Source organism: Arachis hypogaea, chromosome 3 (genome assembly GCF_003086295.3).
Source record: "Arachis hypogaea cultivar Tifrunner chromosome 3, arahy.Tifrunner.gnm2.J5K5, whole genome shotgun sequence".
Lineage (NCBI taxonomy): Eukaryota > Viridiplantae > Streptophyta > Magnoliopsida > Fabales > Fabaceae > Arachis > Arachis hypogaea.
The window spans coordinates 142,944,540-143,005,487 of record NC_092038.1 but is presented as its reverse complement, the minus strand read 5'-3'; the positions used below and the strand labels follow the sequence as shown (position 1 = coordinate 143,005,487).

The 60,948-nt window shown below is 33.1% G+C and overlaps 3 protein-coding genes across 4 annotated transcripts; 2 read left to right on the top strand and 1 right to left on the bottom strand.

Moving 5' to 3' along the window:
* Positions 1-1,508: 1,508 nt before the first annotated feature.
* Positions 1,509-18,153, top strand: LOC112734912 (uncharacterized). Of its 2 annotated transcripts, none has more exons than XR_003168464.3 (37): positions 1,509-1,865; positions 2,009-2,070; positions 2,158-2,482; positions 2,653-2,803; positions 2,980-3,224; positions 3,440-3,631; positions 4,380-4,423; positions 4,497-4,614; positions 4,992-5,075; positions 5,261-5,356; positions 5,473-5,574; positions 5,766-5,834; positions 6,433-6,528; positions 6,967-7,074; positions 8,875-8,988; positions 9,145-9,231; positions 10,087-10,215; positions 10,398-10,596; positions 10,758-10,901; positions 11,947-11,990; positions 12,194-12,277; positions 12,364-12,432; positions 12,524-12,600; positions 12,782-12,851; positions 13,336-13,485; positions 13,841-13,906; positions 13,997-14,173; positions 14,982-15,046; positions 15,145-15,210; positions 15,797-15,890; positions 16,085-16,121; positions 16,224-16,281; positions 16,466-16,576; positions 16,857-16,924; positions 17,285-17,351; positions 17,450-17,518; positions 17,728-18,153. XR_003168464.3 is itself a non-coding variant. In XM_025784435.3 (37 exons), exons 1-37 carry the CDS (start codon positions 1,818-1,820, stop codon positions 17,806-17,808), a joined length of 3,834 nt encoding a protein of 1,277 aa, XP_025640220.1. In that variant the 5' UTR covers positions 1,509-1,817; the 3' UTR covers positions 17,809-18,153. The 2 variants fall into 2 exon arrangements, 1 of the variants encoding a protein (XP_025640220.1); XM_025784435.3 differs by having other exon boundaries at positions 14,029-14,173.
* A 1,572-nt stretch (positions 18,154-19,725) lies between these two features.
* LOC112734910 (protein NLP2) lies at positions 19,726-23,381 on the bottom strand. The gene is made up of 5 exons (XM_025784433.3): positions 23,242-23,381; positions 22,426-23,155; positions 22,005-22,067; positions 20,922-21,915; positions 19,726-20,841 (listed from the first exon to the last, which is right to left on the bottom strand). The coding sequence occupies exons 2-5, from the start codon at positions 23,137-23,139 to the stop codon at positions 20,015-20,017; spliced, it is 2,598 nt and encodes an 865-aa protein (XP_025640218.1). The 5' UTR covers positions 23,140-23,155; positions 23,242-23,381; the 3' UTR covers positions 19,726-20,014.
* Positions 23,382-28,071: 4,690 nt separating this feature from the next.
* On the top strand, positions 28,072-30,490 carry LOC140183672 (protein MAIN-LIKE 1-like). The gene is made up of 4 exons (XM_072232142.1): positions 28,072-28,918; positions 29,007-29,094; positions 29,187-29,946; positions 30,036-30,490. Exons 1-4 carry the CDS (start codon positions 28,197-28,199, stop codon positions 30,488-30,490), a joined length of 2,025 nt encoding a protein of 674 aa, XP_072088243.1. The 5' UTR covers positions 28,072-28,196.
* Positions 30,491-60,948: the final 30,458 nt, after the last annotated feature.

Genomic DNA, 60,948 nt, shown 5'->3' with positions numbered 1-60,948 from the left:
GACACAAAACATAATTATTCATGTATTTTATTATTTATTTATAATGGTGTATATTTCGTTACTATCACATAAATACGAATATGGAATAGTTTTGGACAGTAAAACATTTATTATTTTTTGAGTTTTCATATACTTTTATCAACTACTCTCTATTTATCACAAATTCTATCAAAATAAATAAAATTTAATTCTAAAAATTATTATCTACGTGACTATCTTTTATAAATAAACACGTTAAAATAATTAACAATATATATAAACATTTTTAGTTAATAAATTAATAAAAAAACATCATATATCCCTCATTTACTGTGCTAACAAACTAAATTATATATTTTTTTAAGAATTAACTAGTCTAGGATTTGTTTGTACGCTATTTTAAAAAAAAAAACTTTTTTAAATGATATTTTTTAAAAGATTTTACATTTATAAAAGTGATTTTATATTTTGATATCTCATGTAAACAGATATTTTTATTATTTTTTTTGAAAGAAAGAGCTCAACACTCGAAGTGGAGCATACAAATATTGAAATAAAAATAATAGAATCACCAACTCCTATGTCATCTCCGGCATAGCTATCAACAACATGAGCTAGTTACCACACCATTCCTTAGCACAAAGTAATGATTGAGTCGCACAGTCTACAACGCCTACTGTCTTGTTCCGGAAGATTACATCGTTCCTCCGTAGCCAAACATTCCATATAACTGAGAAGAACCCACCTAAACAGTACTTACGTACCTCCTTTCTCATAGGCATGGATCTCCAACTCTCAAAGTGATCTTTCAAGGTACCCGGAGCTGTCCACACCTGAACAAATTCCGTGATGCCAAGAGAACTCACAAGCAACCAACAGGTGATAAACACTTTCAACTGCTTTTTTACACAGCACACACATATTATCATTTGGTTCCAGAATTCCCAACCTACTGAGCCGGTCCCTTGTGTTGACCCGACCGATCAGAGCAAACCAAGTGAACAACTCGATTCGCGGCGGCACTAAGCCTCTCCAAATTCTTTTTTGTGAATCTGTAACTCATAATCTCCTCGTCCAGAGTTGCTTCCTGCAAAACCTGCATAAATGAGTTAGTATTATAAACACATTTCTTTTCAAATTTTCACACCACTCTATCTTGCACTTCTGCTATCAGTCTAACAGATTGAAAGGCCTGAAGCAACTGATCCAAGATTTCTGTTTCCCATTGGCGGAGCTCCCGTTTCCACTGAAAATGCCAAACCCACTCTAACCCATCCCAAAATCCACTCTAACAGATATTTTTATTTATCAATTATGTTTGGATAAAATAAAATAAAAATACTTTTTTATTAATTTATTATGTAAAAAATATTTTTTTTTAAAAATCTTTAAAAAAATATAAATAATAACTTGTCAAAATAAATATTTTTTTATTTTTTTAATATTTTTATTTTTACTATTTAAAATTTATCAAATACACTAAAAAAATATTTTTTTTTAATCGATCTAATGCCCCCACAAACGAACACAAATCTTCTTAATACTAATTATCGTTTATCGTATAAAAGATCAAATGAGATTTACAATTTGATGCATTTGAAAAATGAGAAAGTGTCCGACGTGAGAATGGTATCGAAGAACTCGTTGGTTTGATGTTTGGTATGTGAAGGACGAAACGAAAGGAGGTTGCGTTTGAGTTGAGCTTGTTTGACCAAAACAGCAATAGCAATGGCAAGAGCAAGGACATAAATCAAAACAAAAGCAACATAAAACTACTCAAAAACTGCGATTCCTAGTTGCAAATTTCAATAAGCAGCATCCAGCACAAAGAGAAGAGGATGGGTATCGACAATATCATCACCGCCTCTTTTGCTTCTGTGTTCCAGGTCAGAGTGAATTCGATCTCCTCGAATTGCTAATTAATTCAAGTTGGCTCTTCCTCCATTTCTGAACACTGAACAACAATCTCATCTGAACTAACTAACTAACTACCAATTAGCTGACTAACATGCGATGCGATGTGATGCAGATAATTTTACTCTCTTCCTCTTTGCTTCTTACCGTAGCCCTACAGTCTACTTATGGTTATGGGTAATCCTACTACCTTTCTTCCCTTTGCTCTCAGATCACTAATTAGTTACTTGATTCTGAGAATTAAATTGTGCTCCTTGTGTTTAGGGCTATGCACTCTGAGGAATACTGCGCAATGTATGATATATGCGGTGAAAGTAGCGATGGCAAAGTTCTGAATTGCCCCTATGGTTCCCCTTCTGTAAAACCTGATGATCTGCTGTCTGCCAAAATTCAAAGCTTGTGTCCCACCATCACCGGAAATGTTTGCTGTACGGAGCAACAGTTTGACACACTAAGAGTTCAGGTTCAACAGGCTGTACCAATTCTAGTGGGCTGTCCAGCGTGCTTGAGGAACTTCCTTAATCTTTTCTGTGAACTTTCGTGCTCCCCTAATCAGAGTCTATTCATCAACGTCACTTCTATTTCTGAGGTCTGCAATTGGCTTTGGTCAACTTGTTTTCAAATTTTTGTTTGGATGAGCTTGTTTAAAAAATAAAATAAAATAAAATAAAAATGAAAAAAAATTTAATATGTATCTGTCTGTAATATATAATGATATGATATGATATGATGTTGATCATTATTGTATGTTCTTTTTAGGTTAATGGTAATAAGACTGTGGATGGCATTGATTTTTATGTAACTGAAACATTTGGAGAAGGTCTATATGATTCATGTAAGGATGTAAAGTTTGGAACAATGAATACAAGGGCCATAGATTTTGTTGGGGCAGGAGCTAACAGCTATAAAGGTAATGAGCACTTACCGTGCAGGATTACCCCCTTTGGCAATTATTTATGCACATTTTCTTGCATATTTTGTGTTTTTTATGTTTATATTTCATTTTTCCTTTATCTGCTCGGATTTGTACATGCTACTCATGTGGTGATCTTTTTTTTCCTTTTTGTTTCCATTTTTTTTACCCAGAGTGGTTTGCATTTCTTGGAGCAAAAGTGCCTCCTGGTTTTCCTGGTTCACCTTATTCTATAAATTTTAAGATAACCATTCCTGACTCATCCCCTATGGAACTTATGAATGCATCTGTCTATTCATGTAATGACACCTCACTCGGCTGCTCTTGTGGTGATTGTCCTTCGTCTCCTGTTTGCTCTCATCCAGAACCTTCTCCTCCCAGAAAGGATCCCTGCTCAATTAGAATTGGGTCTCTGAAGGTTGACCAATAGAAATTGATTCTTTTTGTATGCTAAAAATTTTTATTCTCCATCTGACTAGAATGGCTAGATAAATTTAATGCTGTGTTCTTTCTTTGTTAGTATTAAAAGTAAAAGTTTCGTGATTAGTAGAATATTTAGTGGCCTACTGAAATCTCTGTTAATTGCTTTCTATCTCATATTATCTAACTGGATTTGTTTGATGATACCTGCAGGTCAGATGTGTGGAATTGTCAATGGCTGTCTTGTATGTTGTATTAATTTTCATGTTCTTTGGATGGGTATTGCTGCAAAGGAGAAGAGAAAGGAGGAGACTTGGATATGATGCGGAACCTTTGTTGAATGATATGAGCGACGAAGGAAGTACCTTAATTAGCAACCAAAAGGAAGGAACACATCCTGAAGAGGTATATTCTATTTATTTTGTAAAAATTGTCTGGCAACTTATGCATCTTTGGGATTCAGAAAGAAGAATCCAATATGCTTGTTTCTTTGGGTGGAAAAATTATCTCCTAGCAACTTACCTCAAAAGCAAGGGCATGCCACAAGTCCTAAGATGGGCTCAAAGTGATCCTTTCAGACTCCATTCAATTGGTGGATTGCTGGTTGTGTGAATCAAACCCAAACTGTTTTAGTGAAATGATTTTGAATATTGATCATTTCCTGCTAAAACATCACCTATTGGCAGAATCCAATAAGGCGTAACTTTTTATTGTTGGTGCCATAATTTTTTTTATCAAGGATGTTTTTCTTGTCTTATCCATATTTTTAGCTGCAACTTCAAAATTATTTGGCATTTTCCTTTTGCTTTAAATAGTGCCAAAATGCCATTTCTTTTCCAGCCATTATGCATCTTTTATATTGGGGTTTTTCCACAAGTAATAATGATACTATGGTTGTTGGATGTGAATTATGACTTGAGAGGGGCGGTTTTCATTAACCTAATAATCTAATAGTCAACACCTTTGAGTAAGTCATGAATTTAAGGCTGTTTTCCTTCACACGTGCATTATGGGTCATATCTTTAATTTCCAGTAAACTATCATCTCTTCTTTGTTTGACAATTTTGTTTGCTCCTGTTGAGGAGGACAGAGAACCTTTTATCCTTCCTTCTTGTATTATTCTTCTCTCCAGCTTATTGATGTTCTTTTATAGGTGCAATTTTCTTTTGTTCAAGGATGCTTATCCAGGTTTTACAGGTTTGTAGCTGTGTTCTTGCTAGGTTTTACGGTTACTTAGTCCATTCATTAATAATTTTGTTGTTGCATTCAGGACTTATGGAAGATGGATCGCCAGAAGGCCTACAATTGTGCTTTGTTCGTCAGTAGCAATGGTTCTTTTGCTTTGTTTGGGGCTGCTCCGTTTTGAGGTGGAGACCCGGCCTGAGAAGGTATCATCTTTAGCCTGCCCTCTAACTTCTCTAAAATATGCATTTTGGATGTGCTTATGGAATATTTACAGGTTGAAAGTGAATTTGGTCCGAATAGCTTCCGTCATTTTGGGTTATGGTCCTTATAATACATTTCATTCGGGGTTTTAGTTCTCTCATAAATTGAGTGGGCTTAGCTCAACTACAAAAGCTGACTCACATGGGAAGGGATGCCCAAGTGTTTATAAAGACTAACCCTCCTTGTTTTTTGCATTGTTGAAGGACCTTGTGTAACCAGAGTTGAAATAGTCTTGTAACCCTCGTTATTTTTATATTTTTGTTATCTCCGATTTTTAATTTTGTCCTCTTTAAACTTGCTGGTCTTCTTTGTATTGCAGTTATGGGTAGGTCCTGGGAGTAAGGCAGCCGAAGAGAAAGAATTCTTTGATAGCCACCTTGCCCCATTCTACAGAATTGAACAGGTTTCAGCAAAGCTATTTTTATTTTTTTGGCTTTTCTTTTAGTCCTTTGTTTTTCTACGCATGTAATCTTGTTACGGAATCGAATCCTTCTTGTTTGATGGCTTTGCTGTTTTTCCTTCTCGGTTCCATGCTATAATTATATCTGGAATGAATCTCATTTACACTATTTTTTGCATATGTTTCAGCTCATAATAGCGACAATCCCTGAATCTGAGCATGAGAAGCCCCCGAGTATCATCACAGAGGATAATATTGAATTGCTTTTTGAAATACAGCAAAAGGTACTCTGAGTTCTTCTTTCTGTGCTTTCCACTTGTTACAGTTTAATTAAGTTGTCATTTATTTAGTGGGACCTTCCTTATTACCAAATGTTTTTTCTGTTTCACTGTTTTAACAGGTAGATGGGATTCGTGCAAATTATTCTACTTCATTGGTAACCCTAAGTGACATATGCTTGAAGCCTTTAGGCGAGGACTGTGCCACTCAAAGTATTTTGCAGGTCCAAACCCACCTTTCAAAAGATCAATGAATTACATTCTGGTTTACATTTGTAATTACATGTATTCTATTTTTGTGTCAACCAACTGATTTTTCTTATTCACTTCCATTTTAACTTACTACTCTTTTGGGCGTAAATCAGATTCCTTCGTTTGATATATGTTTTTTATCTTCTAATTTTTGTTCCAACAGTATTTTCAAATGGATCCTGACAATTATGACAACTATGGAGGTGTTGAACATGCTGAGTATTGTTTTCAGGTGAACAAATTCTTATTTACTCCATGAAGGAAATCTTTTTCCTCCTCCGCACTATTCATCTACCTTTTATTCTCATCTCTCTTCTTTTCTCTCTCTCTTACGTTATCAAATTTAATGGATAAGATCACTCCATGTAGTAAGAATTTCTTACTCCATGTAATATAGAAGAATGTCTCCTTCACTAATATAATTAGGGATTATCATACGTTAGTTAGTTCAGATACGGGTTTAATTTAAAGCTGTTTCCTTTATTTAACTGACAAAAGTAATGAACAAAAACATTAAACATCAAATGTGTTGGATACCCTAAATTTGAAGAATATACTAAATATGAGCTAAATACAATTTTATATGCATGTATTGAAGCCCTGCTTTCCAAGCATTTTATTTATTTATTTATTATTTAAAGATGGTGCTTATGCGTATTATTTCCTCTATAAGCATGTGGTGCTTGTGCATGCGAAGTGCTCTTTAGCAATTAATTACTTCTTAACAGTTTACTGAGTTCATCTCATAGATGCTTTCTGGAAGATATCAGTTATTACTTTCAAGTATCTGTTATATGTTGACACTGTTTATTATGATCTATTATTTTCAGCATTACACATCTGCAGAAACATGCTTTAGTGCATTTAAGGCTCCCCTTGAGCCAACTACTGCCTTGGGAGGGTTTTTTGGAGACAATTATTCCGAGGTATGATTTTGGTTTTTGGTTTAGATACATGTTTATTTGATAGACCTGTGGTATTAAGATGTACATGAGGAAGGGTAAAAAGGAAGCCAGTGGATATGCCCAAGTGGCAATGGGTATAAGTAACGGCAGGTTAGGGATTATTCAAGATAATGATCTGTAGGATGACAGACTTGCCAACAGGCAGTGTAATTTGGTTACGGGGAGTGTTATCTGAGCTGTGATGAATGTAAAGAGAACTAAGCAATTACTAAGGAGCAGATTGCTGAAAGAGTCTGCACTGTTCCTATAGTTTTCTTGCTCTTTCTATTTTCCATTACTTTGAGTGTGAGTGAGGGAGGCCCTCTTTCATTATTTAAATGGAATTACTCTCGCATTCTATAATAAAATATTCAGTTCCTAACATTATGTAATATTGCTGTGCTGATTGCCCTATTATAGGCTTCTGCATTTATTATCACATACCCTGTCAATAATGCAATGACAAAAGTTGGAGATGAGAATGGGAAAGCGATCGCATGGGAAAAGGCTTTTATTGAACTGGCTAAGGTTTGACTTTTCAATATATTGATTATATTCATTCTTTGCTTATTAGTTGTTGTCTAGCTTACATGTACAGAATTGACGTCTTATTAGTTACTCTATATGTTCTTAAAGTCTCTATAAATTAGTATGTTCTCACTATCTTCTTAATTAATGGAAGAAAATAGTTTATAAACTTAGCTACCAATATCTCACCTATACTCTGTCATCGTTATCAAATAATGAGGAATATTATATGCACTATTTTTGTGTATACCTTCCATTTTTAATATTTAAAATGAGAGTTAAGAAGAGAGAGAATACAAAAAGTTTGTCTTCTAATATAAAAAAGGAAGGTCTACACTTGAGGTGTACCAAAAAATGGTACAAGCATCATTTTTCACTCTATATATATCAGAATTCTCCAGCAGGAGAAAACACAGTTTTAACTACAGAATTTCAAGGTTCTAACAGATGTGACACCCTCACATGGTGTTTTGTGCTTAGTCTATTTGTTGGTGTTCCTTTAGATAATATACAAATGAACTGGCATTCTTTGTTGCATATTTATCCTTACATGGACTTAGTTAATTTTCTATCTTCGTGAGGATGTATTATCATATTCTTTTCTTCTCTTCTAATATTTTTAATTTTCCCTATCAAAAGATTAATATAGGCAATGTGTAAAGCTTTGATCTTTCAGATACTTGATTATTTGTAGGTTTCAGTTATATATGTAAAAAAATCATGTGTGGAGTGTCATCTTTGATTATTTGTAGGTTTCAGTTATATATGTAAAAAAATCATGTGTGGAGTGCCATCTTTCTTTCTTTCTTTATTATTGTTGTTGTTGTTACTTTCTATTGTGCCACGTCAACTATTTTGAATAGGTGGCAATCACTAAAAAAACTCTCTTGCCATTGGACCATGTCACTCATTTTGAATAGGTGGCATTATAAATTTTATTTTTTTTTACAAAAAATATTCCATTAATCAACATCCTTAATTATTTGAATTTACTACGAATCATTAAGCATTTTAATTATAAAGTAATGGTTGAATGCAATTAATATCTATATAATAATAATAATAATAATAATAATAATAATAATAATAATAATAATTTTTGGTTATAAATATTCAAATTGCATATTGTCATGGTCTACTTATATATATAATTAACAACATTCTTATTACTATTACAATATTATTTCATCCATCTCATAATTTCTCACATGAATTGCCAACCTCCTCTTCAACCACTTTTAACTTCGGCACAAGATCAAAATTATAATATAGAGCATCATTCAACAAACAGGCAATTTGTATTTGCTTTAAAAGTTTGTTTAATGCTATATGTATAAGATAATCAAATACAATAATACTAAAAAAATAGCTAAACAAATTACATGAGTCATATGACGAACTTTGTTATTATGTGATTGTGCAAAAAAAAACGTATCTAAAAAATTATGAATAAAAAATTTATAATATTAGTTTTCGCGCGGTCTAAATCTAGTTACAAAAAATGGGAGTAGCATTATCATTTCCCGTATATATATATATATAAACTGTGTGTGTGTGATATAGCAGATTTGCTAGCTCAATGCTGTCATATTTTTTTGTTCATGATAAAGAAGAACATCACTAAGGCGGAGAAAAGAAAAATACAAGGGAAAAAAAGGATAAGCGATCCTCCTTACCAGAGCAAAAAAAAAAAAAAAAAGCAATGGAAAAAATTATCCATCAAGAATTGCATTTTAGTTATCCATATTGTTTTCTCATCCTTGCTCACATGATGTTTTGAACCAATTATATATTTGACAGGAGGAATTGTTGCCAATGGTGCAGTCTCGCAATCTTACTTTGTCATTTTCAACAGAAAGTTCAATAGAGGAAGAATTAAAGAGAGAAAGCACAGCAGATGTCATAACAATACTTGTAAGTAATTTTCATTTCCTTCAACTGAATGTGAAAAACTGATTTGTTTGTGGTATGCTTAAGCTCATGAATTAATCATTGTGGTTGTGGCTTAAATAATATAATGTGCTTCATTGGATTTTCATACACTAAACTTCGTCTCCATTTTCTTGTTAGGTGAGCTATATCGTAATGTTTGGTTATATATCAGTGACATTGGGAGACACTCCATCTCATCAATCTTCTTTCTACCTCTCATCCAAGGTATGATTTTAAATAATTTCCTTTTATGTTGGTTTCATTATCAAACGCATGCTTATAGGAGTGTTGTACTTTTGATGTGCGGTTAATTTTGGTTTTGATGTGAATACTCTTGAACTACTGCTAATAATAAGGGTTCTATGGTTGCTATTATTGAGTGCCACGTGTTATAAATCCATTTATGTGCTTTCTCCTCATAATATCTTATGCTTTTAAGTGAGTTGGTCTTTGACTGCATTAGAGCCAAGATGAAAACAGATAAAACAGGAGGTGAAAATAGAAAACAAAATTTTATTGATTTCACTTTTTCTCTTTTTTCTTCACAAAATCCTGAAAAAGAAAATACTGAAAATAAAAATAAAAACAGGAAATGAAAAACACAAACCAGACACACCCTTAAGTTTTGGACAAAATAACTCTTCAAAGAAATACATATACATCATAGTCCCCTAAAGATTTACTCTCTTATGACAAAATGCATCATTTTTTTAATAAGTGCCAAAATGGCTCGTGCATTTGATCCAATTTTTTGGTGGGAACATTAGGATAATTATTTAGAAGTGCATGCAAAAGCTTGGGGCAAAATTTGATCTTTATCTATTTTGTTTTTGTTTTATTTTTTGAATTTTTCGGCAATTTGCGTATGGAAAGGAAATGTCTAAAAAATAAATATCTCCCTTTTCAAAATATGCTTCCAAAATAAAAAAAAAAAATCATATAAACGAAGTTTTTTCAACTTTTTTGTGGTGTGGTTCATGACAGTGCTATAGTTGAAGTTTAAGTGCCATGTGTAAGTTCTTCAATTAATGCTGTATGATTATTTACCACTACTCATTCTTTAACTTTTATGTTATTCAGGTATTGCTTGGCCTTTCGGGGGTTTTGCTTGTTGTGCTTTCTGTCCTTGGATCCGTTGGATTTTTCAGTTTGATTGGAGTGAAATCTACATTAATCATCATGGAAGTCATACCTTTTCTTGTTTTAGCTGTAAGTCTTTCTGTTCTTATCATTCTCAATTATCTTTTATAAAATGTTATCAGAGGTACTATCTCTGTCTTATCTGAGCACGTTGCAATTGCATTGCCTAAAATTATTATAATTTCGAACTTTTTTGCTGTCCAATCTTTATCTTTCCCCATTTGTTTTTAATAGTTTCATTCTTTGACCAGGTTGGTGTAGATAACATGTGTATAATTGTAGATGCTGTCAAATGGCAACCCTCAGACTTACCTATAGAAGAACAAATAAGTAATGCAATGGGGGCAGTTGGACCATCGATAACATTGGCCAGCTTATCAGAGATTCTAGCATTTGCCGTAGGATCGTTCATTTCTATGCCAGCATGCCGTGTTTTCTCAATGATTGCAGGTTAAACAATCAGTGGGGGAAAAAGTTTTGTTTTTTTGTTTTTTTTTTTTTGAAGGGGGGGGGGGGGGGATTTGATGATGGAAAAATCCAACTCCTTTATAAGGTTACTTAACGATTTATTTTCCTTCATATTTCTTAACCCGTGTTTGTTTGTGTTATAGCTTTGGCGGTTCTACTGGATTTCCTTCTACAGATTACTGCTTTTGTAGCTTTGGTTACATTAGACTTTTTGAGAGCCAAGGATAGCAGGATTGATTGCTTCCCATGCATAAAGGTGAATTCATCCTCTGCGGAGGAGAGTGAAGGTACACGAGGAAACTGTTTCCTATACCTATGTTCATTTGCTTATGTTTTTGGTATATTTGGTTTTTCGACATGATATGGGAGTCTCTATGTCCCTGTTCTCTTATATTGAATTACAGTACAATTTACCTTGTCCAATCTTCAAGCTCTAGAGGCGTTTCAAGAAAGGTCCACTTTGAGGCATAAATCATACATGCACCTCTATCTAATAACTTAATCGTTAAACTTATCGGATATGTTGGTGTTAGATGTGATATCAGCGGCTTCCCATTTTTTTCCATCTAATCATTTGAACACAAGTTATGTAAGTGATTTTCTCGGTCCATTGTGGAGTTTCAAATGACTTTCAGGCAAGGAAGAATCAACCGTTGCAGTGATTGTTGATATTGTCAGACAGTTAGACACTATGATATTACAATAAATCTTATGTTGACTGCATAGAAAGTAGGGTAGTATAGATAATAGGATTCGTAGGAAAAGGTTAATCTCATTTATTGTAGTATTTTGCCATTAAGTATATATACTGCATAGATTAGATCTGTTAGTCTATAACGATTAACAACATATTCTATCGACATTACTCGGTTTATTATTCTCTTCGCTGTAATTCTGTATTTCCACGATGAATTCTAATAGATATTATGGGTGTTAGCTCACAAAGGAGAACTGGAAAGGGTAAAGGACATTATAGTGATATATGACATGTTGTTCTTCGATACAAAAATGTAAAATTATTGCTAATCCCTACATAATAATGTTAGACTTCTAATGGTAATTAAACAAGGAAAAAAGACAAAGAAATATTGAAAAATTAGAAAATATTCTTAAGAGATAATCTAAGGTACTATATTCAAAGATATGAGAATTTATAAATGAGATCTTTCATATACATTTAGTCATGGGGTTAGGCTCTGCTCAATAATGATTTATATCTCGTATTTTGCATTCAAGCATAATTGTGAAGTATTCTCAGGTTGATATTTAGCATTTCAAAATTCTCTCCTTGTGTATATTTTTGTTCTAACCATATAATAAATTGAAATGTAGGCATTAGGGAGGAAAGAGGTGGATTGCTTACACGATATATGAAGGTAGGGTGATATTTAATTCATGCATTAATTTTGTGTAAATAAGAAAAAATTATGGTATTTTGCTACCCACCTTTTATGAGTTCAATTCGGGTTGTATTCTTTTTCTAATTTTTGTCGACATGCAAAATTCTTCAAGTTAACAACATAGAGTTTGTTACTTTACTTTTCAAAATTAACTCTCCTGTATCATTGTGAAATTATAGGAGGTTCATGCACCATTTCTTGGACTATGGGGAGTTAAAATCTTGGTCATTGCTGTATTTATTGCGTTCACCTTAGCAAGCATTGTAAGTTGCATGGGAATGAACAAATGTTGACTTCCTTTTTCTATAGTGCGTTTTGGATACTGTAATTTTTTTTTTTTTTGGAATAGGCTCTATGCACAAGGATTGAACCTGGTCTTGAGCAACAGATTGCTCTTCCACGGGATTCCTACCTTCAGGTTTAAGTTTCTAATTCTTTTTTCGGATGTAATATTGAGTCCTTCAATTCCTAACCAGCATCTTACCTTCTTTATTTTGTTGTGTTTCTAGGGGTATTTCAGTAACATTTCCGAGTACCTCAGAGTTGGACCACCACTATATTTTGTTGTTAAGGATTATAACTACAGGTTGATTGATTTTATTATTCTAGTTGAACTTGTCTCTTCGATCGATAATGTCATTTATCTTTTCATGCACATACTTCAATGTTATGTCATTTAAGATTCCTTAGGATACAAATACAATAAAAAAGAAAGCTCAGATATTTTTGTTATTTCCTGAACTGTTTCCCCATTCTCCCTTCTGCAGTTTGGAATCAAAACATACAAATCAGCTATGCTCCATTAGCCAATGTGATTCAAATTCTCTGTTGAATGAGGTAACTCAATGGTCACTTCAATAAGTAATGATTTTATATCAATTGTTTCATTTGATTAATTTTCATGTTTCATGTGAAATTAATCAGATTTAACTGTTATGATTAAGTCTAGCTTGATAATAGCTAGTTAGCTACTCTGCTGTGTCTACAGTTTAGTTTCGATTTTTAGTGATATTGATACCTCCAGTATATCTAACTTGACTACAATCAATGTGATTTTTAATTCACCACACGTACCCATGATTTCCTTTACCGCCTATGGTAAGTAGTTTACATACTTAAGTTCAGTTCAATTAACTTGATTTTAATTTGGTGGATATTGCATTGTACAATTTATATAAATATAAATACTCATATCTTCCTGTTTGTGAAACTTAGAAGACATTATTGAATATTTCACTTTTATTTCTTCTTCCATATTGTTTTTTTAATCTTATTGGAGTAGATGAATGGATAATCCATGTCTTGCTTTATGACACTGCAGATATCTAGGGCATCATTGGTGCCAAAATCAAGCTACATTGCCAAACCAGCTGCCTCATGGCTTGATGATTTCCTTGTATGGATATCACCTGAAGCTTTTAGTTGTTGTCGAAAATTCGTAAATGGCTCTTATTGTCCACCTGATGATCAGGTATATGCTACTTTATATGCCCTTTGATAAAATCTTCTCTTCAGCTTGATGCATTTGTCTCCATAATTTAAACTTACATTCATCACATGGTATTTATGTGCCTTATGATTTCTTTTCCCTTTCCTGTTTAATTTCTCTGTCTACTGCAATTGATTGAATGATTACTCCAACGAGATATTTTTTCCTATACCGTCATGCATTACACTTTTAGACTGCTTATTACACCCTTTGCGTGCAACCCTTCTCCGGATCCTGCATTGAGCAGGATGCTACTGGGTGCCATCATGCATCTTTTTGGGTTACATTACCATCTTGTATCTTTAACTTACAATAGTAAATGTTTGTCTTTCTTCAGCCACCTTGCTGTTTCCCAGATGAAGGACCATGTGGGTTGGGTGGAGTGTGCAAAGACTGTACAACTGTAATATACTTATTACTTATAACTGTCTTGGTTATGATATGGGAGATCTGTCCAAAAGATTTTTTGACTGCTAATATAAATGTTGCTTAGGCAAAAGGACTCACAATTTGGTTGATTGCTAGTGTTTCCGCCACTCGGATTTGGTTAATGATCGTCCAACTACAGCACAGTTTAGAGAGAAGCTTCCCTGGTTTCTTGATGCACTGCCATCAGCTGATTGTGCAAAGGGTGGTCATGGTGCTTACACCAACAGCGTAGATCTGAATGGTAATGCAGATATTCACTACCTCTTGGTTAAAGGACGAAACTGATATTACATTCCTAACAAAATTCTCCGTTTAAGTTTTCACACACTCATATATATATATATATATATTCCAAATCTTTGAAAGCTGCTGATGGTATCTAATGGCCTCTTCATCATATCATTCTTCCTTTCTTTGTTCCTTTTTTATTAATCTTCATCTTTTCCTCCTATTTTCTCTTAGTGGCTGAGTCTCACCTGTGCCTTCTTCCATCTATCCTATCATTATGATGCTTCTTTCACCTTTATTGTTTGTCTGTTTGTTTCCACTGGCGGTTGACATGGTGAGATTATTAGATCTCCTCTTTGAGGCCATAAATGTTGCAGGCTGTCCAAATCTGTACTCTTTGGTCAAAAAGTCTTTACACAATTTTTTTTGGGCACCAAATTGTTCTTGCTACTCTATTTCCTGATTCTAAACAGACCTTTGTCCCAAACATTTTTACAATTTTGGTTCACTTCCATTTCCAGATTAGTCTTATAGGGCCACCATAAGCATTTCTGGACTAAGTTGTAAGCCTTTTCTTTTCAGGTAGAAATGGTGCCAGATAGGAAACTGTTATAAAGAAAATCAGGGTTTGAAACTGAATAGTTGTTCAATAAAAGGGATAACGGGATACATGTTTCCAAAAAAAAAAAAATTGTAGCAAGTTTATTCGAGCTGTGTTAGTTTTCTCCTTTTGAAAAATCTTGTTTATACTTTCCACATGTAAGTATAATTTTCAATCTCAAACTTAAATTATGATAAAATGGTTTTGCTTATGTTGTCAGGCTTCCAGAGTGGTGTCATCCAAGCTTCTGAGTTTCGTACGTATCACACACCTGTTAATAGACAAGTATGTGGCGTGATAAGTGATGATCTTATTTTCTGGGCTTCAGTGTGACTTCATTCATGGATTTCTCCGTTTGATTGATCTAACTGGACTTTTGTTAGGGTGACTATGTGAATGCGCTTCGAGCTGCAAGGGATTTTTGCTCAAGAATTTCTGCTTCTTTGAAGGTGTAGACTCAAATTCCATCTCGCAATTTTACCTGTGTTGACCCAACTTTTGGGATTCAAGAATTTTCCTGAATATAGTCCTCATACTTTGACTACTTGGAGATGGAATACTTTTCTTTTCCGGTCCATAAGCCATTATCTTTCCTTTATATTATAAACTGCATGTAGGTTGAATCAGTTCTTTGAACATTCACGTTATTTTTTTTTTCCTTTTGTTGAGACTCACTATAACAAGAAGGATCACAAAATTCTGTATTGCTTTACATAACCATGTCCTTTTTATTTGTGCGAGTGTTTGTTTTAGAAAAAAAAGGAAGGAGAGGGGGGGTGGGGGGGTGTTCACCAATATAATGTTTTTATTGTGTTGGCCTATTTTTACTTGATCTTTGAGTCCCAAGTTGTGTACCTCTCTCTTGATGCTGACAAAATTATATGTGGCATGATTATGGGTATACTTTCCGCTTTTCCCCCATTCTCATTAAGCACTCTTTTATGGGATGACATGTTGTCTGACTTTCTTAGTGTCTGACTTTGTTATTTATTTTGTAAATCTCAAACTCTTGCTGACCAACTTTCTTTAGTGCAGATGGATATATTTCCATACTCTGTGTTTTATATCTTCTTTGAACAATACCTAGACATATGGAAGATAGCGCTGATCAACCTTGCTGTAGCACTAGGTTCGTACGAAGTCTAATAACTTTTATATGCACAGGGTATGGCATAATCACATATGTCAACCTTATTTGGATTTTCCCCTTGCTCCTTTTTGGACTCCCAATTATTACTTCTTTGGGTGTCTAAATTTCTAATATCAGGTTGTCTTTTTTTAATCCAATTCTTTTGTAATTCAATAACGATGCTGGTTTAACAGGTGCTGTTTTTGTGGTTTGTCTGATCATTACATCCAGGTATAAATAAATTTAAAATTGACCCATCGTATAATTGATAAGTTGTATAATCCTTTTCAGTATTATATGTAATTTTTTCTTTTCTGTTGCATCCCAATGCAGCCTGTGGAGTTCAGCAATCATATTGCTTGTTCTGGTCATGATAGTCTTGGACATCATGGTATAATTTTTCTCTAATATTATGAATTTTGCTGCATCTTCATTTGTTTTTATCTCTCTTGTAAAACTCAATTGCACTTTGATTTTTATTTGCAACTAATATCTCTTGCAAAATCTGAACTTTTGTCTCTAATTTATCAACCCTTGCAAAAGCTAAACATTCTACCTTTTGCTGACATATGCAGGGTGTAATGGCAATTCTTGGTATTCAACTAAATGCGGTTTCTGTTGTTAACCTTGTTATGTCAATAGGGATTGCAGTTGAGTTCTGTGTGCATATAGCACATGCATTCATGGTCAGTCTAATCCTCTGTTGCCTTATGTATTGATGACTTTTCCTGTAGGGTATGACTACAGTATTTGTCAAGGTTGACATTACCTACTTGTTACGTATGCAAATGGTGTTATAGTGCTTAATTAGCAGTAAAACTCAACCTGCATTGTCATCATGGGAATTTTTATGCTTAGATGAATTATGGAAGACCTTTATGCAATCTAACTTCCTGCTCTTGGTGAATAACTGAATATGCAGTATTCAAATATGTTAATGATCTCACATCACTTCTGTTACCACAGGTAAGCACGGGGGATAGGAGCCAAAGAGCAAAGATAGCATTGTGTACCATGGGGGCCTCTGTTTTCAGGTTGACTATATGTATTGTTACGCATTAGACCCTGGTGACCTTTTTCCGCCTTTACACACAGACACACACACAGACACACACACTTATAATGTGAATCATGAAATATTATCAAGTCAGTAATGGGTGCCAAATTTGAAACAATTAGTCAGGAATATGTCACATTAATGTCCTTGTTTTCATTCATTAGATTTGTTCTTACAAAATGCAGTGAAACTTTGATGTCATTCTTGCTCTTCTTATCACAGAATTGATATTTGGGCACCATCTTTTGGCAGAAAATGGTTTTAATGGTGATTAAGCTGTCTGCACGATGAATTTGTTGACACTTGTCTTTATGTTCTATTTAAATTGGTTTTGCAGTGGAATAACACTCACTAAATTAGTTGGAGTTCTTGTCCTTTGCTTTGCAACGTCAGAAATATTTGTGGTATGTGATATCACCTGGTGACACTTGATTCTTTGCTCAAGGAATATTTAAGTAGCTTACTTTCTTTATGTTTAACTATAGCTTTCTGGTTTCTCCAGGTTTACTACTTCCAGATGTATTTAGCCTTGGTTATTATTGGCTTTTTGCATGGTCTCGTGTTTCTACCAGTAAGTAGGTGGATTTTGGATTATATAATTGCGGCCCTTTATTGACTTCATAGTTCATACATTATTATTACTCGTGATGCTTATGGGTCATTTTTGTGTTCTCTTGCCTGTGTCGCTGGATTATGCAATGGGGTCATTTCTGTTTGCTAAATAATCATGACATACCGAAGGATATAAGATGATTAGTTGTGAAAAATTGCTTTTTTCAGGTGCTGTTGAGCTTATTTGGTCCTCCATCCAGATATTCAGTCGTGAAGGGGCAGCCAGAAGACGCCTCATCCTCATCATAAGTCATAACAACCTCCACAAGGATGAAGTTAGATATAACCTTAGTTTACTTCAGGCTCGGCACATATTTTAACCAACAACAAAAAGAAAAAAAACTCGTTTACAAGACGCTATTATCTTTTTCTTTTAGATTGTAGTTGTACTATATATTTGAACGTGGTCTTGGAGCAACTTTACGCCGAAGTCATTTTCTGGAAATTTATGCCCGGTTAGGTTATCACAGTTTGAACGTGGATACAACCCCAATACCCATTTGGTAATATACGCAATGTGAGATGTGTCTTAATTTAAAGGGAACACCGAAGGAGACCCAATTAATGCAAATTCTGGGCAAAACATTCTCGAAAGGAAGTCTTAAAATTTTTTAAAGAGGAATGATGCATGCACTTATTATTTTCTTTACGTCAAGTTGATTCGCTCGTTTTTATTATGAGATGTAAGGTATTTCATCTCATAAAATATTGAGAAAATTCGTTATAACTATTAAGAGATGAGCAATTAGTGCAACCCCATTGAGGGAGTTTCTGAATTCCATGTTATATAAATTTTGTAATTTCAAGGGGAATACAAACATAAAGAAGAATGTCTTTCTTGTCTAGTCACCAAATATACATAAAGAATCACTTTATCCATCGAGCATATAAAACATCTTTTGTTGTGAAAGAGAAAAAATAATTTTTAAAACAAAAAAGCTTGTTATGAAAGAATGCATAAAAAGAATAAAAAAGCGTTATATAGATGGTCTCTTTTGAGAAGATATTGTGCTTTTTTGAGTAATACACAGATCAGTTTTCAAAAAATTTAGTAAAATAATTTAATCTTCAATAAATTTTGATTTCTAAATCAATTTATAACCTTTAATATCCTTAAACAAATTACTCTTTATGTCAAATTACGTGAGGACTTATTTATGTAATGGAATGAAAAATTAGAGACAAATTTAGTAATTAAAGTTTATAGATGACTAAAAATATTTGATTAAATCTTCTTAAGGATTGATTTGAAGTATTATTTTAACTTTTTAAAAATATTGGAAAAAATAAATGGATTTGTCAGTTTTAGATTATATAAAAAATGTGATTTTCCAATTTCAAATATTTTATATACTTAAAAGAAAGATGAGCTTTGTAAACACCGACATCCGAGTTTAATTTAAGGAATTTGGAACTAGGTAAAGGGAGAAAAAAATGTAATTTGAACCTAAACAGTTTGCAATCTTTAGTATGGAAAATGGAAAAATAAAGTGTTTATTTTGGTTTCCCACGGTATCCTCTAACTCGACAGGCCAATGACTAATCCGTACTGAGCTTCATTTAAAGATTTGTCGCTGACCAATGAATTGTTGGGTTTGCTGCATACACAAGACAGGATTCAAACCACCACACTTGCTTAAACGTACTAGTGAGCTAACCACTAGACCGACCCAACTTGATTATGGAAAAATAAAGTTATTAGATAGAATTTATACCATTAAATGTCATTTCACTATGGTGATGTTAAACAGCTAAAATGAATAAATATCATTTTTGTTCTATATATATTATGTAATAGATGCTATAGATTATTTATTTATTTGGGTAAAATGTTAAAGAATTATCAGAATTTATTATTTTTAACTATTATTTTTAATTATTAATTCAATTTTTTTAATTTAATAATTCAACCCATATTTTAGCTCATACTCTTATACAATGATAACTAATTAATGAACAAAAAATAATAAATTATGAGAACTCTCTAATATTTTTCTATTTATTATTATTTGCTATAAATGTGTCATTGAAGTTTGAAGTTGAGCAGTCTTACTAGCCAAAGAGAAGAGTTTTAATTAATTTTTAAACTAATTTCAAAACTACTAAAGACCGGAAGCAATGCAATGGATTAACAAGAATAACGAAACTACTAAAGACCTGTCAAGCTGGCATGTGAAATTGTGGATATAAGTAAAGCAAGAAGAAAGGCTTACTGTTTAGAACTAATATATATATAGGAGTATTTGAATGTAATGCATGTATTAGCTTTGAACCACCATTGAAGGGGGCCTTTGAGTTTAAGGACCACATATGTGGAGGTGTTTCTTAATCATGAGTTAGGGTAAAGTAGAAAGTGCATGAATCCCAACTAATGATTAAGAGATACCTTGGTGTGTGTATCCCTCAAAAGATGAGAATGGAGAAGTCCCAAAAAGTAGAAACTAAAAAACACTAGCTAGGAGGGGCTGGTGGTGCCATTGCCAAAAGTGTTTGTTGCTAGATGATTGAGGGGGGAAGCTTGAAAAAGTGAGAGGCGGATGGTTCGGCTCTGAGATGATCTGTGTATGTCCTTGCATTCCTCAAGATCTGCATCGCATGCCAACAAAACCCACTCCCCATCTTCATCCAAGTATTTGAGATCGATGTTGCTGCTGCTGATGCTAATATCGTTCAAGTTGAAGCGCCTTGCCATCTCAAGCTGTAGATCTCTGAACCCCCAATTGGGCTGCAAGCTGAACCGGATCTTCTCGTCCCCAAAAGTAGCTTTGACCCTGAAAGCACCCCTCTCTTTGTCTCTGTCTTGAGAGTGATGATGATGGCTCTTATTATTGGATCTGCTGCTGATGAAACTATTATGCTTTGTATCCTCTTGTGATTGGAGGGATGCATGCTGCAGCAACTCTGCCGCCTCGCTGTGAGCTCTGTTGAGCAGCAATGCTGCCTCGGAGCTCTCTGTCATGACAACATCTAAGGTCTGGCTGCATGCAGAGGAGGGTGGGGATTTCAAGAATGTATTGTTATTGGGATTCTGATGATGAGGAATATTTGTAGTGTGGGTTTTCTTGGATGGTGATGATTCGGAACGGGAAGAGAGATCCGTGGAGCTCAACTCGGGAAAGCTGGCATAGAAGGAGCCAATCTGTATGGCACCCTCTGCACCCTGCACCGAATCGATCACAAGCTGAAGTTTCTTCAAAGAGTGCCCTACCTTCTTTATTTTCCTGGAAGGCCACCTTGTTATCCCATGCTGCCTGCATATCCTTTTCAGAGTCGTGGGACACACTGCATGCAGAAAGAAAGGTTCAGTAAGTAATTAATTAATGATGTAAAGCGTGTCATGGCACTCTCACTCAATCACTCACCTCCAATGCTCTTGGCAGCGTCTTTGAGGCTTCCGGCGAAGTACTGTCTGAGGACAGGCAGGCTGATAGTTTTCTCAGCCTTGGTTCGCCTCTTGTCGCCTGACTTCCTGCCGCCCGAACCCGAAGAAGAGGAGCGCCGCCCACCCAAGGCGTAAGACTCCTCCCCGCCGTCCACGGCAGTGCTGGCCCTCGACCTACTGTGCTCAAGCACGTCAATGTGGCCGAAATCTGATGAGGAGAAGAGCTGGTGATGGGCTTGGTCGTTGGTGGTGTCCCAGTTGGTTGTCACCTTGAACTCCTCTTTGGGCTCTTCCATTTGGTACTCCAACGACACGCACACCCCTTTCCCCTTCTGCTGCACCTGCGCCTCCATCATGTGCGCTATCCACGACTGATCCTTCGAGCACGCCTCTTCCATTATTTGTGCTTGCGCCTGATGATGTGTGAGCATCGGAGGGGTGAAGTCGTCGTCGGTGGCAACGTGCAAGCTCCGGCAAGCTTGCTGGACGAGCATGGAGAGGGAATTGAGCATGTGCTTCTGCTGCTCGGTGTCATGGCAGTCCTTTGGCAGGAAGAACTCCAAGACGAAGTCAGCGGATCCGGTGTAGAGGCTGCGGAGGGGGATGGCGACGGCGGCATGCAAGCCAAAGATGTTAGCGAGGTGAGAAAGCGGGTATTCTGCTCTGCTGAAGGCTGTTATGTCGATTGCGAAGCAGGGCTTGGCTGATGTGAAGGCGGTGCCAACTATGCCTTGCCCCTTGAAGAGGTGGTACTCTGAGCACGCCTCCTGGAAGCCCAGCATTTCCAGATCCCCCACATAGCACGCTGTATCCACCGTGGACACGCACATTGCCGATGAGTGCCCGCACCCACACTTTCCTTGTTGGATGCACGGCGCCCATGTCAGCCCTAGAGGAAGATTCTGCGTCTTGCACACCGATGTCAACACCTCCACTATCTCATTTAGTGCTGCTTGGTATAGCTCCTCATACACCTGATGATGATGATGAATCACTCATTATTAATTTCATTCCATATTATATATATAAGGATTATTTCTTCCTTCCTGCCCATACTACATACCTTTATGGCCGGAGGGATAAAGTTCGCGTTCAAGTTCTGATGAGAGCTCCTAAAATCGACGGCCTGCAACTCAGATAGACACTATTTTGAATCAATAATTGATATTGTGTTTTAGGAAAATAAAAACCCTTTTAGATAGCTAGACACTACTGGCCACCGTACCAAAATAATATAGAGCAGTAGGCATACTTTTGCTATTTAAGAAGGCAATTATTGAGATCCCTACTAGCTGCAGGTACAACAAGCTAAGGGTAGAAAATAAAAAATGAAATATAGTAGTGGCACAAGTACTTATTTTGTATCATTATTTGCATAGGCTATAGCTAGCTAGCTACCATTATTTTCGTGGTTGTTGGGTTGGCCTGGAAAGAGAGAATTGAAGGAGATGAAGAAAAAGAGTAAAGAGATGAGGAAGACAAACCTCGAGAGCGTTGCAGACATTGTCAAGCTGAGGGCGATAGTTGTTGGTGAGGTTGAGGTGGTTGGTGATGAGAATGTCGAGGACGCCAAGGCACGTGGCAGTGCCTCGTTCAAAGACGGGTAAGGCGATGGATCCACGGAGATCGTAGTGCTGCTGCGCCTGATAATGATGAGAATATTCATGGCTTCTCAAGAAGCGAACACATAGGTTAGGGTTAGGGTTAGGGCTGGGGTTGGGAAAGGCGAGCACATCAAGTGGAAGGGGAAGGGGAAGGGGTAGTGGTGATCTCCGTGGGGGCACCCATATCTGAATGAGCAGATTGTTGTTCTTTGTGTAGTCTTTCAAGTACCCGACCGCGACCACTAATCTCTCCTTTACAGAGGAGGAAGAAGAAGAAGAAGAAGAGGATGAAGGGCCCGGCCTAGTAGGCCCGATCCACCACCTCTTGCCCACAAGGCTCTCCTGATCTGATGACGACGATGATGATTCCTCCTGCAGCTGCAGCTGCAGCATTTCCAAGTACTGTGGTTGCGGCGCCACTACTGCATCTGATGGATTATGCATCCAGTTGTAGCACCCTCCTGCACTAGTTGTCTCCACCCAGCACCCCTCCACCAGTAGCTCGTCCACCAAATCTACTTCTGCCTCTACCGCTGACTCCGACAAGCTCCCAAACCCACCATTTTCATTGTGCACTATGCCACCATATTCCATCTTGTTCTATATTCTCCTGTTATTTATTACGTTGCATTATATGAATTAGCCAAGTATTATTCAATCACACACATGTAGAATGAAATCAAGAAACATACACACCTTTGAGATTGTGTAGCAGGTAAATGATATTAGTTAATTAAATATGGTTGCTCTACTTGAAGGGACGTGGGATCGGAGAAGTGGAAAGAAGAGGAGCCTCGTACGTTGTTATTATTGATTGTTGATATATATCTCTCAAGACTAAAGTGGATGATGATGAGTACTTATTATGAAGATGAGATGGGGGAGTATTTAATTAAATTCAATGGCCATAAACGGAAAATTCCTTCTAATTGTGTAGGACCCACCAGTAAACAAAAGGAATATGGAAGTTGGCATGAGTAGGGCCTCAACTCTACCTCTCGTCTCCTTCGGCGTGGCAACTATATATATAAATTACCGGTGCTGTAAATTATCATTATATCCCTTTCCTTAAAACAAAATATATACATCATATCATTTATAATTTATAAACTTATAATATTGGTTGTTGCTGCTGCTTATTGTGTAACAAACAACACATCACACGTAATACTCATGCTGAGAGCAACATGTAAATATCAAGTTAATTCAATGAGCTGAGCGGATTCAAAGAAAGGCTGAAAGAGACAGAAAGGTATATTATTTCTCCCGTAACAGAATGAATTTGGGGTACAAAGTGCAAGACACTACGGGATGTATATCTAAATTAAGCCTATTGATGTATGCATGTAACACCACTAATCTCTATATATATCAATTATCAAATATATGTGTGTGGGAGCGGCAGCACAATAATAAGAAAAAAAATTATATATATTATTTTTTATGTTATTTTTATTTTTTAATAAGATTTAGCTTATTTATACAATGAAAACACATTTTAAAATTATTAATTAAAAAATTTATATAAAAAAAAAGATACCAATTAGCTACAGCCTTTTAAATCAGACTAAGAGAGAGCATTAATAATTATCATTGCTAAGAAGATTGTACAGTAGAATCTAGGGCGACATATTATGACCGAAGCAAAAAGAATATTATAGGTACAAGTAGGTGGGGACTCACCTCCTGCGGGTTCCCTCTTCGTGAGCCACATGGCGACTCTACAAATATAATGTTGAAAAAATATTGCAGACTAGGATTTTGAGATTACTTAGACATGCACGATATCGGCGAAAACGATGTCTCTACGATCTTTATACACAAAACAATTATTCAATTCAGCAAATAACAAGTGGATGGAAATGTGGATCTTAATTAAGCTTGTTTTCACCATTCGGAATTAAAGAGTTTTTTAAGGCGATAATATATTTTAACATCCCCGGGTTAGGACGTGAAAATTGATCGAAAAAGATTCTTCTTTGTGTTTCATTGGTGAGTTTATTGACCATATATACATTAATTACTGTGGTAATAAAAACCTACCTTGAGATTCAAGCTACCTAGCTAGTTGAACGGGTTGGGCCCCTTTCTGAAAACGAAAGAAAAATACTTTTATTGCCGAGGTTTGTTGATTTAAGATTCTCAGACAACTCATACAAATCACTCTCACTCAACTAGCTAGTGTGCAACTGTGCATTATATATTTATACTTGATCCGTTCATTATTATAAATTTATAATTCCTTCATAATCGATAACTAATTTGGAAGCAATGATTATTTTAGATTTATAATTTAAAATTGATAAATATCTTTTTATTATAATTATTTATTTCCAAAATGACAATTGAAATTGACAAAAATACTGAAATTTTGGGAAGTAAGAATAGATTTTCTTCATAAGATAGTTATATTTTTTTTCTAAATCACACTGTTTTTACAGATATTCGAACTGTTTGTTTTTGCTACCAAAATATATACCTCATCCGTTGAAAAAAAAAATTCAAATTATACGCACAATAAGGAGCTGCCAACACAAGAACAATAATAGATATATTGATATTGATTTGCATTTGTGATAATGAGTTTGTTTTAAAAATTTTCATTATCATTTACCCACATCTATTTAAAACCTAAACATGAAAAATTTATAAAATATTTTCTTCGACTGCAGTTACTTTTAAACTTTTCATAACATCTCAGAAGAACGTATTTTTACTATTTTAATTTAAAATCCTTTCATCACATTGGTTATCATTTCAATGCTTAACTAACTAAATATCATAAATAATACAAATTGATGGAAGGCGCCTTTAATTAAAGGTGCTAGCTAGACTTCTAGTTTATAATAGTCCACAGTTCATGTTTATTTTTTGGTTTAGAGATGTAGAGCATGCATTATATATCCGCATTAAAAAAAAAACAAATTAAAAGAGAAATTTAACTTTACTTTCGTTATTATATATATGTTGTTATGTCATTGTTTATTTTTATTTCTTATTTGAATAATTAGAACCTCTTTTTTCAACTAAATTTCATACGAGAATAATGATATATTACTTCAAAAATTTAATTTTGTAAACACCTTAGATATTAATAATAAGTGCAGTAAAAATATAGACAGTACGTAGTTAAAATTACTAGTTGCTTCTTTCATTCAGAGTAGTGCGTTTTATATTATACAAAAATGTGAAAAATAATTTTATTTAAATTTAATCGGATTTGATATAATGTATGAATTATAATTTTTTTTGCTAACAAGTTTTCTAGTGATATTTGTTAGGAATATAAAGAATTTAATGATTTATAGAAAAATATAAGTCTAGCTTGACATTTCCAATGAGATTGAATCTGAATGTATATAAATTTAATTTTTTTTAAACAATTGCTTTAAGTAACCCCATAATTTTTTTTTTAAAAGTAGAATGTTGAATTGATTTAGAAATCAAAACGTATTGATTTAATTTTATATTTTGAAAAGCATTTATAAATTTGAATTAAAAAGGATAGATCATTTACAATGAGTAATAATCTCATAAAGACACAAAAATAGTCAAAATTTATCTGATTTAATAAAATAATTTTAAATTATTTTCGTTATTTTTTATTTATTATTATCTTCATTAGAGTACACACTTTTAATTTATACATGTAATATCCTTGTAAAATTGTCATAATTATTAATTAATCATAAATAGGGAGAAATATTAGATTGTTGCCATATGTCGAAAGCTTGGTCACCGCACCTAAATGGCCAGCTGCAATGCTGCATTATAATTTATACAGGAAGAGGAGAGAGAACTCATCAGCTTGCATATTAATTCGTCTTAATTGCATGAATGGGATGCTACTGCTAAAATATCTTATGTTCATGTCGCTGTATTCATCTGGTTTACAAGTTAAACTTGGGTATTCTTTATTCGTCGCCATGCTTGGCTTTATTATATTTTGAAAGTACATCTAATTAACAATACAATAATACTATTCAAAATAATTAATTATTATAACAATTAATGGTTGAGTCCAAAATTTTGTAGTTAGATTTGTTGTATTTCAAATAAATGCAAATTAATATAAGTTTAAGTTATTTTTGGTTAATTTATTTTAGTTATTAAATATTTTTGTATTATTTATTTGTACATTATAATTGATTGAAGTCTATTTTTAGATACTAATTTATAATTATAAATTAAATTTTAGTATTTACTTGTAATACTCTGCTTAAATTATTTCTTAGATAGACACTAAATTGAATATATAATATTGATATTAAATAGACGTAAATTTATTACATACAAAACATAGACACATAAAAAATAGGGCAAAACACTATAATAAGCCAACATCAATCCAAATTTACCTATATGAGCCAAAATGAAAATCGATACAGCAATGTGCCAGATCATATTTTTATGTAATTCGAACCAGGGTAGTTCGAACTTCATCCTCAAATAATTCGAACCAGACCAGTTCGAATTTCGAAGAAAAAATTGAATGTAAATCGAACCAGACTGGTTCGAACTACCTATGCAAGTAATTCGAACCACTCCAGTTCGAATTAGGGGGAAATGTGTTCTTCATGTAATTCGAACCACCCTGGTTCGAATTACGCTTAAGGAAGGTTGTTAGTAATTCGAACCACCCTGGTTCGAATTACTAGGGAATGGGCTATATAAGGAGTTCGAATCAGCCTCATTCGAACCATTCTCACCTTCCCCTGCCCCACCAAATCTCAGAGAAAACGACCCAGATTCTCTCCGCGAAAGACCTGAACGCAATATTCTGCTCATGGGAGACGATCCGGCGCGGTTATATCGCTTGGACGGAGTCGCCCATATAGCTGGGGTCATCAACGAAGAGGTTAGTACAGAAATAACTTTGTTTTATCGGTACATGTGAGTTTGTGGTTTGGCATGCGAGTAAGATATTGGTTTAGTTGGTGGTTTATTTTAGTGGTTTATGTCAGTGATTTCTGTAAATGGTTTATGTTAGTGGTTTTTGTAAGTGATTTATGTTGGTGGTTTATCTTAGTGGTTTATCTTAGTGGTTTATGTTAGTGGTTTATCTTAGTGGTTTAGGTATGTGGTTTATGTAAGCAGTTTACGTTATCGGTTTACGTTTGTGGTTTTTGTTAGCGGTTTATGTTGGTGGTTTATGTTAGTGGTTTATGTTAGTGGTTTATGTTAATGGTTTATGTTAGTGGTTTATGTATGTGGTTTATGTATGTGGTTTATGTAAGCGGTTTACGTTAACGGTTTACGTTAGTGGTTTTTGTTAGTGGTTTATGTTGGTGGTTTATCTTAGTGGTTTATGTTAGTGGTTTATGTTAGTGGATTATGTTAGTGGTTTATGTATGTGGTTTATGTAAGCGGTTTACGTTAACGGTTTACGTTAGTGGTTTCTAGTAGTGGCTTATGTAGGCGGTTTAGTTGTGGTTTTATAATGTTAGATCTTTCATGTCAGTAGCCTATGGGGGTTTCTAATTTAAGTTTCTTATGCAAATGGTTCTCGTTCTTGGTATTTTTAAGCGGCTATACATAGTAAGATTTTTTGGTTTATCAATTATCGTGTTGATTATGTTTGTCACCGGTAATTAAGCTGGTTCTAAGAATGCGGTTCATTTCTTCCGCAGCCTCAGCGATGCATCAGGAGCATGCGGCGGCAGCAGGGCATGGTCCTGGATGACAGATACGTTCCGTACCTGCAGATGGCTGGTCTTTACCATCTTGCAAGGTTGAACGATAGATGGTTCCGGTTGGACGAGGCCCTTGTGAGTGCGTTTGTTGAACGATGGCGTCCGGAGACTCACACGTTTCACATGCCGTTCGGAGAGTGCACTATCACACTGCAGGACGTGGCATACCAGCTGGGTTTGCCAGTGGACGGGCGTTACGTCAGCGGCTGCCTATCAGAGTTCCATATATACATCGAGGGTGGCCGTCCAGCCTGGGTTTGGTTCGAGGAGTTGTTTGGAGTGGTACCTCCTCCTAGCCAGGTTCAGAAGTACGCGGTCAACTGCAGCTGGTTTCAGGAGACGTTTGGTGAGTGCCCGGAGGGAGCTGATGAGGATACTGTGCGTCGTTATGCCCGTGCGTACATCATGATGTTGTTGGGCACGCAGCTTTTTGCGGACAAGTCGGGTAACCGCGTTCACATCAGATGGCTTCCGTTTGTAGCTAGGCTGGAGGAGATGGGGACCTACAGCTGGGGTTCTGCAGCACTGGCATGGTTGTACCGGTGCATGTGCCGTGTGGCGAACAGAAATGTTATCAAGCTAGCGGGCCCACTTCAGCTACTTCAGTCATGGATTTTCTGGCGATTTCCTCGGTTTAGGCCTGCAGGATTTGAGACGTTCAGCTGGCCACTGGCCTCGAGGTACTTCCCTAATCTTTGTCTATTTCAATTTACTATTGGATACCCTAAGCACGCATATAAGTAGCGGTAACACATGTGCATGTTGCAGGTGGTCAGGTTACATCCCTTCCAGTAGCGAGAAGGGTCCTAGAGTTCAGACGTGGAGGCTATGGATAGACCGGTTGCAGGATAGAGAGGTCAGTATGTAACTTAATAAGTTTTTTTATTTAACCACAATTTACGAGTTGGCATCACGAGTTGCCCTGACATTGTATCGTTATGCGTGCAGTTTATCTGGATGCCGTACAGTAGCCCTGACGTACTTCAGGTCGTGCATCCCGAGGTTTTGGAGCCTCGGCATATGGTGCTGTGGCGGTCTGTTACATCGCTTATCTACTTTGCCGTCATAGAGTGGCATCAGGTAGACAGAGTTCTTCCGCAGTTTGGAGGGGTGCAGCCCCGTCCACAGGCCGCCCTAAACATCGACTTTCTGATGTCGAAGGACGGCAGAGGCGGCGATCGATGGTTCCCCTCCCATTTGCAGAAGTGGCATCAGTATTGGGAGGACCGTACGGAGAGCGTGCTGAGATTCGATGTTGTTGCTAACCCTGGTCCGTCGCATCTGTTCTTGGATTGGTGGAGTCAGCACGGGAAGAGGTTTTTGTCTCCGGATCCGCAGTTGGGCGATCCGAGAGCCGCTGCTATTCCTGTCGAGGCCTCACAGCGGGGAGCTGGGCAAGTACCTGAGATGGATCGGCCTGACGACGTGCCGGATAGGAGGCGGGTTGATAGGAGAGCTCGCGTGGGCACACGTCGTAGCCAGCGTGACTGGGGTTGGCTTGAGCGTGCTATGGAGGCTGGCGACGAGGCCGGCCCCGCTAGGGGTCGACGACGACATCATCCTGGTAGAGGTAGAGGGCGTGCTGCGGTTCATGCCGCTGCACCTGACCCTCAGGACGATGACGATGATCACCATGGGCCTGAGGGCGGGGATGGTGCAGGGGCGGCCTCAGTTGCTGGTGGTAGTACCCAGGATGGGGTTCACGGAGGTGAGTGGTATGGCTCCGGGATGGTGACGGGGCTGAGCCTAGTGACGCTGGACTTGGGTCCGGTCCTTTTGGACATTACTTTGTTGGAGTACCCACCGACGACCAGCCTCAGCAGGACGGTACTCCATGGGTTATTCCCGGATCACAGTGGCAGGACTTCCTTGGGGCAGATACGCTCGATCCGGACTTCGGCAGTCCACGGTTTCTGGCGGAGATTTCGGCTATCATGCAGGAGGACGAGCCGGGCAGGAGGCGTCCTCAGACCCCTGCCACGCAGGCACCCTTAGATGTTGATCTGAACGAGCCTGCTACGACTCCTGTTGGTGACCAGTTTGCTTTGGGAGGTACCCCACATTTCGCTTACACCGCTGCATCACAGTCTGTCGCCGGGCCGTCTGCCGCGCCACTCCATTTTACGCCACCCGCACAGCCTACCCCGCATGAGGACGCAGATGAGATAGAGGATGAGGAGCCGTTCATCCGCAGAGGTCAGAGGCCACGGGTTCCCCGTCGTTGTGGGACAGGCTCCCACTTGTTTAGATGATTTACATGTCATGTGTTTTGGACGTTAGGGTTCACTCATGTATTTTAGATGATTTACTTTAGAGCTATTTTTCCTTGTTGTATGCTCATTTTATTGTACTTAAAAATCTGTTATTTACCTTGTGGATTAGTGACTATGTATTATCATTGAATCATATGACACTGTAGTTATCAACTTTTGCAGTCATGGGATTTCTAACCAAATTCAAATTCAGATGCAACTTTTTCATTACTAGAAGTTAAAAGGATAAACAAATAACACAAATCATCTTCAATAACAAGTTACAGGAAAAATAAAATCAATGAACACTAACAATAACAAGATCGCTACTACTGGCCCCCCGTGTGAGACGGTCCTCCAAGCTGTGGGCAACTCCTGCGGGTGTGTCCGGGTTGGCGACAAAGGCCACACCTCTTTGGCCGATTCGGATCTGCCTCGTCCATGTTCGTCCGTATCCTAGTGGATCTCGGACGACCCTCTCTTGCCCGCCTCTTGGCAGGGTCCGGGATCACGGTTGGCCCGTCGTAAGGTGGCCAGAATCCCTCCGGTATCGGCGGTGTGAATCCCATCTGGTACACACGGAACACTGAACTAATCTGATACACGCTGTGAACATAAGAGGACCAGGTAACCCGTGAGTAGGCGCAGCATGCAAGTGCGTGCTGGCACGGGAAATGAAGTGCCTGGAAGTACCCGCAGTCACAGGTCCTGGATGCAAGCGATACTCTGTAGGTACCTAATGAGAAAGAGCCCGTCGGGGTGGTCTCGGCTACGGTGAACTCGGAGTTATCCCGGTCATACAAAGTCACCGTGAAGCACCTCGAATTCTTCAAGTTGGCCTCTATACACTTCACCAAGTACTGACTGAATTGCTGTCCGGTTCCCATCTGGGCCTCAGCCTCTCTACCCTTGCGAACAAAGAGTTCCGCAAGCCTTCCATATGTTGCCTTCACCAAAGAGCAAACAGGGAGGTTTCTGACACCCTTTAGGATTGAGTTCACACACTCCGAGATATTCGTCGTCATGTGACCGAATCTCCGTCCCTCGTCACGATGCTGAGTCCATAAGGAATAATCAATCCGGTTCTCCCACTCACACATAGCCGGGTCTTCAGACCGAAGAATATCAAACCAGTAATCAAACTCAACCTCGGTCTTGGCATATGCGGCATTCACTAGAAGCCTACGTGCATCCTTGCCCTTGAAGGTAAGGGCAAAATTAGCCGCTACGTGTCGAATGCAGAATGCACGGTATGCAGATGGAGGTAACCAACCCCCGTCCGGAGCCTCAAGCGCAGCCTTTATGCCGTTATGCCTGTCCGATATAACCAGAAGACCGGGCTGCGGTGTCACGTGCTGTCTAAGGTGGGAGAGAAAGAATGACCAAGACTCTGCATTCTCACCTTCTACTAGTGCGAATGCAACGGGTAGAATGTTGGAGTTCCCGTCCTGTGCATTCACGATGAGCAAAGTACCCCCGTACTTCCCATACAGATGGGTTCCATCAATGCTAACTAAAGGCTTGCAATGGCGAAATGCCTGGATGAGCGGTGGAAACGTCCAGAAAAGTCTGTGAAAAAAAGCTTGAGACTCGTCTACTTGTCCACTAACTCGAACGGGGCTCGTCCGTAGGATTGCAACAGTACCAGGCATCGTCAATTGGACTCCCAAAACCCACCTGGGGAGCTCGTTGTATGACTCATCCCAGTCACCATATACGAGGGCAATTGCCTTCTGCTTCGCCATCCAGACCCTCCTGTAAGTCGGCCTAAACCCGAAGTGTGCTGCCGTGGCATTTAGGAGCACCTTGATGCTGACGGATGCATCGGCCCTAACCATTGGCATAACAAACGCGGAAATCACATGATAATCCAAGCTCCTGTGGTCACTCGAGATGGAGGTCGCAAGACAAGTGTGAGGTCCATTGTACCGCTTGACCTCCCAAATGCCCTTGCGCTTCCGCAGACTCAGTCGAATCAACCATGTGCACCCATTCCCAAACTCAGAACACTTGCCCACATAACGGCGATGATCAGACTCCACAACCTTGTACTGTACCCCTCGCCGGATGCTGTAAGTCTTCACACTTAACAGGGCCTCGTCTTTATCCTGAAATTGCTGACCAACCTGGAACTCTGTCAAACCAGCAGTCCCTTCAGCATCTCTAGCTCCGAATCCAACAGAGTGCCCTGAAACACCCTCTTGCCTCATGGCATCTAGGTCCAAAGAGGAAAAATATGGTGGATACTGCTGTGTGCCAGAACTAGAACCACCGACTACCAAAGCAGGCTCAGTCGCTCCAACCTCGTCGCCGCTGTCATCCTCAATCATATCCGGCTCGACGCCGTCCTCCTCTACATCACCCAACACTCCGTCACCGACGCCAACCAGTGGAACTCCCTGTAAAGCGTTCGGCAGAATATCAACTGATCCTACCACGTCGCCTACTCCATCATTCAGATCAACAGCAAAAGATGGGGAGGCGACTGGTTCGACCGCTGGCTCGTACACAGGGACGGACGAAGAAGCAACGGCAGGCCTTGAACTCGAACCGGCTGCCGCTGCTTCAGTGGTGGCATTCCGGTTCGAACCCCCTGAGCTGGATACCACATCAACCAACTTTGCCAACAACTCTGGTGTCCTAACCTCGGGAAACTGCCTCCGACATAGGAACATGACTTGCAGGTCCTCATCACTACCAATCGTGAAGCAATCATACTTCACTGTATCCTGCAAGACAGTGATTGGAATGCGATAGAAAAACTTCTTCACTCGCTTCGCACCTTCCAGACCGAGTTTCATCAGCACAGATCTAACAAGATCATCATAGCTCGTCGTTGGTTTCACGACGATACAGAGAGGATCCTTATCTGTGAACTTCACACCGGAGCGAGTTTTTCTCTTAATGGATCCTCTATGGTGAACCAAAACCCCAAAACTCTCCTCACTAGCCATATTACACCCTCTATGAGAGCAACTCACGTTTAGAACCATATATATACTGCACTGTCTACCACTAATTCGAACCGGACTGGTTCGAATTCAATTTGTGTAATTCGAACCAGCCTGGTTCGAATTACTTGATGCAGCTTCTCCCTATATAATTCGAACCAGTGTGGTTCGAATTATGTGATACGTTTTCCTCCCAAGTAATTCGAACCACCCTGGTTCGATTTACTTGAATGAATTCCCTCTTCATAATTCGAACCACTCTGGTTCGAATTACTAATGAATTGAGTTCGAACCACACTGGTTCGAATTATATAAATATAGGGTTTGGCTCATTGCAGAAACGAATTTCAGTTTGGCTTATTCAAGTAATTTTCAACTTCCCCTGGTTTAATCTGGTTTTTTGCCCTAAAAAATATCAATAAAGGACTATGCATTATTAAATTAAAGAATATTATTTATTTAATGCATACTTTAAAATAAGTATTGTTTTTGTTTTGTCCAGGAGGTACACTCTGAGGTATAGCTCGTTGTTATTAAAAGATGATTGTCTTCTCTTCTTTTGATCAAATGGCTGTTCTGTGAACTTTTCACAATTCTGGCTCAAATGTAAAATCTATAAAAAAGATTTCGACGCTCAAGTCAATAATTATCTTTAAAAATAAATGAACTAAGAGTATTAGGATAGTAGTCTCTCATTTGTTCTGCCCCCATTCATCTTATTTGTGTCCGTATTTAACTTCGTTTAACCTAACCGACTCTTTGCCTCTTCTTCAAGATTTAGTGTGAGTTCTAGAGAGGTGGAGACAATTATATCAGGTTCAATCTAATTTAAAATGTGTTTTTTAAATTAGTTTTCGAGGTATAATCGTTTTTTACTGAAATATGAGGAGTAAGGATAAATTCTTGTATAAAAAAATTGTCTAAGTATAGTTCATTGCATAAGAGAAGACGTCGTCCTGTCTTCTCTTTAAATAAAAAAATCGCTGAACTCCAAAAAATGTAAGATAAAGTAAATACCTACAAAAAGTATTCTTACACTCAAGTTAGTAATAATTTAAGAAAATAAGTGAGAATAACTTAAGTGAGTATTAAGTTTTCATATACATTTTATGAGAAAGTGTCAAAAATTCTGGTAAATTTGAAAAAAAAAAGGAGCTAAGAGCGAGAGAGAAAGGAAGTAGAGAGCAGAAAAATGAAAAGAAAATGAGAGAATGAATTCATTGATTCAGAAAAATTGTATTATAGAAAAAACTTATTCTTGTATTTATAATCACAGTTGAAGCAGAATTTTCTAACAACTAATTATCATTCTTACAAATTTAACAATTCAGTATAACTAACTCCTAATCACATACCTCATATTTCATCTAATTTCATCTTTTATCTCTATTTATCGAAAACATTTTAAATTATCATCTGATAATACAACCATTGAGTGGTATAATTTAATTTTTGAATTATATATAATAACTTCAGTGACAATCGTTAAATATGCCTATTGATCTTTGACTGATTTTTTGAGATATTAGTACATATATGTGTAAAGTTCACAATGTAATTGTGTTGGAAGTCTTATATATATTTTGACTTTGGACTACTTCAGATTAGAGATTATAATCATTGAATTATAAATATAGTGGCTGAATGATGTGCAATAATATTAATAGTGGTTGATTATAATAAGCCATGAAAATTTTAATAGTTTTTTTTTATCTAATCGCAAAATTATAGTGTTCAGATTAGGTATATAAATAATTAACATATTAGTTTCAATAAATATCCTTGTAAAGTACTTTATTTTACACAATTACAATAACTAACTATAAGTTTACAAATATTATTGATTTATAAAGTTTCATATTTGTAAACTTATAGTTAGTTATTGTGACGTTTAACATAGTATTATTATATATATAATTTTTTAAGTAGTTATTGTAACGTTTAATTGTTTAAAAGTTAAACACTTTTTGATGAAATGTTAATGTTTAATTTCGTGTCTAGCTATATAAACGAATTTTCACTGGTATTGATTAAAACAAAAATTATAAATAGATATTTATTTTACTATTATGTATATATCTCTTCTAAAGGATAAATTATTGAAAAAGATTAAAATCACTTTTTACGATGAATAATATTGTTATAGTCATCTAGCTCCATATATATCAGCTGGCATATTCGAATTGAAGGAGGAACTTTTACATTTGTATAAAAAAAATATAGTTAGATCAATAAATTGTTGAGTAATATCCTGTTCCATTTGATACTCGAGAATATTAGATTTTAATAATTTTGAGAGTAAGGTATACTCCTTCGAATAAAAGAAGACGGTAATATTAATAATTTTTTACATTTAAACTAAAAATTAATGTTTTTTAGGTATTAAAGTTATAATTGATAATGATAGAAAATAATAATTTAAAATTATCTTATTTAATTTAACATCTATAATTTTATATATATAATGTTTATAATTGTACACTTGCTTGTTACTACTTTTAATATTATTCAATTACTTTAATAATAATTAAATATAGAATAAAGTAAATAATAATTAAAAAATACAAAATAAAATAACTTTGGATGATTTTGAGTTGATTTTTTATTAATTCTCAAATATTTTTGTACTTAAAAGTTGTAAAAACAGATGAAAAATATATAAATATTAAAAATATAATTATTTATTTATCTCCTCCAATTAGTTTAACCGAAAAAAGAAAAAGTAGTATCATGACCATTCACCGTTGGAAACATTCATTATTATGATGAAAAAACTAAATTACTAAACCACTGGTCGAACTATTTATTTTGAATTTAATTAAATAAATATATACACTATAATTTAATTGAAGTTAATATTAAATAATACACATAAAAAAACGCAACAACTAACAATTATAGATCCATCCTCCATGGTTGAAAGGTATTATTCTTTTTTTAAAACAAAGAGAACGATATTGTTTTATTCTTTCGTATATTTTAAGTATTTTTTTAGCATTAAAAAATATTTATTTATTTTAATTATCATATAAGAATACTTTAAAGACTAAAAATATTTGACCAATTGAAAATGTTACAAAAATTGCAAAGTTTAAATTTTAAAATATTTGTTATGTATTTTGACAAAATTAAATTTTTTTACTAATAATAATCATAACAAATGATTCCATTTCTCGGTATTTGTTAGAATTTTTCTAATATTAATTAAGAAAATAAAAATAAAGGTTTTATTTACGTAACGGATGAAAAATTTAAAAATTTATATTTTTTAATAGAACATTTTACGTTAATTATCCTAAGACCTATTAATAAATGTTTATAAATATTAAAATAAAATTTCGTTGGTCACTTTCTCGAAATGCGGTAAAAACTAATGTTAAGGTGACTTTTAACTTTAACTTTCTTTCAATGCTCTAAAAAGGCACAAACGATACAATTACATACATCCATTATTTTAAGGGAGTCAATCAGATTTTGTCAAAACAGAATTCTTGTGGTGTGTAGGTCAATATTTAATTTTGTCCATTTTTTATTTTTTTTAATTATTTTTTTTATTTTTGTCTTTTAATTCGCCATGAGAGTTTTTCCGTAAAATTATCGTGGATTTAAAAGATCCCTAGCAATTTATAATCTTAAAAGAATGTGTCAATCCTATTCTCCCGAGATTGTGTTTCTATGTGAAACAAAAAACCAATCTCGTCTAGTAGAAAGTAAATTGAGATCTTGTCATTTTACGGATTGGAGGATTGTTAGTCCGACGGGTACAACTGGTGGATTGGCTTTAGCCTGGAAGGAGGGCACAACGGTTGAGATTCTTGGTGAAAAAGAGTTTCTCATAGCTGCCAAGGTAACTGATCATGCTTTGAACTGTTCTTGGGGATGGGGTACATTTAAATAGTTCGGATGGAATTCGGTCTATCCAATACATAGAATTTTTCTCTTTTGTACAACTTTAGAAAAGTTGTAATTATGGGTGATTTTAATGCTATAGTGAGCCTCGGTGAGAAGAAAGGAAGGGGGTTAAATCAGCTTCATCTATTTCTGAATTTGTGAATTTTATTGATGATGGTGGACTGAAGGACTTGGGTATGATTGGGAGAAGGTTCACCTGAACTAATAGGCGACAAGGGCAGGACCAAATCAGGGAGCAGCTTGACCGTGCACTTACAAACGGTGAGTGGATGGATTGTTTTCCATCAACTTCGCTGTCTTGGCTCACAGAAAACAGTTCAGATCGTGCGCTTATCCTCCTTGATACAAATTTAGTCATAGAAAAATCTAATCGGAGGTTTAAGTTTTAGGAGAGATGGTGTGGTTTAGAAGAAATTCGAAATTATCATTGAAACTTGGAAGGAATGGGTGGATGGCTCAGTAATGTTTGTTTTGGCTCAAAAATTGAAGCATTGTAGGCACCGTATTGTTCAATGGCAACAACAGAACAAATCTAATTCGAAGAAGGACATTGGTGAACTTACATCTCAACTTGAAATTCTCAGAGAGGAGGGTATTATAGGGGGAGAACAGGTTAAAGCCTTGGAAAATAAACTTGATGCTTACTTTAGGGAGGAAAGCTATTGGAGGGAGAAATCTCGTGTAAAGTGGCTAAAAGAAGGGGACAGAAATACAAGTTTCTTTTACCAATCATTCCAATCCAGAATCCGGAGATCTAAAATTTAGAAACTGAAAAAGAATGATGGTACATATGCTACCACCCGTGAGAAAATTGCACAAGTAGCTGAAACATACTTTAAGGATATCTTCACATTGATTAACCAAGCTAATCCAGCACATGCATTCGAAGATTTTGAAACCAAAGTTTCAGCAACCATGAACAGAAAATTAACTAGACCGGTCAGTTTTGATGAGATAAAACGTGCGGTCTTTAGTGTTCACCCACAGAGCGCCCCTAGTGATGATGGATTTACAGCTAAATTCTTTCAATTCTACTTGAGTTTAGTACGGGAGGATGTTTTTAAGGTTGTCCGCAGTTTCTTTGTCAGTGGTAGACTACTAAAGAATTTCAACCATACACAAATCTATCTCATTCCTAAAATTTCTGATGCAAAGGATATGACACAGGTTAGACCCATCAATCTTTGCTCAGTTGTGTATAAGATTATTTCTAAAGTACTAGTCCATCGGCTACAGAAATTTATGACTTCGTTGATAAGTCCTAATCAAAGTGCCTTCATTAAGGGTAGATTGATTTCAGACAATGTCCTAGTCGCTCATGAATGTATGCACTATCTAAAGACAAAGAAGATGGGTCTATCGAGTGAAATGGCTGTTAAATTGGATATGAGCAAAGCTTATGATCGTGTTGAGTGGCATTTTCTTTGGTTCATTTTGGAGAAGTTGGGATTTGAATTTAGGTGGATTGGTTGGATACAGGAGGTGATGACTACAGTTTCTTACTTTGTCATTGTTGAAGGTCAACCTTTTGGTTTTTTTTAAACCAAATAGAGGTATCAGTCAAGAAGACCTTCTATCTCCCTACCTTTTTCTTTTCTGTGCAGAAGGATTATCCTTTTTGCTAAACAAGGCAGAGCAAAACGGTCTCATTAAAGGTATTCAGATCAACCAAAAATGTCCTACTGTTAATTATTTATTGTTTGCGGATGACTCAATTCTTTTTTGCAAAGCGTCAGAAAAGTTGTGAAAATATCCTCAATCTTCTTCAGTCATACGAGGGGTTCAGTGGCCAAAAAGTTAATTTGCATAAATCAACTCTATTCTTTAGTAATAATACTCCTCCCGATGCTCGATTACTACTAGCTCAGAAATTAAAAATTATTCATATTGGTGCACAAGATAAATATTTGGGCCTTCCATCTACAGTTCAAAAATAAAAAAAGACCACCTTCAGAGAAATCAATGACAAGGTGAGGAAGCGAGTTCAAAAGTGGAAAAGAAGACTTCTCTCATCTGCAGACAGGCATGTTCTAATCAAAGCTATTGGGGAGATTCACAACATACTCTTCCAATTTTGGTGGGGTAAAAAAGGTACAGAGCGAAAAATGGCAAGGATTAGTTGGGATACTATGACAAGACCAAAATTAGAAGGTGGACTAGGTTTTAAAGATCTAGCGGCTCAGAATTTGGCGCTATTAGCAAAACAATGTTGGAAAGTTATCTTTCGGCCACAATCACTCCTATCTAGACTCCTCAAAGATAAATATTTTCGATATAATTCTATAATAAATGCAGAGATCAAAACAGTACCTTCGTGAGTGTGGCATAGCATATTGGAAGGGAGTAAGGTTGTTGAAAAAGGGCTGGTTTGGCGAGTTGGTGATGCGTACAGTATCCGAATCTTCAGTGATCCTTGACTTGCTCCTCCACATTCTTATGTTGTTTCTTCATCTGAAATTTTCAATCTACAAAATCAACCACTATTGATGGTCAAAGACTTAATACTTTCTAATGGTGAGTGGAATCAAACTCTAATTAGAAGTTTTTTTTTAGGGCACTAGTTAGCGTGTGCTAGCAACAACAATGGAGGGTGGAGAAGATAAAATTTATTGGACCCTTAATAAAAGTAGTTTGTATGAAGTGAGTACTGGGTACCGTGTGACTTATGAATTCTCGCATCCTCCCATTAAATTTTGCCCAGAGATTATGAGACAACAAAATTTGTGGCTAGAACTGTGGTAGTTAAGAATTCCAGGAAAGATTAAGATTTTTCTCTAGAGGGGCTTCCATGAAAAGCTTTCAGTGCTGTAAAAGCTTCATCATCGCATCTCATCGATTCAACCTATCTGCTGAAGATGCCTACAATTTCTAGAAATAATCAATCATTGCATCTTTCATTGTGTAAAATCAAAGAAAATTTGGTTAAAAATGGGCTTACCAACTACTAGAAGGAGCATCGAAGACTCTGATTTCTATGTTGAGTGGAACTTGAGAATGGGAGCCTTGCGTACCCAACCCAATAGCTCCTCTCAGAGAATGATGATGGTGATTTTGAGCTGGTCCTTATGGAAGGCTAGGAACAAGTTCATCTTTGATAATGTATCAACTAGTGCAGAAGAGATAATGACGTCGGCTTTGAAGATACAGAAAGAGTTTCAACAAATTTTCACTTTCTAATTGATGAGCACTTTACTTTTTTATCTCTCTTAATAGAGTATTATACTATTATATGATGTTATCTCTATAATAGAGCATTGGGAGTCCCCCATTTCTTTTATTTGTCCCATATATGGACACTTATATGTTTCTTTCATTTCATAAATGGAATTATCTAACTTTGGAAAAAAAAAAAGAGTCACTCAGATAAAGTCGTTTAAAACGTCTTTTTTTAAAGATATCTTTTAGTAATTAAAATTTAACATATATAATCGATTAAATCGTATTATTTTTGTCAAAATTAGGTCAAACAAATTAATTTGACCGAAAATTGGCAAATCAAACCTTGAACAGTCTAAATTAATATTATTTTTTTTTATAAAAAATTACTACAATACCCTTATTATAGAAAATGAATACAATACCCTTATTATATAAAATACTCCTACTAAACTATCCTTTACTTCTCTGCCGTGGTATGGTTAGGATTTAAAATTTTCAATATATATATATATATATATATATATATATATATATATATATATATATATATATATATATGTATTTTAGTCATTTTCTATAATAAAAAGAGTATTTAGATCAATTTAAGATTTAATTTACTATTTTTTCGATCAAATTGATTTGTTTGGCATAATTTTGACAAAAATAATACAGTATAATCGATTATATGTATTAAATTTTAATTATTAAAAAATATTTTAAAAAAGACGTTTTAGCGTCTTTATTTGAGTGATTTTTTTAAAGGATGTATGATACTCTGTAATAGAAGTAGTTTTAAAGTGATAAATACATTAAAATATTTTATTATTATACGTTTTACCTAAATCCTAAAGTAGAATATTAATCATTTTTGAGAAATTTTGGTTGAACTTACACAGTAAAAAAATATTAATTTAAAAATAATTTTTTTCTCATTTTCTTTTTTAAATATCTACCCTCGTTTTTAGAGAAAATTTAAATCAATTTTAAAATAAATATTTTAACAAATTGAAGCATGAAAAATTAATATATTTCGATACATTAGATCATATTAACATTGATATATATCAAATTATTTAAATTGATAATCACTTGGAAACAAAAGTAGTATAATGTTTTTTTCATTTTATTAATATTTTTAGGATAAAATATACATTTTATCTTTAATATTTGCAAAATTTTTTTTTAAAATACTCCTAAAGTAGGTTTAGTTTCAATTCAATTTTAATATTTTAATTTTAATTTTAATTTTAGTCACAATTAAAAAAGATTATATTACATATTTTTATTGTTAAATTTATAATTAGTCATTGATAATGATATATAAGAGAGATAAAATAAATAAAAAAATTAAAAAATTAAAAAAACTCTTTAATTTAAAAAAATATTTAAATTTAATTACAATAAAAAAATAATATGTAACATATTTTACTTATAAAATTAATAATATATAATATATTTTATCATAATATTCTCTAATAAATCTAGCTAAAACATGTGCTACCTGTTACAGACTTACAGCATCTAGGAGTTATACTACAAGAAAATATTGGTTGGCGCACGCACTTAATTCTAAATAGATTGGTTGACCTCCAAATTTTATCATTAACTATTTACAAAAAATAAATAAATAAACTTTCATAAAAATATAATTTAATCGATAATTATTAGAATTGAATCCATAACTAAACTAATAAAATTACTAGATCATCGAATTATTAGTTTAAATAGAAAGTTATACAAAAAAAAAAAAAACTCAAAAAATACAAAATTTAAGTTATTTATCAAAAATAGATGCAGATCACTAGAAATAATTTTTTTAATATCAGTTAAAGAACAATATTAAAAGTAATAAAATAATGAATTGATATTTTATTTTGTATAATTTTAAATCTTTTGAATTACTGCTTAAACTGTTTGATTGACTGCGTTAATTAATAACAATTTTCAAAATATCCTTATTTTATATTTATTTTTCCTAAAACAAATATGACTACGGACAAATTCTATAAGTTTTACTAATTTATCTGACACTTGATATGTATTTGTCTCTTTATTTAAAGAAGAAGTAAGTACAGACAAAATATTTTAAATTGTTCGAAATAAACATAAATATATACTAAGAGTTCTAAAATATTAGAGAGATAGAGATGAAAAGGTATAAATTTTTATTTTATTTCACATATTTTTTCATTTTTGTAATATTCATTTATTACTTATATGATTGTCACAGAAAAAGCACATTAATAAAAGAAAGATATAGAATATAGTTCATAAAAGAAAAGATGTCTCATATATTCATAATGTTTATGTTGTCCACGTAACTATTATTTTAAAATTGTCTACTTCTCCTTTTATATATATTGCTAAATTTAAAATCATCATTATAATAGAAATCTAGTATGTTTGTAGGAAGCGATTGAAAATATTGAAAGTCACGATGAATCCTCCAATAAACTTTCATAAAATAATTCGCTTGTATAAGTAGGATGAGTAGTGGTGTAGGTTTTAGATTATATCCCACCTAATTTTTTGATAATACTGCACAACAATTAGAATTAGAATCTGATTCAAATAGAAGAGTATAAAAAAAATGAAAAGTCTAGGGGCTAGTAACTTTGTTAAATTCTGGCCAACATGTAACCAGCAAAGAAAAGTGAGCCATTAGATGAAATCTCACACCATTAAAACCATCATTGATGGCTAATTGATGACTACAAATCACAAAAGTTACTGGCTCCCTAGTATTTCTCTAAAAAAAATTGTCAAATTAAAGACAGAGATAGTAAAAAAAAAGATTAAGAAAATGATGATGAAAAATATTTTGAGATATCTTATTTAACAATTAAAAAATGATTTGTCACCTGACATTTGACATTGGTGCAGAACTGGATTTTTTGAAGAACACACCAATTTTATTGCTTATAAGACTATTTTCTTTAAGAATCATGACATGAAAAAAAAACTATAAATTTGAATCAAATAAAATAGATACTATAAAAGTTTATTTGATTTTGTCTTTACACAATTTTAATTTGAAATATAGCAACAACTACAACTTGGGCAAAAAGGATTTACAAGCGAAATTCTGTTTTGCAGTGATTATTCTAATAGTATGTAAAAACCGTTGCTAATAGTTTAGCAGCACTTAATATTAGAGTGATTAGCCAACCATTACTATTTGTTTTGTGATGATTAAAAACTGCTACCATCTGACTTAAAAACGGTCATTATTTGCCGCAACTATTTTAGTGTAAACTATTGGAAGGAAAAGAGAAAATCAAAGAAATAACAAGAATCTGAACTTCTTAAAATGTAAGATAGAATACTTTATTATGAAATCAATGAATACAAGTATAGTCCCTGTCCTTATATATCATACTACTGCATATTACACTCATGCTAACTAATTGTCCTAACAGATTTAGTTAGCTGTTTCAGAATTAATAGTTATATAACGGATATTATAACGTCTTCATTATTTAGCGATGCAACAATGATAGGGAATCAACATTATAAAAAAAAAAGTATAAGTAGACAATAAAATACTAAATAATATGAACAATAAATATATTGGATGTTCATTTTACTAGGTGTATGGATGGTTACTTAATATTAAGATTTAGATGGTTAATTTAAAAGTATAGTATATTTTTATTTGATTGGTAGTTGTTCATATTGTTCAAGATGGTCATTGTTTACCTAACACTCCCCTTATAAAAAACATTTTCAGCCAACAACTATTGAGTTGTAAAAAAAGTCCAATAAAACAAACAGAAATTAAAATAAGAGTACTTTTTTAAATTAATTTCTTACTTTTTTTTAATATCTCAATTTCATCCATCTATTTTTAGTCATCAGTGATCACTGTTTGTCGTCGGCCACTATCACCTTCGACCACCTTAAATTTTAAACACTAAATTTAAATTTTAACTCCTAAATTTTAGACTATATATCCTAAATTAGTTTTTTGTTTCATCCTCCAAATTTTTTATTTTGAATATTTTTATTATTTTTAGTTTTAGAGGTTTCTTTTTAATTTTCAATTTTAAGTAATGAATATTGACAAATTAAAAAGTGTTTGACTCTCAAAATTTTTTCTTTCTGGTAAGGTAACATGAAGCAAACATTTTTGGTGACTCCTACTGCGGTCCCAAAACTTTGAGGTGTGGTTTTTCGATGTTCTACCTAACAGATTTTATTCTAATCTCGATATGTGAATAATGAGAAATGCGAATAGCGTAAATCATAGGTTGTATTTTAGGTCACTAATCATTTAAAACAAGAATTATATCTAATTAATTTTAAATTTAATTTTTAAAATTAAAATTAATTTCCATTTTTTAACCTATTATTTAGGTTATTAAAAAAAATGTCCCTCTATACTTTCTCTTTTAACAATGTAGAGATACAGAGTAAGAGAAAAAAAGTAATGTGGGTCTCTCTTTTTCTTTTTTCTTTTTTTCTTCTTTACAATGAAAACACTCTGCATACTATATATATATTTTATCTGTGTATGTGAGTTCCCATCTAATTTATAAGGTGGTGGGTTACAATAATCTACGCGTAAATTATTATAAGGTAAATAAAGCCAAGTTATACTCTTATAATATACCACATATCATAAGCGTTTAAAATTAAAACAAACAAATTATATATTAGAGACATGATTATGTATAAACTAACTCAAATATAACAGATGTGTTGGAGTTGAAACCAACGAAAACCCCCTAAAAAGAAAGATTAAATTCACGAAAATCACATCACAAGATAAAATATTATTTAGTGAGGATTCCCTAATTATTCATTAGTTAATTAAACGTATAATTGACTAAATGAGTATCTTCTAGTATATGCATAAAGTTTAGTTGGTCACATTTAGTATAATAATTATGCTAAATTATACTAAAATAACTGCTAAAATTAATTATTAATATAAAATATACATTAAAAATGAATTAAATTAATACATATATCTATATATAAATATACGATGACTGAATTTGGTAACTGATTTTAATGTATACTTAGCATTTCTATAATACAATATATTTCCGTTAATATGACTTTACACATATCAAAATCTAATTTTGTACCCTTAATATAAGCTAAAAAATGAAAAGAAAAATAATGTTATTTTATGTGTTGTAACCATCCAGTTTTAATGTAAAACAGGTTATAAGTTATAACATATGAGAGAAACTTATTTCCATTTTGTATGAGGAATTGAGGACAACATTTTTTATAAGCAAAATTTAGGTGGCTAGGCACATATCTGGTCCGAAAAGGTTAAGATATAGCTTCAAATTCAATGTGGATTTAAACCGACATCTTTATGGGAGTGGATCCTCTCCAGTGAATAAAAAACTGGATGGTGTGCAGTGTTTAATCTAACCATTCACCACATTCTCTCTCTTATTTATTTCTGGTCCCACTATTAAAATCAAAGGTGAGAGATTGCACTGTATTTTGTCAAGTGTTGAAAAAACTGGAGATGATTAAAAGTTATACTAATAACTAATCCTTTCACCTCTCATACTCTATGAATTAAAAGTTATACTATAGGACGAAGAATTACAACGTACTTTTCATGTCATAGAATGAGTTTTGAATAATCTCCGCCCCTTGATCAAGGGACCAAGTGAGGTTAATTACTCCTAATCCACGCACACGCAAGTAATTACAATAATCTTCATCTGATCTCTTTTTATATTGTTGTTAGTTATTTTTGTCTTCTTTTAATATTTTGATATTTCTTATGTGATTGAATATTGTCATTTTCATTTTGATATTCCTTCTTTTATAAGTTATTTATTAATAATAAATAAACAAATAAAAAATTGAAGTTAAATTATGAAGAAATATAGATAGACCCCAATCAAATGAATAACAAACCGATTCTTGTCAGACAAATTATCTGACATTAGCGTATGATTTTAGATTAACCATTGAAAATGCGATAAATTATTGATTACTACGAATCTAAAAGAAAACAGAGAATAGTTTGATGGTGAACGAGAGAGAACTGTAATATTTGTATTATTTTAGTTGTTGATTGAATTAATATGTCACTTGATGTTGAAATTGTCGCGGCGACTAGCTTATTGATTTACTGTGTCCAAATAAAGAAATTAGAATGTGGATTCGAGGATCAACGAGATCATGCCGCATTCGGGATTGTACTTACGTGTTTCTGCACAAAGATTTTTTTTTTATTAAAATTAAAGCACTAATAGTAGTAGTAGGGTAATTAATAATATATGGTCCACTATTGTATGCTTTCAATGATGATATCCTTTATGAGGTTGACTCCTCCAATTGTATCTTTGCAAGATTTGATACCCAACCAATCGTAGATCTTCACTGACGTTAGAGCCCAGTCAGATGCCGTGGATTTGCAACTCAAACTTAGACGCCTCATCCCCACTTGTTTTTCCGCCTCCCATTATTTTCTATTATTTAATTTCTCCTTCGCTTTTGCACCTAATAAATTTTCCCAACCCTATTTTTCATCCAAATTAAATTATTAAAGATGTAAGAACTGAGAAGGTCTATATATTACAAGATAAGTTGAAAATTCCACCTGACTAGTTCCATATAAATTTGATCCATTATTTCCTCCGTTTTAGAAAAATAAAACACAGAAGAATAAGAATCATTTTATACTGGAGAAATCATATATACACTGCATACTTTTCAACTTTTACTATTAATTAAATGAACGATAAGAAATAAGAAAAATAAAAAATAAGAATGTGTTTGGTTTGTATTTGTATTTTTTAATTTTATTTGTAATATTTTTTGTTTTTATTAGCGTTTTGTGAAAAAGTAAAAACCATAAAAAAAAATTTTTGTATTCACCTTTTATTTTATTTTTTTTACAAAATTATGAAAACAAAAAAATACTGAAAAAAAAATAAAAGATAAAAATATAAATCAAGTCTACCCTAAATAATTTGTCTTTTATGCCATAAAAAATGTAAAAAAATAAATGCATAAAAAATTCTTTATTCACAATGAACAAAAATTAAAGATGTGGTCATATAACATTTTTATTAATAAACAAAAATATCGTAAATATTTTTATTAATTAAATATTAATAAAAAAATGATTAATTTTATTGGTGATATAACATTTAAAAACAAAAAACAAAAAACATAGTACATATAAAATTGTTATGTGTTAAATTTAATTTCAACGGCAAGGTCAATGCTTTTACACTAGCTAGCTACTTGGGTGTGCAAGTGACGGAAGACTAAGATAAAAAAGGAGTTAAAATAATGAATGGCATGGTTTAATTTGTAGAGTAGTGTGGATGGGAAGGTGATTGGAAGGTTCCTTGGGATCTCGTCCGATCCCACCTTAGCTTAATTGACTTGTTTTGTTTCGCCTCGAGTTCCTAATTCCCTCATATGTCATATCCCAATCTAGATTAGGATCTAAAAATCACAGATTTGACATAACACATACTGATGAACGAAAACAAGTTTAGTATTTAAGTAATGATTAAAATTACTTTCCATAGCAATGCAGCATGCCTGATTAACAGGAAACCAGATTAAACTATACTTGACTATTGCCGGCAATCAGGATCTCCTTAATATACCTATGCATGGATAGGATTTAGGCTCCGGTAGCATTTTAGATTTCATAGAGATTCAGTTTTGCAATGTTCTAGATTTCCATATCCTATAGGGATATGACATGGAAGGAAAATATTTACACATATTTTATCTGATCTAAATAAGAGAAAAAGGTTCGATTTCCATGGATAGAATATATATAATAGAAGAAAAGAAAAGAACGTTGCGTCAAAATTCCTGAGTAAGTAGTCAATAAGTATTTTTACTTTTTAATGCAAAAAAGAAAAAATCTAAACCCTAAACTGTAAGCCTGCAACAACCAGTTCTTGTTCCACATATATGAAGTTATGAACAACTTTTCATTTATTTGGAAGAAAACAAGAAAAACTAGAATATAATCTCTTGCGTTTTGCCTGATTTGAATTTATTTTTTGAAATTCTAATCCATTTTGGGGAAACTAAAATTAGGTGCTTAGAACCAATATTAAACTCGACTTATAGGCTTAGGAGCATAGACGATGTAGCTAGGAGCAGGTCAGGTACAACTCTTTCGTGCAAAAGATTGCAATATCGTATAGAAAAATTTTCAAGTGTACTGGTACACCGGTATTTCAGTGATTTTTAACCGTTAATCTTAATTATAAAAAGTATATATAATATATATAATTAAGATCAACGATTAAAAATCACTGAGACACTGGTGTACTGGTATACTTGAAAACTTTCCTATCGTATATATAATTTTCCATTACTATATGAATTCCTTACACCTGACGGAGCCATATATAATCGTTCACCAATAATTAAATAAGTAGCATGCATATAATTATATATATTGGTGACTAGTAGTATGCATAATTTGACTAAATTTTATATATTAAATGCATAATTTGAATCCCAAACTTTTTAATTTGTTAGAATTTATAATTTTTGAAAACATATTCTAAAATAAGAGTTCAATAAAATAATGAAATAAAAAATTAATTACTATTATGATTTTAAAAATATACTAACTACTTCATTTTTAAAAAATTTAATCCAAAATATTTATTATTTTAACTATTTTTATATTTTTATTGTTATATATTTAATAAATAAAAGAGTAAAATTGTGTCTATTAATTCATCACTAGTCCACTACTATATATAAAGGAAATAGAAAATAGTTAGTGTCCATTTTTTTCTCCTAAAATACACTTCTTTTTACATATAAATAAAAATAAATAAATTCCCTATTTCTAAAATTTAAACCTAGTGCTACTCTTTAACAGAAAATGATATTTAACATCTTAAGGCTGAAAAATTTAGATATGAAAATGTTTTTGGAGAAATCTACTCATATGGAGAGTGTGGATGAAATACACTGGTATGGAGAATGGCATTTCGCATGGTAGGAACTTTTTTTTTTTTCTCGCATGGTGTGAGTTATATTTTTTAGGGTAAAAGGGGAAATAGTTTTGGGCAGTTCCCAAACATATTTTTAAGATATGAATGGATGGATGAGGAAGATCAACTTCAATTCTTCGAAGGCCCAAGTATATACTCTGCCTAGTGGGTGCCCATTACCAACTAAACAGCATGGATGTTTGAACTTTGAACCCATGCTGAATCCTAAATGAGGAATATAAAACCTAAGTAGTTGTAGTAGTGTGTGTGAGTGGGTGTGTTTTGTGCCAGAACAAAAAAAAAAGAACTTTGAAGTAGATATCTTCCAGACCTCCACTTCGTCCAAAAACTAAAGGTAGACTAGATATCATTCATGGCCAAAATTTAAAAGAAGAAACACACGTTATATACATATTTTTTATAATAAAAGTGGCTGATAAAAAACAAATCTTTTATACAAAAACAATGTATACAAATAGTTTAATTTAATTATACAGTGGTCTAATCTTTTTTGGGATTTACACTATTAGTTATTTTGATTAATATGGTGTCACATAATATTTTTTTTTTATTATAACGGGCCAAGTCCATGGTGTCATGTAATTAAATGATTAAATACGTATATGAATAGGAAGTAAAACTTCTTTTTTATAAATATCTATAGAGAAGGTAATAGATGTGCTGATTATCTTGCGCAAAAAAATTTAGAGCATTGACTTTTATTTTTTGGATATTCCTCTTATAGAGGTAGTGAGCATATTAGCTAATGATGATCAAGGGATATATGTAATTAGTTTGCTCGTGTCGAGAGTTTGAATTCCGTCTTATATATATATACCGGTAATTCATTGGCCAGCAACAAAAATATCGTGAGCAAAGAAAAAAAATGTAAACCAATAAAGAGATCACTCTAAAGCTAAGGATTGTTAGGGTACAAGTCTTACAGGCCATTCTCTCCATGTAACGATGATTAGTGTGAAGCCATAAATGTCACTGCTCATGAAGGTACCAATTCCTCCGGACTACCATATGTATCAGGATTGCGTGCCCACCAACAACTAACCATTATGTTTATTTGTGATGTAATAAATTAAATGTGGTAAACAATCATGTAAAGCTATAATATAAGGCAACATTTCTGAATTATATTAGTGGTAATCGTAGCTCAATTCAATGTTAATGAACATGTGTGTTTTATAAGAAATGAATAATAATAAATGAATAAAGCTTGAGATGAGTATTGAGATAAGTAATAATGAAAGAGAATTAAGCGAAGGAATTGAATGTATATATTGATTTGGCAGGGAACTAGTGTGTGTATAGAGAGTATCGGAGCACGACATCATGAATTGTGTGATAGTGAATTAACAGGATAGGCTAACTAGTGCCTAAGATACACAGAAAATTAGACAAGACAAAGAAAGGGGCAGCAGTAGGGTAGGGTTACACTAATTAAGACCCAACCTCAAATCCAAAGAGCAATGGTGGTGTTGTTGATGGAGGTCAACGGGGGTGGGGGAGGGTGCAGTTATGCTACAGTTATGGCCTCCTCCAAGTGCGTTGTTGAAACTGGAGCACTCGAACCGCTCCTGTTCTTGTTCTTGTTCCTCCTCGTCCACCACGTTGTCCACTACTATGTTGTCGTAGTCATCATTGGCCCTCTCCTTCCCCTTCCCACTCGCCAGCAACAGTAGACACGCCGCAACCTCGTGGTCCTCCGGGGTGAAGGTGACGCCCACGTCTTCTTGCGGTGGTGGTCTGATGAGGGTGCGGGGAGGATTGATCCCTCGCCAGTGGCGCTCTGGGTGGCAGCGCATGTGGCCGAAGAGAGCCTTCCAGGACCAGAATCTCTTGCCGCACTCGGTGCAGGGACGGGTGATCTTTGGGGCCTCAGGATCAGGCTTCTTGCAACCACCCTTCCCCTTGACCTTCACCCCTTCCTCCATTACCCTCATCAATTTTGTGATCTTCTTTCTAGGGTTGCGCCTCCGAATAAGATGATCACACGACGAAGAAGACGAAGCCGCAACATCAACACCATCCGTAACCACGCATGCACGATCTGTGTTGGGAGAACCAGAATGAGCCCAGGAGGAGTTGTCGACGATGTTGTTCATCCCTGGGCAGTTGCAATAATTGCATGTATTGTATATTTCTTTGAGGGTCGCAGGATCAACGATGGAGGCAGATCAGAGGGCATATGTACAAACTCACCCTTGCCTGGCGGTTACTGCAACTCTCTCTCACACTTTAAAATTGGCGGTTTCTTCTTAATATCATTTCTTTTCTTCTTTTCCCCCACTCATGCATTAGTCTGTTCGCGTTTTTTTATGTTTTGGTTAACTCTTGCCATTTATTTCATTTTAAATGTAACTAATATCTTTTTTTTTTTTCTTTCTTATAAAAAAAATACCAGTGTAAGTCTTCGTTTTTTCTTTTTCCTTCTTGTTTTGTTTTAAAAAAGGTGAAACTCACCTGCAGTCCATTGTAGGTGAAGTTGTTTTTAAAAAAAATCGATTTATTTTATACAAATAATTTATTTAAAAAAATTGGTTTATGTAGATCAAATAACTATCTTTAAAATAATTTCAATTTTTTCTGCGTGTTATTCTTAAATTCTTAACAGATGAATTTGGTATGTTCTTCTTCTTCATTTTTATTGACCAATTTTTCTTTAAATTTATCTGAAACTTTTATTTATTTAATTTTCGTCAAATATATGTATACAAATTGTTTGAAAAAGTAACATTTAGTATTATGAAAAAGAAACAAAATTCACATTTTTTTATAAGAATGACATAAATGGTATCATCTGTCTTTTTTTTTATGTCTCTGTTTTTATCTTTTTGATGAACTTTGTTTTGTTTTCCATAACTTACATTTTCAGTTGCTTTTAAATTAAGCTGTAAACAGATTTTAAATTAAGTTTTAAAAATATGTTCAATTACAAATTTACCGTTAAATTAAATTTTATGGTAATCAATCAATTAACTTTTATTTTACTAACAAATTATTTTCATGCAAATTATTGTTAATTTTTCAATATTATTCTATAAATAAATTATTTTTTTAAGATAATAAGACGATAATTTACTTGTCTAAAAATTATGATTTCATTGTCATGCACGTTTTTGTGTTTTTACTTACCAACTAGAATTTATTTTTAATAAAACAAAAATATCGAATCAAAATATTAATTTGGTCTCTTAAATAATTGAACATAATTTTTAATAAATTTTTTTAAAATAAAATCAACCCAAGAATAGAGAAAAAAAAAAGAACAACTAATGAAAATATTTATTTTGGCATTGCCATCAAGAACAGGATAGCCATAGAAAAAATCTAACCAAATAAAAAAGACCTAACTCATAATTAAACTACCATCATATCATTACAATAAACTATAACATCACCAACTAAAGAGACATGCAACAAATATGGAAGAGATCATGCCAAAATTTCAACTATGCTCATGTTATCAAACAGTACACATTATACCATAATTACATTTTTGTCTTCTACCACATGAAATTGCGATGAATTATCTTGGCATTTATGATATCTTCCTTAGACTTGTAAAGAATCTCTATTTTCATTTTTTATTTCTTCATATTAACCAACTATGTTAAATAAGATTCCCACGAAATCATTAACACCAAATTTTAAAGCTAATATTTTCTACATATTCCATTTGCTAGTACAATTATTTCTTTTAAAAAATAAAAAAGATAAATACATTCTACACATATCTTTTAGGCTTTTTATTTAAATAAAATAAAAAAAGATTAATTTTATTTGATTCTTTTAGATTAAATTCAAAAACGTGAATCTTCTAAATCTATTAATACATAAATTGTGTTAGAGTAATGTGTATTAAATATTATATTAAACACCACACTCTAGGGTAATTTATGCATCAAACTGCCAAAGATGTGAACAGTAGAACTCCCAAAATTGTTGTCTAATGTCCAATCAATTTTCTCCTGAATATCAAAATGGTGTGATGACATAAACATGTACGTATTTATTAAATAATTTTCATCATTCACAGAGGAATGAATAAAAACATAAATTAAAAAATACATTTGAAATAATAAATTTGATTAAGAAATATAAATAAGAAGAACATATCTAATTGAAAGTTTGATATTAGTTCTGAAAAAGGGATTGGAAGAGAACGAACGTGTGAAAACGAAGAAGAAGAAAATAAAAGTAACCGTTTAGTCTAATTCAAACCGTTTTTTTTAAATAAATCATTTGTATAAAATAAATCGATTTTTTTTAAACCATATAATAACACGTGTCAGCCATCCAAAAACAACTTCACCTGCAGTCGACTGCAGGTGAGTTTCTGCGTTATTTCATTTTAAATGTAACTAATATCTTTTTTTTTTCTTTCTTATAAAAAAAAATACCACTGTAAGTCTTCGTTTTTTCTTTTTCCTTTTTGTTTTGTTTTAAAAAAATATAGTTAACTAGGGATGATAATCAAACCATCAGATGTGTAAGACATTTTTGCGCTACTATTTTTACTTTTATGTGCCTTTTAAAAATTATAAGAGTTATTGGTTTGTTTAAATACTTTACATAATTAGTTAATTACTATAGCAATATATAATTGAATAGTAACAATGCATATAATTAATACAATCAATCATATTGTATGCACACAAAACATCATATACTAAATTAATTATTTATATAAAATATATATTAAAAATAAATTAAATAATATATATATTTACATATAAAAATATAATAACTAATTTGATGATTGATTTTTTTTTTTGTATATATATAATATTTTTGTAATATAATATATTGAAAACAAACACATAGGAGATTCCATTATATATATTGTCACACCTATAAATAAAATTCAAAAATCCATGTCTTTTTCGATAAGGGTTTTGGTTTTTTTTTTTTTTTTTGTTATTATTTTGCTTTTATTCCGACAAAAATTTTGTGAAAAAAAAGTCTATATTTGTATTTAAGATAAGAGTAAATTATCATTTTATTCAAAATTAAAAATATTGACATATTTATTTATAGAAGACAAAAATTATTATTTGTATTCATAAAAAATATATTTTTATCGGTAAAATTATCCAAACCTTAAAAAAGTGGTGAAAACTTAGGTGAAGTCGACTTCACATGAAGTTATACCTCAGAAAAATTTAGTCAAATCAGTCAAATCATCTAACGGCTCTCAGATATCAACTTCGCATGAAGTTGACTGCACCTGAGTTTTCACCTAAAAACTTAAATTAAATTCTCAAACTACCCTTTAATTTACTCCACCACTATTACTATCATCTCTCCCCTCCCTTCCCCCCTCTCTCTCTCTCCTCAACCATCACTCTAACCTCTTCGCCACACTCCCTGTCAGACGTGACTCAACAACACCAGTACCACCATGCATCACCAACATAATCATCTAACACAAACTCAGCCTTTGTTTATGCCAAAAAGAAACACTAGATCTAAAGATGCTGCGAGAAGTGTGAGTGATTCGTTGGGATCTAATTAAGGATGCCACGGAACATCACAACGGTCAATACCGGTAGATTGCTCCTCAAGGACCTCGAGAACAATGACGAGGACGACTTCCCCGCCGCCAAGAAGTCCAAATCGGAGAAGTTCTCTCTCATCTTCTCTGAATTTTCCGCCGCCGTCGCCGTATTCTTCGTCTTCGCCACTGGCCTCACCATGCTCGCTTCGGAGTTCGGCCGCATCAAGCTCACGCACCGTCTCCGATCTTCGCCTCCTTAAGTAAATAAAGATCCCTCTTTTCATTACTATGTTATCATCTTCATAGATTTATTTGAATCAAATTAAAATTAGATGAACATAACATCAGATTAGTTGGAACATTAGTGATTTAGGCAGGTGGGAAAAAATATTTTTTTTTTTGTGAAAAAAAGGAGAAAATTTTAAAATTTATTATGTTGTTTTGAGTGTAAGGATGTGTTTGAATCTTTTTGTGTAGTTTATTATGTTGGTGAATTTGATGAATGAAACAATAGAGGAGGAAGCGATGGAGTTGAAGTTTCAGAAGGTAAGGGGAAAGCAGAGCTTGCAGTTGAGATCGGGATCGAAGAGGTGGAGGGAAGAGATCAGAAAGGAAGGCGATGGTGGTGGTGGTGATGGTAATGAAGACAGTGATGGTGGTAGTTGGGGAGGAGAGTGGTGGTAGAGTTTGGAATTGGAGTCGCTAAGAATATTTAGAAAGAAAAAGGGGAAGGGGAAGGGGAAAGGGAAGGGAGGGGGGAGGAATAGATGATGGTAGTAGTGGTGGAGAGAAAGGTAATTTGAAAATTTTATTTAATTTTTTATAATTTAAATAATTTTACCAACAAAATTCTATTTTTTACGAGTACAAATAATAATTTCTATTTTTTATAGATAGATATATCAATATTTTCAACTTTTATAAATATAAATAATAGTTTATTTTTAAGATAATGTTTTCTTCTTATTTGTTTGATATATATGGTTTCATTAGTCAGATTAATCTATGGATCATTAAATCATTAATAATTTATTACATTGTACAATTAATACCTATTATTACACTTTTTGTTTCGTATCTTGCACATCCTTCTCTTTTGTTACAAGATTTTCAAATATTTTTTTCATACAGCAATGAAATATTTCAAAATTAATTATCATGTGTAATTGTGTAGTTAAGATTCATTTATGTATTTTATTACGAATGTTACCTAAAATCGAAAATAAAAATGTTGGACTTACTAAATATCAGGTTCAAACGATTTGGGAGGTTTTTGTCGTTTTCGCCTGAAAGGTGGTAAAAAAAATATTTACAAGCGACTATAATATTTAAGTTAGTAAAAAAATTTTAGTAGATAATATAAAAATTAAATAAAAAAATACTTGAATGTTAGGATATTTATAAAATAAGAGGTTGAGTGAGTCCTGCCTTAGAGATGACTTCAGATTAGAACGAGTGATTACTCCCCTTTCAGTGTGAAAAATTACATTCCTGAGGTGATTATCAACTATTTTTTTTGTTGGTCTTGGAGGTGATTATCACCTTAAAACCTACTTAAGCGTAGTCGAGGATCAGGCCTATGGTGATTGGGTCTAGTCGTACATAGGGAACTCAATCTACTAAACAGGCCCTGGTATTTTTTTTGGACGTTAACAGGTCCTGGTTTAAATCAGTTGGATTGGACTGCCCCGTATTAAGGTACGAACATGTTTTATTTTATCAGATTTGTCTATATCTAGTAAATCTTTATTGACTTCTTGACAAAAATTATACCATAATTTGTTTTTTTTTTTCATACCACATACACATCGAAGAGGTGGCAAAAAATTTGTTGTCTAAACTTTCTCGATGCTTTAGCAGTCAATTTTTGGTTGGATATTATTTTTTAATTTATCAAATATATTTATTAATAGTTATTTTTTTACTTTTTATCCTTTATCAATTTATAACTTTATATTGATAAATTATATGATCTTATATAATAAATATTTTTTTAATTTTATAAAAAAAATTATATTTTAGCTAGCATTAAAAGTGATTTGTACTAGAATAGTCATTCATGACTTACGCACAAAATTAAGGCGAATAATAATATAGGAAAGTTATCCAGTATTCAATACTACTTTAATGGAATACGGTATGTCATGTACGAATAAGTTGTGCTTGTTATTTTTGGTGTTTAGGGAGGAGTTAAATTCCTAAAAATTCAATTAAAAGAAAATATTTTAGTAATCTAATTATAAATTTGATAAAACTATAAGGACTAATAAAATAATTAAATCTTAAGAATATAGTTGAATTAAATTTCAACTATTTTTTATATATAATTAGACTCTTAAATATGAACGCTATCAAAGGTTAATTTTTTTTTTTTGTAAATTGAAAGTTTTTTCTTATTTTTCTGTAAAAAAGAAGTAGTAGTGAATTTTTTTACTTTCAAATATTTTTATTGTGTGCTCTTTAAGACTAGTTATTTTAATTTCGATTTTTTTTTGTTGTCTTTTTATATTATAGTCACAACATATTGTAACACTTACATTTAGTTTAGTTTTATAATAATATCTCTGATGTTTTAAATATATTTTAGTTTTATCTTTGACAGTTATTTTAATTATACCTCTAAAAGTATTAAAAATCAACAATTAATTTTTTATAAAATTAGTCGTGTGATTCTTATTATGAGTAATACAAAACAAAAAAATACAAAGTTAAAAGAAGAAAAATGTGCTTTCAATTATATTAAGTATAAAATAGACATAGATTTCATATTTAATTAGTATGGAATTAAAAAAATACAAATATGTGATCTTTTTATTTTAATTAGCAATTGAGCTATATATATATATATATATATATATATATATATATATATATATATATATATATATATTTATATTATTGTTATTGCATAATCCATGACTAGTTCTATTCATTTTTTTTCATGATAGTTATATTCTATCCTATCTATGTAACTATGAATAATTTATATAATAATTTTGGTAAATAAAAAGTCAGTAATTTTGTGATAATAAATACTACATACATCATTGACTAAACTAACTGTATTTAATTAAATTTGATTTTTTTTAAATCATAAATTAATTAGAAAAATACAATTCATAAACTTAAAAATTTAAAAATATGATTGATTATGCAATTATATTGATGATATCAAATTAAACTTTTAGGTATATTCATTAATCATCAAAAGAAGAACTCCCTTTGTACTTAATTTAAAGTATTTTATTTCTTATAAAGTCTATCCACTTTACTCTATTTTTGATTAATATTCAAAATTCCTACTAAAATAACTTTTTAGGTTTTACAAAATATAACATACATAATTTTGATTACAAACAAAATTAAGAACTTACTATTATTTTCTATCAATTTTTAAATAAATTTTTAAGCTCATTACAAATTAAACATATTTGTAAGTTAAAAAATATTATGTATATACAAAAAATTAAATATTAAAATAATTACTATGTATTAAGATAACTAGTAGAGTAGTCCGTGCATTCGCACGGCGTATATGTTATTATTTATATCTTGAAAAGATAAGACTTATTTTAAAAATATTATAGTTGTATTAAATAATATTAAATAATATATATCACTTAAAATATGATATTTAGCATGTGAATATAATTATGAAAAGGTAAAAAAAATGCAAACATAATATTAAAAAAGAACATATAAATATAGTAACAAACACACTCAAGTATGTAACGTTCACTATGTATCAACTAAAATTTATACATAATGTGTATAATTCAAATTTAAGACACTAACCAACTATGAATGAAATAAAATATTTGTTTTATAAATAACCAACATAAGAAAATTTCAAAATAAGAAATTCTCCAAAAATCATAAAAAAAAATAGTTAAAAACTTGAATTTTTTGAGATAACATAAAATTTAACTCCTAAAAACTAAATATATATCCTAACATATGATAACCTTTAACTTGAACCTACCTATAAAACTATAACTACATATAAAACAAAGAAATCTTTTATCGTCAATTTAATAAAAAAATAGACTCAAAATTCTAAGAAAACTCCATATAACATTCAATTTATTGATTTCTAGTTTAGTAGATACCAATTTGTCCAAGTAAACAATTATTTTGGATGAGATAATACACTGTAGTGTAACTTTGACTACATATCAACATAATCAAAGTTAATTGATCTATTATTATTACAGTTTGATTGATGAAGTCCGCACCTAGTCAATCTGCTCGTCATTGTAAGACCTACAAAAATGAAAAGAGAATGCAATTACATCATTGAACAAAACATCACTAATTAAACACCGTAAGAATACTGAATAATAAAAATGACACTATAAAAGAAGTTAAAATAGAACGAATTTGATAATAATCAAAGTAAGTTACACATGTTTCTCCAAAAGAAACTAACATGATGTAACTAATGTCATATTATAATTAACAAATTATAATTTTATCTCAATGAGTAAAAGTCAAAATAAAATTAAGCTATTGAAGAATTCAGTTAGTGATTTCATGTCAGTTAGTAAAAAAAAAAAGGTAAAAAAATAATAGTTTCAAGTTATAGAAAATTGAATAAACACCTTAATAAATTGGTCATTTTCACAATAAATCAATATAATTGACAAAAACGATGCTCAAACTTTGCACAGACAAAAAATAATAAAAATTTAAAAGAAACACAGGTAAGGTGGGCAGAAATTTGAGAGTACATATTTTGCTCTGTAAACAAAGTTTATATAAGTTATAACTAAAATTGTCCAAAAAATTCTAAACTGAAAAAAAAAAAAGCTTTGTTCTTGTTATGTAATTTTTCAATGTTAGAAAATAAAAAAAATTAAAAGATAATAAAAAAATTCAAGACATAAGAAGAGATTAAAATTTTATCTCAATTTCAAATATCTTAAGAAACAAATCCACACTTAAATGCCAAATAAATAAATAAATAAATAAATAAATTCAAGAAAACAAAAAGAAGAAAAAGGGAGTTGAAACAGTGTAGTGGCCTCAGGTTCCTCTATAATGAATGAAGTAGTGAGTTGAGAGCTCATTATTGAAGGCAGTTTATTCTAAGTTGTAAAAGAGAAAGAGAAAGAAGACTGAGGCACAAGTTAGAGAAGTACATCATTACCTACTCTCCTTAACTAATAACCTACTCTCTCTGATTGAAATTTCTCATTACATATGTGCATTTACAGTTTTTTACACAATGAAGCACCTAAACTAATTAATGAAAAACAAAAAGATAATATAATCTTTTTAATGGCAAAAGATTTCTTGTTACGACATGTGGGCCTCATTAAAAGGGTGAAGAGTTGAAGACTAAAGATCACATATTCCTATAAAAATTTAAGTCAAGTATATTAGAAATACAATCACATTAGAGTTCACAGGTTAATATCCTTGACAACTTGGAGAGTAAAAATCATAAAAATCAACATTTTTGCCATTTCACTTGAGCCATTCATAGAATTATAAATCTTGGTAACTGATATTGTAGATTTTATTTGCTCAAAATTGAATATATTCTCAGTCTTATATTTTATTAAAGAGTCATATTAACAAAAATAACAAATACTTTAAATAATGGATATCTGAGAGTTAGCTCTAAGATAAATTTATTATTGAATAACAAACTAACAAACTAATTGAGCAGTCCAAATTTTCTATCACTTTCGACATTTTGTATCAAGAATTATAATCTCACTTCTTTAATGACATAATGACAATTACAGTTCATAATTATCAAATCAAAGAAGCATTGAACATTTAATGTAATAAAATACAAAAATAAATGATTTTTTGCACTTAATGCATGCACATCAAATCAAGCTTAGTGCTTAAAGTGAGAAAAGAAAGACTCCAACCACTCAAAATTAATATTGCATGTATTTAGCATTGGACACTAAAAATTACCAGTGTGCTTAATGTCCACTAGAA

Coding starts and splice junctions, on each gene's coding strand:
- LOC112734912 (XM_025784435.3), top strand. CDS start 1,818: ATGGGTATCGACAATATCATCACCGCCTCTTTTGCTTCTGTGTTCCAG. Junction 12,433..12,523: donor CACGGGATTCCTACCTTCAG/GTTTAAGTTTCT, acceptor TTGTGTTTCTAG/GGGTATTTCAGTAACATTTC. Junction 15,891..16,084: donor CAACCTTGCTGTAGCACTAG/GTTCGTACGAAG, acceptor CTGGTTTAACAG/GTGCTGTTTTTGTGGTTTGT.
- LOC112734910 (XM_025784433.3), bottom strand. CDS start 23,139: ATGGAATATGGTGGCATAGTGCACAATGAAAATGGTGGGTTTGGGAGC. Junction 21,916..22,004: donor TTATCCCTCCGGCCATAAAG/GTATGTAGTATG, acceptor CATCATCATCAG/GTGTATGAGGAGCTATACCA. Junction 20,842..20,921: donor CGCTGCCAAGAGCATTGGAG/GTGAGTGATTGA, acceptor TTCTGCATGCAG/TGTGTCCCACGACTCTGAAA.
- LOC140183672 (XM_072232142.1), top strand. CDS start 28,197: ATGCGGCGGCAGCAGGGCATGGTCCTGGATGACAGATACGTTCCGTAC. Junction 28,919..29,006: donor AGCTGGCCACTGGCCTCGAG/GTACTTCCCTAA, acceptor TGCATGTTGCAG/GTGGTCAGGTTACATCCCTT. Junction 29,947..30,035: donor CCAGGATGGGGTTCACGGAG/GTGAGTGGTATG, acceptor ACTTTGTTGGAG/TACCCACCGACGACCAGCCT.